This window comes from Camarhynchus parvulus, chromosome 1 (genome assembly GCF_901933205.1).
Source record: "Camarhynchus parvulus chromosome 1, STF_HiC, whole genome shotgun sequence".
Taxonomy (NCBI): domain Eukaryota; kingdom Metazoa; phylum Chordata; class Aves; order Passeriformes; family Thraupidae; genus Camarhynchus; species Camarhynchus parvulus.
The window spans coordinates 34,413,933-34,486,021 of NC_044571.1; positions in this window are offsets into that span (position 1 = coordinate 34,413,933).

A 72,089-nucleotide genomic window follows, 5' to 3' on the forward strand; every position below is an offset into this window, starting at 1 on the left:
CTGTGTTATTCATATGTTATTTCATAACCTGCTGTGCCTGTATAGATCAAAACAGGTGTCAAAATGCACAAAACATTTTGTGCTTAGTGAGAAACCTGAGTATCTGTCTGGCTTTGTTTAAGTATCTGTTTTGTAGAGAAGAGTAGAACTGAGCAGGCAGTTGCTTATTTATTGTTAATTTTATATTCTCTTACTGTATGTTATTTCCTTTTATTCTTCCATCTGTGTTTCATAGGGAAATAAGATAATTTCCAGATATATGTGTTCCTGATTTGTAATCTTCTTGCCAGATCCACACCCTCAGACCACAACCTCACAGCAGTCTCCTCATCCATCTTGCTGGGCAAGCCTTAAAAGACTGCTTGCTACCTCTCCATCCCACCAGTTTTGTAACCATGGAAGCTGCCTCCAGCACTGCATCTGGACAAAGCCTCAAGCCAGGACTTATGATTTACCCATTCCCTTACCAAACTGGTTCCCTCCTTGCAGCCAGCATTTTGTCTTGCATTTTCACCCTCCCAAGACCTCAGGAAACCAGATGGAGCTGCTCCTCTAGCAGGAAAACATTCGTGGATATCCTTTTTTGCTGGGTAGTGTTTTCATGATGATGAAATGACAAGGAAGGCAGCAACTGGGGCAGTTCTGGAACAAGAGCCATGAGAGTGGTGAGGCAGCACCTCAGATTTAGCCTTGTCTCAGAGATTGAGGAGCTCCTCGCAATGGGATCCCTGTCCTCACACTTTTGACATTCATTGACACTTTTGACATGTATTGACACTTGATATTCATTTCATAGTGAAGGGTTTGGCAATGAAGCAGTAAAGTTACATGCCAGTAAAAAGGACACAGTCAGCGATATCTTGGCTTCACAAAATCTCTTATTGTTCTGTGGTATCTCACCCTCCAAAATCAATTTTTGTGAAGGAGGAAGGGCTGACCGAGAGAATATCTACTGTGTGGCTGAGGAACTTATGATAACAGTGCAGTAACTGTGGCTAGCAGTAAAAATGAATAAATCCAGGCAATGATGGCAGCCTGTAAGAACTTACCCTGGTCAGGTGGCTCTATCAGCACACTCCTGGGTTCTGAAATATTTTTAGAGTAGATTGTTGTTATTTTTTCAATGTTCAGTTTTCTTCCATCCAAACTTTGCATGTCCCTCAGCTTCCATTAAACACAATCCATCTGACCAGTAACACTACACATGTGGGGAAAAAAGAGTAAAAAAGTAAAGGGGTCAGGGAAAGGTTGCTTGAATAGGCAATTAGTGGGAAATTTCATAAACAATAAGGGAATATTGCTAGAGAGCAGCCTATTTTTTCCTACAAAAGTCCCCATTTCATCTCCAGAAATATTCTTTTTATGCATACTTAGTTTAAGAAGAAAATCCCATAATACATTTTTTAGGATATTTTTCATTCTTCATTTATGATCCCATAAGCGTTTAGGTAATAATGCTGGTATTGGAAACAAGTCAAATGAGCGCAATTCAAATTAGTGGGCAAACCAGAGCAGAGTCTTTTATTTGCAGTCTGCTTGATCAGACCACATTAAAATCAGCAAGAGTTAAGCCTACTCTGTTTACAGCCCACAGGTTGTTATCTAGTTTCAAACCTTTCTGTTCAGAATTGTTAAACCAGTGCTGTACTGCATGCAGCTCAAAATTAATTGGAAGCTTGGATTCTAATGGCTGTTTTTTGGGCGGGAGCTGGAAATCCTGAATTCCACACCATGCCTGAAAAATGTATTCATTTAATTTAAAACCTTTACATTAAATTACATGTTATTTGAAAGTTAAACACTTAGTCACAGCATTCTGTATCAGATGCTGTGAATTTATTCACATCTAGGTTTTAAATTACCTCCTTTCCATTTCAGATGCCAATTTCACTAGGCTACCTGAAACATCATTTACATAGAGTTATTACATCAGGAAAGAAAAAATCTTCTCTTGTGTTCAGTGCCTTGTTTCTCTAATCCCCACAGACACAGGAGAAGAAAGGCTGGCTTTATACTGTCAATTTCTTTTACTGCACCCATTGGCACTTGTCAATATTCCTTACTAGACAAAATGTGCAAATATTCTAGGACATATAACAGCTTAGAAGCTTGCTGCCACTTCCATGTGGATATACTGTAAATGTCTACACATTAATTAATGGAAAAAATAGGGATGTTTTGATGCTGTAAAGCCACAAATAGATCTTTACTAGTTGAGCTGATTAATCTGTTCCATTAAATGTTCATGTTTCTATATGACTATCACATTTAATAAAAAAAATCCAAAAACCTTGTACTATTTAGTGGGTAAAAGTCACTGTATAACTAACAGAATCTTGTAAACATACAGTTCCTTAGGGCTTTTCTGGGAGATGGAGTAATATATGCTTCCATAACTCTCCTGTTATTTTTAAACATGGATTCAAACTGAAACATACACAAGATCTGGGGCCGTTCAGCACTGGACCTGTACCTTTTCCCATTGCTCAGTGCCCTAATTTATACACATTCTGCAGTCTCTTGGTAATGGTATTCATTCTTCTGCAGTTGTGCAAATATATCCCCTTTCAGACAGGACTCAGTCACACCTACTTGCAGACAATTTCTTGTCACACTGAATTAGAGTGACCACTTACAAATGAGAAACAATTGAGAATCATGCCAGTTTTTCTTTTCTTACCTGACAAGTCCTCCTGAGAAGCCCTAGGTGTTAGACCTGTCTAAATGTAATTTGAGAAACTCAGCTCTGCTTATCCCGCTCTCCCCACAGTGATAACTCAGGGATGCATACTTCTTTGCTCCTTGCCCTCTACTCTGAGCTGGACTTGCTTTGTGTATCATTTCTCAAAATAAAGGAAACAGTTCTATTCTGGGATGTCACTGAGATGACTCTTCCCACCACCACCTGCTTAAGCTTTTAATCATGAGATCAAGTCTAGAATATGTATGTTGCGGAACATCTGAAAAATTAAATCCTTCAGATGTCTCTGCTGTGTACTAGAGTGAACTGTATCAGGGCTCCCATCTAACTTACACACAAAATTTTACACCTTTCCAGCAAACAAACCAAAAATGGGGAAAGAATAGTTGAGATGAAAAAGGATAATTCTCTCTATATATGTAAGGTTCAGCTGAGATGTGGCAGGTGTATGTATATGGACTCATGAGATCAGAAATATTTCCATTGCCCACAACTTATATCAAATCTTAGGGATCAAGAACTTAGCATGAAACCATGAACAAAGTGATACACCCTTTCAGAGTATGTTGTCTTTAAATTATTCTAAATATTCTGTTCTTAGTTATAAAGAACGATAAAATAAAGAAAATTATAAAACTTTTATAAAAACAAAGTAAACAAGGATACCATTTCACAAATTGGATGAAAACAGAAGTTTTCTCTAAGCTCTGGCTATTGGGAAGTTTTTAAACCTCAGGAACTCTGATTATGATACACTCGTGTATTCCTGAGCCACCATCCCATAATCCCTCTGGTGCTAGCATTCTGACCTGATAATGCTCCAGTCCAGCATGAGGCAAAAGGACAGAAAAGCAATAAAGGATGGCGTAGTTTTGTTAAACACAAGACCTTTTGTAATTTCGAAGTCCATGTTTTAAATTTGCACACCATTTAATGTCCAGGTATAAGATGCAGTTTGGAACAGCCTGGGCTGAGCTGTGCTGCACGGTAACACCTGATATTTAGGTCATTTACACAGAGGGTGAAAAAGGAAATATTCACTACCCTGACTTTAAATATATACATCTGATTGTGGATGTCTAGGTATGACCTAATAATCCTGAACTCCCTCAACACTAATGAGAGAAACAGTTTCCAGGGGTGACAATTTTCACTAAATATAGATGTCTACTTTGGGACAAGACAAATGACTTTCTAGAAATGGCTTTTTCTTTCCATTAGCTATAAATAGACCACATTGATTAACACAGACATCTGGGCTATATATTCTGACATCCAGTCAGTTGAATCCTGTACAAACACTTAAGAGACTTATGAAAAAAAGAAATATATTATACAAGAAATTGACAATGAATATTACCTGATCATCAAATAAATTCTTAATATTTTTCTCTTAAATACAAGGGAATTCTCTCTTCCTAGATTGTTTTTTTTCTGCTATAATTTTAGATTAGTGTATGAATTTGTGTATATTTAAATGTTCTTCCTCTAAGAACTTTTAAACTGAGAGAAGAAAGAATCAAAACTTCACAGAGTTAAAAAAATATTAACGATTGGCAGCTTTTATACTTGTAGGATAATATTATCTAATTACCATCTAATTTTTAGTAGCAAATGTATGAACTTTAAATTAGATCTTCTCTGCACAAAAGTAATGATATATTTGTATAATTTCCATACACTACATGCATGACAAGGTTTCCTCTCTACCACTCTGTTATTCTCATTCATATCTCACAGGACCTGGAAATACACCTTGCCATGGAAAATAAAAAAGACATTAAATGTTGAAAGAGAAAGCTGAGAGAAACTATGTATGGTGCATTTGCTAACTTTTTGTAATTATCCTTACCAAAAACATCAGCTAAACCAGGGTAATTAATTTGCTCTTTTCTGCAAAATATACGTATGTTGGGTGGGGCTTGACTGCAATTACTGTGTTAACTGTGTCATAGACTTTATTCCCATAAGCAGTTAGAATCTTTGATGACCACTTCCTAAACTATAGGAATTGTCTATAACTATTTCAGTGCTGATGCTCTGAACATTTGCTTAAATGGAGGGGATACAGGCTTAATGGAAAAGGCAGGCAAAATTACCAGACGGTCTGCATAGATGAACAAGGAGCTCCTGGCCAAACTTAAAAATAAAAATGAGGCATACAAGGGGTGAGAGAAGGTACAGACAGCATGAGAATACGGAGGCACTGTCCAAACATGAGGTGGTTAGAGAGGCCACCTGAAGTTACATTTTTAATGGTTGTAAGACATGACAGGAAAGACTTCTGTACATACCTAAGTGGCAAAGAGCAAGATGTGGAAAACGTGGGTCCATTGCTGACTGTGGCAGAGAACATTTGGCACAGGTATTAAATGCTTTCTTCACCTCAATCTCTACCAGCAAGACTAACCTTCAGAAAACCCAGGCACAGAGGCAAAGCCAGGAGCAGTGTAGACTTACTCTTGATGGAAGAGTTCCAGGTTAGAGAATACGTAAGCAAGTTGGACATATTTGAGTCCTTAGACCCTGGTGGGATGAACTGATGAGTGCAAAGGGATCTGGCAGATGTCATTGTGAAGAATGTTTATTACAAATAGGAGAAGTGCCGGCGGACTGGAGAAAAACAAGTGCCCACCTCTGTCTTCAAAAAGGTCAGGAAGAGTAAGCCATGGGACTGAAGGCTGAACAGAAATAATAAGCGTTCTTTCACAGGATAATATAAATGTTCTTTCACAGGATAATACAATGAATTTTGTATTTATCTTTGTAATCTCCAGTTTTTTATCTTAACTTTATAATACCAGTCAGATTTAATTCCATCCCTTTTATTGAAGGACCATCTGTATCTTTCCCTTGGCCCTGGATCAGGCCTGATGTGCTTGACCATCCTTGGAATATATTACCAGCTGCAATGAATACTGTCTTACCAGATCATGAATTGGATCACCAAATTAATATCAAGGGATTTTTTTTTTAGTATTTTTTTCTTCCAAAATTGGCTTCCATTTGCTAAAAAAATATTGGCCCTCTTCTGTAGACAATAAATCAAAGCAAGCCTCTTGTGTTGTATCCAAGTTACTTATCTACTGTTCCAACTAACAATAGAAAGTATCACATTAGGGAAATCTATTGCCTCATCTGTGGAATCTATCCTGAAATTAAAAAATGATTGGTTGCTCTCTGAATCAAGTAATGAAATCTAAACTTGCAAATTTTTGTGATACAGGAGAAATGCATTGAAGGAACTCATCTTTAAAACTGAGCAAGTAGTTTTAAGCCATCTCCTAAATGGATTTTTAATTTTGGAAGGGAAGCCTAGTGTTTTCAGAATCCCCCTAGCTCTTCTTCTTACAATAGATGATGAGTTTTGATATGCGTATTATTACATTGATTAAGAAAGATAAAAGAACAAATACATACCTGAGATTACTTGAAACTTTAGACTGCTAATGAGACTTCTGAGCCAATGAACTTCATGGACTAAGCTGGGATTTTAAAAGGTTTATCCCACAATATTTTCTAGTTCTGTTAGCACAGTCCTGAGAGCAGTATTTAGGAATCTCATCTTGCCACACTGTGGGTTCCAAAAGGACAGCACAATTCAGCTCCAAGATGGACTTTTCGGAGGAAATAAGTTGAATGTAGAAGGTTGATTATCTGGAAAATATAATGACAAATGAGATGATGGAGAGAAAAAAAATGTTTTAGTTTTAAACCATAGAGGCACTTGTGATTACAGGTTGAATTTCAAAAATGGTGTTGAAATTTTCTGATAAGTTAAAGGAAGAAATACAAAGATATTTTGATTGCTGAAGAAAAGGACCTTAAAAAACTTAGAGCATATGCTTGCAAATAAGTAACTAGGTGTGAAATTACAGAGGAGTAAGTAATGGTTCATATGTTAACTTGTCTTGCTGTAAATTATTTATATGTCCACACTAACAAGTGTTTCTCCTTTGTTTACTTGTTTTCCATCAAGGACCACTTTATGTAATTGATCAGAATATATAAATACTTCTACAGGAATAAATTACTGAGGGTAGCAGTGAGAGAGAGACTTAAGTGTCTGCATGGAAGCTTCTGTTCATTTTGGACCATCCCCCAGTGGTCCTTGCTTACTGTGCTGTAGTGCATATTACATTTCTCCTGAATAACTGCTGGTAAAATATCTGAGATGAAACTATAATGAAAAATGCGTTAGTGAATTTGTGAGGCTAGAAACAACCTCCAGATGATACAATGTTGTTTCAAAAGCACTAATACTCCTTATATTTCCCATTGATTTTTCTTTAAATAACAGGAGCAAGCCTGAGGATGTTAGAAGACTTTATAACTGATTGATTTTAAAAAAACCAAAAAAAACTTAGAGACATATTTTCCTCAAGTAATTTTTAACAATTGTTTTACCTTCTCATAATACATATATCATCATTTAAACATTATTAAGAGGGTTAAATGAGCCATTAAGCATCTTCTTTTATTGGATTGCTGCTGGATTGCACAAACACACACATAACACTAATAAAACCTCCCTATATTTACTTTTAGGAAAATATTATCAGACAATATAATTGATGTGACTTAATAACAGAGAAAAGACATTACAAGTCCTGGATCAAATTTCTCGTGAGAGTAATAATTTCCTTATACCAAAACCAAGTATCTTTTCTCTTCTTCTTCAAAGCGTCGCACTTTAAAAAACAGAGCTGATAGAACTCGTCATTGATCCATACAGCAGCTTCTGCTGCTATCTGTGCTTCTTAATATTCACACAGCTCATACACTTTGGGGTAGAATTCCTGATTACCTACTCCAGGATGTTTAACTTCATGACTGGAACCTTATAGTAATCTATTACCACACAGGAAAAAATTGACATACTTGTGCTACTTATATATTTATATTATATGTGTACTTTTTTCAGAAGCAATGGTATTTTACAGTGCCACATGACTTGAAAATATACTGTACAGATCAAAGTAGATTTTGCAGCACATATGAAAGAAATATGGGAAATAAAATATACAGGGCTTTTATTTAATTTTTTTATTATAAATACTTCTGCATTACTTCCTCTCATACATACAATGCTGGAGCATCTTTCATACAACTACCATTTTTTAGTACTTATGTTTCCAGGGGGAGGTTTCTGGGCCATATTTCAGCAAAACTTTTCAGATTATTTTTAACTAATGCCAAACGGCAACTGTTGCTGTATGGTTTCCAGAGTGCCCTAAATGTGAAGATCCATAATACAAAAAAATCAACAATTATTCAAGCAAAGCATGCAAAGTAAGAGAAGACTTGGAAGCAGAAATAAGGAATAGGAGCTGTATGGTCATATGCATGTCAAATATTTTAAAAATTTAGCAACTAGACAGATTTTTATTCACTTGATAGTAATAAGTAAAGCATTGTCTGGTATTCTATAAACTTGAAGCCAAGAAGCTGGAATTTGAAATTACAATATCTACAACTGTAGTCACAAATCAGGAATAAATCTATTGTTACATGTAGACAGAAGAATTTGAAGCAGTGACATGGAAGACTTGGGAGTGTTAAGGTACTTTTTTCTGTTTGGAATGAAAACATGTTTGCAATGAAACCTGTGTCATAGGAAGTACCTGAGGCACTACTTTACACTAAAATCAAATCTTATTTGGTCAACACACTGAGGAAAAAACATGCCCTTGAACCTTCAGGAACTAGATAAGGAACTCTATTAATCAAAGAAGGGCTCAAAACAACTATTTTGAGAAGGGCTGAAGGGCATCTCTTGATCTCTCACACTCTTTGAAACAATGAAGGGCTCATGATGTGCTGAATCATGGTGACATCTCTATAAACTGGTTCAAGGTAAACAGACTCTTAAATCATTTGTAAACTCCTTCCTAGAAAGATTTCCTTATGTTGGCAGTATGCTTTCCAAATTATGATCAAGGTATAACTTTGCCCTTAAAATCAAAAACACCTGAAATGAGAAGATAAATGGTAAGACTGATGAATCAAATCTGAGAAAATGGGACCAGGTTTGAATGACTACTCACTTCATCCTTTCAAAATCACAATGTTAACAAAGGTTTACAAAGACATATTCTTTAAATATATGTTCTTTATAAATAACAGGACGTATATTTTACTTCTAAATCAGGATTCTTTGCTAATTTTGCAGCACCAGTGATAGTAATTTTGGAGCTCTGCCTGCATCCAAACATGTCCAATTTTAGCAGATGATTTAAGGCCCAAGTCCCACATTTTTTGTTGCAGTTACCTGTATCAGATCACAATATTTAGCCTACTTGTCACCTTAATCAGTTGTACACACATAACATCAGTATTTACTGTTCTACTTCACAACATGCTTTCTGAATGTCATGGATTATGTATCTCATGAAAACACAATAGTGTATTCTGGCAATCTGCTAAGTCTGAGAGCTCAAGACCACTGGGATTTAGTTCCAGATTCCTGCAGTGGAATTAGACTTAATACAGCATAATAAATCTGAGAAGTTATTCAGCTCCTCATGAGCTGAATAACTGTGTGTGTCTATCTTAGGCAGAGTGAAACATCTCTTCAGGCTCTGTATTAATGATAGTGGGAGAGTAACCACCTAGATCTCATCTAGACATGGCCATGGGTGACTTCAGTGGCCAGGTGTGTGAATCTTGACCTGCTACAATCCAGACAGCGTGCTCTTGCATAAGGAATAGTCACCCTGGGCCACTTGAGTTGCCTTAAGATTGTCAGAGAAATCTGCCCAGAATGGCAGGTATGAAGAAAGAAAGGAAAATCTGCCCCTTCCTGTGCTCCATAGCACCTGTTTAGCTGAATGAATCCTGCTCTTTGTGTTCAATATATTGTTTTAGCTCACATGGTTGTCTTGGTTTTCTGTTCTGTCAGGCTTCCTTTCCAGGAGTGTTACAAATCACAATGGGGATGATTGCATCTAGGTTTAGCCATAACCTCAAAAACATCCTTGTATCTATTCAGAAACCAAGTGCCGTGAGCAACCTTATCTAAGTTAGTTATCTGGGTTCTCTCAGCAGGAGCAGAAGATCTGCAGGGACCCTTCCCAACACGTAGGACTCTGTGGTTCTGCTTACATCTGAAATGACTACCCTGGGGCATTCTGGGGCACATCTGACAATTGTAGGCACCAACCCTAGCGTGAGGTGATTCTCACCCTGTATGTGCTTCTTCCTTGCCACTGACCTTAATGAGAGTTTATAGTGGCAGATTCAGATGTAGACACCTGCACAAAAGATTTAAATAGCTGGTCAGGAAAATCCCTTCCTCAATAATTCTAGATCTCTGTCTTCTGAAATTATTCTGCCCTCATCAATAAGACAATAAAAACCCACTGTGGTCACATAACACTTGCTTCCCTCAGAAATAAAGTTTAACAATGTAATGGGGTAGCAAAGTTTAAGAGAATAGTGACAGGGAGCACATTTAATTGTTAGTAAAATAACAGATTTTTTTCCCAACTTTTATCCCCACTTGCTGTGTGAGCATAGGCAAGGCACTGTATGTGCCTCAGTTTATTCAAATGTAAAATGGTTATAATTAATATTCAGCATAATTAATGATTAAGTGCCTTGAGAACATGTGATGAAACAAACTCTAGAAGAGCAGAGTATTTTTGCTTCAACCTCTTTAAAATTGTATCCCCTTGCCACATATTTTCAAAAAGTCTACAACTCCTTACTAGAGCTAAATGACTAATTCAAATGAATAATTTATCTGAAGAATTTTGCTTTGTTTTCTCTTTGCAAATTGTTCTCAAATAGACTGCAAAATTCTTGGGCTTATTAGTTATTGCCAAATTATGCACAGATCTCTTCAGTGACTAATTTTATGTCTGAAGCTCATTGAATTTTTTTCCTGAAAATGTTAGCAATTTGCTGTTTGTACTGTGCTGGTAGTTCTTTCCTATTATTGAAAAGCATATGTAATTAATCAATGCAGTCGTACCTATATGTAATGATATTTTATAAATAAATACATATATATGAAAAATTCCTGATTCATGGACTTTAAAGGTCAGAGAGTACCAGGAGACCACCTACTCAGAACATCTGTAGAGTCAGTTACCCCAGAATTGAGAATAATAATTTGTGCTTGACTCAAAGTGGCAGACCCCTTTTAAGAGGATCTGCAAAAGATTATCGAGAAAAGGAAGCATATTTTCAATAGACTTAAATTCACTATAGGGGGACTGATTCTTTCTTCTCCTTCTACTATGAATCAAAGATGACTGGAAATGATAGGATTAAATTACATTCTCTGTTCATTTTTGATTGGGTGACTTCAAGAAGCAGAAGACAATGCACTGCTCTTGGTAGGTTTTCCAATACTTAATGACACTGTTCTTTAGAAATGTTTCTTACTAATAATATGAATTTGTCTCAAAGGCTTTAATTTCCCTTTGACAGTTCTTATTAATAACTTACACATCACAATCAAGTTACTTCTTGATCTTTTTCATGAGCTAAACAGATCAAATTTACTGCTAGCCTGTTTTGAATCCCTCCAATAATAGTTTCTTCTGAACACTCTTAAATTTGTTGACATGCTTTAATATTCTACTGTCAGTCTCAGCAGTGCCATTTATATAGCTAAAGTTCATGACATATTGATTAAGAACATCCATTTCCTGCCTGGAGATCAGGAGAAATATCATTGTGACTGATGTCAGAAAAATGATGAATCACACACACTTAAAAAAAGTTACAGTCAAACACACCCATAACACATGCATGCAGAATTTCAATTTAGGTCAACGTAAATATTTCATTTGGCTGAAAATTCAATTTTCTTTTCTAGTATATATTTGTGTCTGTTCAATGTATTTAAAATTCTTTGTTAACATTGGCATATTTTTAAAAAGACAAAGAAGCAAATATTTCATTTGTGAAATAAGTAAGTACAGTGATTCATTTTATGTGGTTTTGAATCAAAACCCAAATTTTGATCTGTTTCAGCTTCTGCTTTTCAGTGACATTGAAAATTATCAAATAACTTTTATCTGTCTCTCTCTGTGACTTATGCCATTAACTGCATGAATTGTTATTGTTAGGGCACAATATGCAGTGAAACATTTTTTCCCAGCTAAGGTTTGGAATTGAAATTAATTCTACGCAAATAGTTAATTTTGATTTACAGGCTGACAAGCAAGAAATAAGGTCACCCATGGGAACTTCAACCAAAATTTGCCTTAAAATCAGAAAGAACAATCCAAAAATCCAATCAAGTCCACATCACAAAAACTGATTTCAGAAAAGCCCTACTCTGTGGTCTCCTCTAGACCCCTGATATTTGACAGATAAGCTCGTGCTGGATTCAGTAGAGCTTGGATCAGGCTCTAAGCACAGGAATTTTCTGGCATCTCGAAGCAGGTTATATGAATGGACACTTTCCTTTACTTTGTGCCTTCACCATCTGTTCTGCCTTCTAATTAAAAATGCAAAATGAACATAATTAAATATTGGCATCACAAAAATAAGCTAGAAGTTTTTTCAATGCATATGCATGTTCTTTATTAAATGCAACAAGCATCTGTTTTGTTTTCTTATGTTTCAAGACACAGATAGAGGGAAATTGCTTTTTCCTGACAGAAAGGATATTTTTCATTAGTAAATTGGAATTAAATAGAAGAGGTAACACCTTACAACAGTTGGTAAACAGCAGTTTCTGTAAACAGAGATTCAGGTCTGAGTTCTTTTCTAAGGAAGCACAAGAGGAAGAGGAAAAAACAGAAAGGAAAGCCATTACTAAACATTGTTCTAACTGGCTACCGAAGTCAAGCTCTTGGTCCAGAAAATTCGGGTATAAGTAACAACTTTTGAGTAGGCATCAAGACTTGTGCCACTTCCTCCAAGAGCTGCTGAACCAAGCTAGTGTCTGCCTTCCACAACAGTATACACCTTGTGTTTAATCCTTTTAAAGGGTTACTAATTAAGTGTCTTGGTACTTTACAACATCCAGATGGGATGTAAGGAAGTATAACCATTCCTAGTTTTCAGATAAAGATGGGCAACTCAAACCCATTATGGTCTGTATGTACCACATATTGAAAACACAGGCGGTCAAGGAGGCCAATGGCATCCTGGCCTGTATTAGCAGTAGTGTGGCCAGGAGGACCAGGGCAGTGATTGTGCCCTTGTACTTGGCACTGGTGAGGCCACACCTTGAATCCTGTACTCAGTTCTGGGCCCCTCACTACAAGAAAGAAATTGGGTCTGGCCCTGATGGGGCCAATGGAGCTCGTGAAGGTCTGGAGCACAAGTCTGATGAGGAGCAGCTGAGGAAAGTGGGTTTTTTTAGTCTGGAGAAAAAGAGGCTTAGTGGAGACTTTACTGCTGTACAACTCCTTGAAAGGCAGTGGTAGTGAGGGGGGTGTGATTCTCTTCTCCCATGCAACAGAGACAGGATAAGAGGAAATAGATTTAAGTTGCACCAATGGAGGTTTAGATTAGCTATTAGGAAAAAGAATTGATGGAAAGGGTTGTAATGCATTGGAACAGAATGTCTAGGGAACTGGTGAAGTCACCACCACTGCAAGTGTTCAAAAAACATGTGGATAGGGTGCTTGAGGACATGGTTTAATGGTGAAGAGAGTCATGGTTCTAGGCTGACCTTTGGACTTGATAATCTGAAAGGTCTTTTTTAACCTCAGTGATTCTATGAGGTATCTATATCAGTAAATAAAAATAGCAAGAGGGACTCACCTCTGGGCTTGAGGACACGTGGATGTGTCCTGGCCACTCAGGATCAACCTCCTCCAGAGGTGCATTAGTATTACACAGTACTTCGTCCTATATTTCTTCAAGGTTCCATTGTTCCAACCCATGATATGTATTTTTGGTGTGATTAGTTAGTTCAGAGTGTATTAAATAAAGAGGCACTGTGCTGCAGCCAACCAGAACAATGCCTTTGTAGCCTGAAGCTGAGGGCACACATAACATGTCTCAGCAGCCAGAAAGCATGTAACTGGCATTCAGCACAAATTCCTCTGAAAGTGTGTCGGGGTGTTTTAACTAGACGGCAAACTTGATGCTGGCCTGTCCAACCTGCTTTCCAGAGTGAGATGTCCTCCAAAGTGTTCCTGGGTTTTGTGACAGACAGCTGAGGGAGCTGGCCCAAAAAGCTGGGAAGTAGGTGGTGTGCCCCAGGGGCTCAGTGGGCTGCACACAGCTGAGCAGCAGTGCTCACTGAAACTAGGCACACAGGAGAAGACAGTTGCTATAGCACTTGCCCTGCAATAATAGTCAGGCCTTTGGTCACTTGAGTAATTCAGAGTCCTGGATTAGGTTTATGGAGTTCCTATAGAGGCTCCAGGAAGATTGAGGCATCCCTGACTGGGATCTACAAAATGCAACCTGACAAGGGCTTCCTGTGTTATTCAGTAGGGTAACTAAGGAGAGAAGTTTGTTTTAAGTAAACTGTACTCTGAATGTTAATTTCTGAAATCTAGACTTCACAGACATTAATTCTTTCCATTAGTATTATGCTGAAACTACTCCTTCACCACCTATTTCATAGTAAGCATTTACGGGATCATAGACTAGAATGGAAGTGTTCCAGTTCCCAGCCTGTGGAACAACCTGGTCAGAAGCTGCTTGATATAAAAATATAAAATCCATGAGAGTGAAGTGACTAGAGCATCTCATCTTGTGAATCAAGGCTTAGGGTCACCCTTGGTTGGACAAGCACTCCTACCCTTTAGCTGCATGCTCAAAACACCAAGCAGCTGGGTAACACAACTGCAGCCCACGTTTGTTGCAGTGCTCACTGTTGACAATACTCAAGCTGGCATGAAAACCCCAGGAAAAGAACCTGGTGTTTATGTGCCAGTGGGACTCTCAAGATAAGTTAGACAAGATTGTGATACTTACTCTTTGAGAGGCAGGGCAATGTAGCCTGTTTTAATTCTGGTTTGGTATGTCTTCTCTTCACTGTTCCTTCACCTGCGCCGGCAATGTCTTGCTGGACCTGAACTGGATGACTTCTCAGTGAATCCAAAACCAGGTCATTAGGCTCTCTCAGCTGGGTTTTCTATGCCCTAACTTCAACTCTAAAAATTGGGTGTGTAGTCCAATTTTGTCATTTGGGCTCCCTCTAGAGCCAACTGAGGAAGACAGATGCTCTACCACATTTTTCCAGTCACAGGATACATGTTGAAGACAAATAGTGGGACTTACTCAACAAGTACAGAGGGAATCTTGCTCATTAGCTCAGTCTAATGCCTAAAATTAGGAGAGAGGAAAAGTACTCATATGTGTTTTCCTAATGAAAACTGAGGAATGTTTCAAGTCAATTTGGTAATTTAAGTTTTCATCTAAGATGCAACTCAATATCTGTGGCTACCGGTGTATTACATGCTAAGCCAAGCAGTATTAGATCTCTTTATGAATTTTCTGCTGCTATTAAATCAATGGTGAATTGAGTGTAAAAACCAGTCCCCATGTACAAATGAATGGGATTTGTCTCTTCCTTGATCTGTTAAAAATTTATAGTGACCATTATACTACTGCAACTCTGTTGCATGTTAGACCAGCTGCTAAATGTCTAATTTAAGAATTCTATAAAAATATAAAGTAAACAATAGCTATTTTCCGACTCAATATTTGACTATAAATGAAAGCTATAGCAGAGGACAGGTATAAATTGCTCGTATCTCCCTGTCAAGTTTTTTCTTGGAAAAAGGAAACAATAGCTATTTTCCGACTAAATATTTGACTATTAATGAAAGTTATAGCAGAGGACAGGTATAGATTGCTCATATCTCCCTGACAAGTTTTTTCTTGGAAAAAGGAAAGGAAATTTCTTCCACATCTGCTGACCAGAGCCTATAGAAGCCCTATAGAAAGACTCAGCAATATTACTTCAGAAAGTTCATATGGTGATGTGTATCTGGTAGAAAGAGAGAGAGTAATAGACATATGAAGTAGGTTTCTAGAAATAAGTGTGAGATGCAAAATTCATATTCAAGGCACGACGTACTGTAAAGATGTTCAAAATCACTGCCTCCATATCAAGCACTCCAAAAATTTTTCACTATATGCCCTTCTGTGTTGTTTTTTAAACACAGTTTGTTTTGGGGAGGATAACAGCAGCTTGGTACTGTACCTCACACAGCGTGAGGAGGAAAGAGTTTGTTTTTCCTTGAGTCCTGTTGAAGTGTTAATTTAAAGAAGTAATAATGTAAATCTTATTTCAAACATTCTTTCCCCCTGGCAGACTTCTATATTAAGACATTTGGGTAATTGACCAATGTTACTGTAGCTCAGCAGGCATTATTTTCTTTAGGTAAAAGGATACCATAGTAAATTTCAATGAGAAGGAGCAAAAAAAAAGTGAACAGACTTAAATAAGGCTTGAATATGAAAGGAAAATATAAACCAGATGGGAGTGATGGAGACAGGTTTTCATATCTTTCTTTTCTTTTAAAATTGGTTTAAAAGTTTCCCTTCGCTGCATTGGCTTTCTGCCTCTGAGTAACATGAGGCAACGTATTTGTTCAGCAGCAGCAGCAGCTGGGAGCGATTCACTGGCTGCAGAGTGCTGGCCAGCCACAGCAGGCATGGGTTTGGTGTCCAACACAGCTCAATGGGAACATTCCTGCTGCCTGCTGTGGCTGCTGGAGCAGGTGCTGGAGGGGAAGGGTCTGGTCTCTCTGACATTGGGGGCAAAGTGTTTGTTGAGACCAACCTCTCGTTGGGTCCTGAAGGCAAATCTGGCAACTCCACCTCCAGTCTTTTTGGGGAAGAAGACTTTATGTTGCTCCTGTGTATCATATGCCTCTCTGGCCGTGAATAGGTTTAGAAGCTGTAAGCTAGGTAACTGCGGGGCCTGGTTGTAACAGTGCTGGACACTTCCTCCCTCTTGCACCCACTAACAGAGAGGAATTTTCATCTCCCTTCCTGCTCCTCCTAATTAAGCCATAGCAGCCATGGTGGCTCTGGGGCTCTTTCTTCAAGTCATTGTTTCTCACTATGGTTTTACTGACACATGAAAAAAGCTCAGGGGCAGGAGGCACATGGTGTTTTCTACTGAAGCTTGAGCTTTAAAGCTGGGACTCAGACTGCTTCACTCCACTGCTGACAATTTAGCAAATGGTCCATGTTATGCCGCTTTGATCTTGTGAAAGTTTTCAAAAATTTCATCCTTGAAGAAAGCTACAGGCCCAACAGATCCCCCAGTTCATTAGCAATCCTTTAGCGGTTCCCAACAATTAGAGCTGTCAGCCAGTCGAACTCCGTTCGGAGGCCGTGCATTCAAAATCCCTGACTAATGACTTGGTAAAAAGACTTGACAGTGTGTTGCAATTTGTTATAATTGAATCTAAGCTGCATCAGCTGTTTGAGGGGCTGAAATGTTTTCAAACATTACATTGATTTAAATTAATGCCACAAAAATATTCAGAAATCGTGTCTGTCAGATTCAGTGCTAATAATCATGTTCTCTTCAGATACGAAGAAGACATTTCATCACCATTTGAAAGCATTGTCAGGCAGGCAGTTTAAATTCCCCCTCCTCTTCCCCCCTAGCTGAAAAATAAGTTGATAATCATTATACTCATGAAAGGAAAAAGCTTGGTAGCTGGAATGGGACAGGGTGGAATGGAGATGCCTCCTGAACTATGGCACCTTCGGGAAAAAAATTTGAAAAGACCATTACAAGTGATAATTTTCACTGACTACACTTCAATATAAAAAACAAAAAAATCAAAAAAATTAAAACCAATTCTGCAGCAACTGTTGGAGAAAGTTCAAAAAGAATCACAATTTCTAACTCATTCTCTGCCTTTATTTTAACTGTGGACACATAAACTGGATAGTGGGACATTTGGCAAGCAGACTTCCAGCACAAGCTCTCTGGTTAAAACTTACATCTGTTTTCAGAATACCTTTCTGTCAAAAGCAGTGGGATGACATGAGATATCAAGGCAGCTTTACTTTCCAAATATATTGTTTGCTCTGTTTTCTTAATCCTCTGTTAGTACTGGAAAGCTTTCCATTTAAATTAAGAGGGGCTCAGACTGTAAGCACTAAACCTGAATTTTCCTACTTTGAATGCTCTAGGGTTTAAAAATGGAATTTAAAGTCATTATTCCATTTGTCTGAGCACTATTTAAAAGCCAGATCCAGACAGAACTTGTGACTTTGCCATCTAGAAAGTCAAGACCGTTTGGATTCTGTGTTTTTTTCTCTCTTGAAGTACAGAACACATCGAGTGTACAAAATAATGAGTTAGGGTTTAATCAGTACAGAAATTTCAATAGTGACAGAAAAGGTCACTGAAGGAACACATTTCTCTGTAATATACCTATGCAAACTAGGCTTAGCTGAGACACTACAGGTTTTAGTTATCACATTACTTTGCCTAATAGGCAAAAAAAAAACCTATTGACAAATCCTACGATAGAAAGAACAAATGAACTTTTCTGACCTCAGAAACTGATTGCAGCCTTCTGTTAACAGCAGTTTTAAACCTATGTGGTTCTGAAAGTCACAGCACTCACCTGGTCAGCAGTGGATATCTACTGTATACATACCAAACTCTAAGCTGATCTGTGGACACACCTGATGGGAGCAGCTAATAAAGCCTTGGTTAGAACTGTAGGAAGCTGAGATAACCTCAGTTCCTAATCAGGAATTAGATGTTCTTAGAAAAGTGGCTGATTACAAAATCAGGCAAGTAAAGAAGCAAACACCACCCACTCTGAACCTCTTCACCTTCATAAACTCTTCAGAAGTCCCATTTCTTCTTTTTGAAGCTCACATATTTTTCCTTACCAGTGTATTATGAATAAACCTTAATATTAGTAAATATATTTGTCTCTATATTTGTTGTTAATATTATGGTCTTGATTTTTAATAGATTGCTAAGAAAGTCTCAGCAAAGTCTTTAGTACCAATGCATGGACCCTCTGATACAAGTATATAAACATGTCTATGACATGTTAGAGGTAGCTCATCCTTTTCTGTTCCTTTCAAAGTTTTGCACATTTAGACTTCTGTATTAGCTAGATGGTATGTGGACAGCTAAAAACATACTGGTTAGTCTTTTATTCTTGCTGTTTTCACAAAAGACTGTGGCTCATAAAACTCCTTATACAAAAAGGCTTTTATACAATATCTGATTATTAAAAAATGTCAATGGACAGCTTTGAGTTCTTATGCTTTATCCTTCCCAGGTTTTACAAAGATGTGCGTTGCTGGGATCCATGGTTATCATTAAATAAATCACAGAAGACTATTCCACTAACACATCCTATGTTCATTTAACATATTCATTTTCTTTAACTATTATGGACCTGATTCTACTAGGCAGGTATAATTTCAGGAATGCTGATATATGGCCTGTATTGAGTGATTCAGGGTGGATTTATTTCAATAACCTGATCTATTGAACCCAGTCATCTAGGCTCCTCCTATAGTCACAGGAACATGAGAATCATCTCCAGACAGTGATTTAGCTCAGTACCTGTCTTAAACAACCACCTCCAGATGCTGCTCCTGCCATGGGAATGTTGTTCATCCAGATGCCTTGCAAGGTCAGAGAACACTGCAGCTTTTCACATACTAAGAGAGAAAATTCCACAGGTAAAATCCATGAAACTTTGCCTGCCTCAAGTTGATCTTCTGTATTTTCATACCATAAGCTTGTGAAGAGTTACTATGGTTCATGACAACATTTTAATACCTTTTTATGTTGTCCTAGCCCTTGGCATGGGCTTTCAAACTAGTTAACCTTTAAGGTCTCTTCCAACCCAAACCATTCTATAGCTATCTTCAGTCCATGTAAAGTCACAATACTGAGCAACCCCCCAAAGTTAATACTGCAATAAAAAGGAATTTCCTGAACAGATAGAACCTCCACAAGATTCTTCAACCCCTGTTTGAGCATTTTAGTTATAATTATATTCTGGTATACTCTGAGTGCTTAACAACTTCTGCTGAAATCAGAGGGAACATCTTCATACATGCTTACCAGTAAAAGTTTGAATTTAGATGAAACAATGTGAATTGGCAGCTTGATATTATGTGCTATTTGATAAATATATAGAAGGTGAGATTTCTTCTTTTATGCAGTAATACCTTACTTACTCTATGTCACACCAATTTCTTGCTCCAGTCCCCATATCATCCTTGAATCTCTGCTGTGAACTGCTACCTTGTAATTATTTCTAATGTGCTTTCATGTTTTGTATTTTGCTTTATTCTGTGAGAAGCTTGTCCTCTCAAAAATGTAGTTTTGTTTCTTCTTTCATCACAATCAAAACATGTAAACTAAGGCAAAAACTGTTTTAGAAAGGTGGGAAGGAGGGAAGGTTAATTATCTGAAGGTGTTATATCTACTAAAAAGAGCCAAGTCACAAAAGGGTTATCCATTTAACCTAAATAGCCAAGTCAAACAAGACACAATTGGGGTTAATTTAGTTTTCCAGGCTTTCATAAACTCATACTTGGGAGGTCGAAGGAGGGAAGTCAATTAGCCCCAATTGTGTCGTGTTTTACTTGGCTGGGTGAGTCACTAGCCCCTTTGTAAGTTGGCTCTCTTTGTAGCTATCACACCTTTTGTATGACCGTACAGCTTTCTAACTTGCTTTTTTTATTGACGTCAAATATTTTTTATCAGATATCACAGTTTCTCGGGGACAGTGGTCTGATAGTAGCATAATTAAATAGCAAGAATGCATTCACCCATTTCAGTGCTCATAGAAAGCAAGTAAGTATGGATAGAACTTTGTATGAAATCACATACTCAACAGGCTTTGTATTCATAGATTCCTGACACAAAGCCAAGTGCATAATCCGCAGGGCTGTACGAAGCAGTCAGTGAAAACTGGCTGGAATGTCCATGTGTTAAATTAGACACCAAAAGAAACATCAACACTCCCACAAAATGGGACAAAAACAACACAGACAAAAACCTACTTAACTCTGTAAAATAAGCCACTTAGTTGGAAAAACATGTTGTGCTCCTTTCAGAACTCTTGATAGAGCATCTTCCTGAATGCTACTATTGAAAGTTGTTAGATTTTTTTCTTTTTCTTTTTTCTTTTTTTTTTTTTTTTTTTTTTGTACTCTACAGGCTGCTGAGTTTAGTTGTAGCAACTGTTTCCACATAAAGCAATAAACTGTACCTGCTGACTGGGAGCTGAGTTATGGCCTTTCTAAGTAAGATGCAAATAATGAGTGGAGAAAAACCTCCTATTACAATGTCATCAAGCAATAATCCTTCCCTTCTGAAACAGAGTGGAAACATGGCCTAGACACACAGACAGCATGTCTGCAATGATTCCCTGTCAATTTTTGTCATTGCACAACATATGTATTCCAGGAATTGCCACCGCACTGGCATTCATCCATCATCTACCACCCACATGAAGGCTTCCAGTTCCCTGTATATGTCATATACATGCACGCTACTAAGATCACTTTAACACAGTATTTGTGTCCCAGCAGGGTGCTGCAAATATTTCAGCACTGAAATCAGTGAATAGACAAACAGTATTTGAATAAGTAACAGAAGTGTAGGACGTGGATCTTGAGTAAGTGTTTAGAAGTTATGTTAGATAATAGTATATCTGATATCAGGTTCCTTTTAATTAATTTCAGTCAGATGTTACCTAGATATGAGAGTTTAGCAAGAGCTTTTCCTGAATATTTTGGTTCTAGAATTGTCATTCTTCCTTGCAGTCTTGCTGTGTAATGCTGCATTTCTTTCTCTGCGCACATTATTAGAAATGTTTTTCAGGTGGATCTAGAAATTACCAAAATATTTTAATTGCTCACTCTCCACTAGTGTGCATATTAATTATCTTTAATCAGAAAGATTTTTGGCACTTTAAAAACAAGTGGTATGAATTGAGCTACTAGCTGGAATTAATATGACTTAGGTGAATATAGCATTGTTCAATTTCTGGAAGCACAAGTAACTCTGACTCATATTTAGTAGATAATATGATGGACCCATCTGATGGAAACAAGTAATTAATTAATTAAAGTATAAAGAAGACAGATAAATTCAAAAAGTTTTCCTTCTGATAATGTCTGTTTGAAAACATTTGGTTGTAGGGACATTTGCTAGGTGTGTAGTTACAAATACACACTTATTTTCCACGTGAGCTCATAGCCTTGTAATGTACAGTGCAGTACTTGATGCTGTGCTTTGTTTTTGTTGCATCCATGCTGAGCTGATGGATTTTATTTTCCTCACTTTCAAATTATCTTTCCATGTTTCTGTGGTCTCACCTTCCTAAACCTGGGTTGCACAGAAACAGATTTCAATAATATTGAATATTATTTTGATATATATTATCAAGCATTTTCTTTTTGTATTTTTATTAGCATGAGACAGAAGAGACTAAGTTAAAGAAAAGGTCTCTGATTGATATCATAGGAGAAAGTAGCTGTCACAGGATGTGCTCTTTTAAATTAAGATTTTTTTGTCTTAAACTTGTGTTATTGTGATATTTGACCAGACTCTTTGGGGTAGTTTATCATCATCCATTCTTATTATTTCAGTAGATTCCATCACCTCTTTGATCTCATTTGGTATTTTGTGCTGATCCGGAGGCCGGTAGCATCAGACCACTAGTGTATTTTTACAACTTAGTGAGACTCAGCATACTTAAAATAAGTGCCAAAATGGCATTTGATCTTGTCACTACCACCCTCAGCAAAGCAGCCACAACAGAGTCAGAGAGGCTTTTTCTTGTTATTACACTCCAGAGGATAACTGCCTGCCAATAAGGAAAAGGTGATTGTGAGTTCACATGCCTACAATGGCTGTAGTTTTGACTATTTAGCAAGCTCCAAAAGCCTTAGACACTTTGAAGTCCCTTTCTTTCATTGCAGCCAAGGTCACATAAGTGCTGTGGAACATAATTCCCTGACCAAATATGATATGGTTTTCCTTTGGAATACAGTTTCATATTACAGCACTTCAACTGAGGTGTACAGTTGTCAGTGGTGTATCATGCTTATCATTAAAAAAAAAAAAAAAAAAGAAAAGAGAAAGGAAGAAAGGAAGACTCAATATAAACTTTTATAAAAGTTGAACCAAACCAAATTTGTTTCCAAATGATCACTAAAATAGATCTGAGGTTTATGTTGAAAGAGAATAAAGTAATTTATCTTTGTTGTAGAAAATAAAGATGATAAATACTCTGAAAATAGTAGAATCACAGGGTGGTTTGGGTTGGAAGGGACCTTAAAGATCATACATTTCCAACCCCTCTGCTCTCCAGCCCTGCCATTGCCTGGGATGCCACCCTCTGGAATGTAATACTCATTCTTAGTTTCCTGAATTTGTTCCCCAAATTCATGTTCCACTGTGACAGTGGTCACAAGGGTTCTTGGTTTGGGGAAGAGACGAGAATGCTGACTCCATGTTCAGAAGGCTTGATTTATTATTTCATGATATATATATATTACATTATAACTAAACTGAAAAGAAATAGAAGGAAAGGTTTCCTCAGAAGGCTACCTAAGTTAAGAATAGAAAAGGAGGAATGATAACAAAGGCAGCTGGCTCAACTGAGAGCGAGAGCCTGCTCTGCCGTGACTGGTCAATGAATCAAAACATCCACCCGAGACCAACCACGGATCCACCTGCTGCATTCCACAGCAGCAGATAATTATTGTTTACATCTTGTTGCTGAAACTTCTCAGCTTCAGCAGGAAAAATCCTAAGAAAGGATTTTTCATAAAAAGGATGTCTGCGACATTCCACTATGGGAAAGATAAAATTTGTGACAAAGGCAATAATTTCCTATTGTTTCCAGAGGCTTTTTAACTTCCTGACACTCTGAAATCCTGTTCAAGCTTTCTGCTCTCTTTCTTAGCCTACTCAGATGACAACTTGGGAACTCTCTTAGTACTTGGCATTAGATGGACCATATTATAGAAAGGCCTTTTATTAAATGAACAACTGCTTTTGAAGGATTTCCATCACATGGGGAATCTTTGAGGGCTCTTCAAAATGAATAAAAAAGCAACCAGATCTTTAAAAAGTTGCCTTGCTCTAGAAAAATCAAGGGTGCTCAAGCAGTGTGGATGGGGTTGGCAAATAGGCTTAGGCTGATGTGGACAGAGAAAAACTTGTAATTAAAAAAAAAAACCAAAACAAGCCCGGAGCATGCACAAGCAAACAAACAAACAAAAGCAAAAAACAAAACAAAAACAACAACAACAACAAAAACAACAAAACAACTAAGAGGCTGGCATGGGGAGGAGCGACACACATGCTTTGCCTGTGAATTTAGCACAGGAAAATTTACCTTTCTGAAGTGCTACACACCTGTGTCTGCAGCATGGATAAAAAAAGAGAAGGAATTGGATGTCTATGTGCAGTTACAGGGCTATAAACTTGCTAGGATGAGGGAGATGTAATGAGATAACTCACACAGCTGGGTGCTGCAGTGGATGTATACTAGAAAAACAGATATATTGCAGTGAATCCGGTGTAGGGTCCTGAAGAGAATAAGGGGTTGGAGCATCTGCCACACAAGAAATCTGAAAGACATCTGAACATCTTCAGTCTGGAGAAATCAAGGCTCGGGGGGATTTTAAGCATGTGCGTAAATGCCTGACGGGAAGGGAAGGGAAGGGAAGGGAAGGGAAGGGAAGGGAAGGGAAGGGAAGGGAAGGGAAGGGAAGGGAAGGGAAGGGAAGGGAAGGGAAGGGAAGGGAAGGGAAGGGAAGGGAAGGGAAGGGAAGGGAAGGGAAGGGAAGGAAGGGAAGGGAAGGGAAGGGTGCTGAAGATGGAGCCAGAGTCCTGTACAAGTGCTCACTGACAGGACAAGAGGCAAGGGTCACAGACTGAAACAGAGGAAATTCCAAACATAGGAAAGAAGTCTGTTATGGTCAGGGTGGACAAAAAAGGAACAGCTTGCCCACAGAGGTTGTGGAGTCCCCTGTCATTGTAGCTACTCAATTCCAGAGGGACACGATCCAGGATAATCAGTTCTAGTTGACCCTTGCCTGAGCAGGTGTTGCCGTGCTGGTCAATCTCCAAAGGTGCCATTGTGTGAATATCAATATGGTGTGACCAGTGTATATTTTAGGTAAAACAAGGTAAAACAAGGAGTAAAAGATGCCCATTGAAAAGCAAAGCAACTAACAGTTGCTTCAAGAGAAAAAGATCCATTGTGAAAAAGCATCTGATTCAGAGTTAGGAAGGAATTTACTGTGTATGTGGGATATAGCTCATTGTAGCTGGAAGGAGATATCCATCAATTCAGTGGGTCAGTAGAAGGCAATATAAAATATGAATTCAACATACTAATTCTGTAGGAATATATAGAGCATGAAATGAAAATAAAAATTTACTTCATTCCAAAAGACAGGCACATAGATCTGTTGCAATGCAGAAGAAAAGCACCAGATAGTCCTGTTCATATTTACTTTCCAAAAAAAACCAGTCTCTACATTCAATATTTCCCACCAATACTTAACCTCCTACCTTGAAGTCTCCTTTTGTCTTCTAACTCATGTAAATTTTAACTGCTCATCTTGTACTTGAAAGCCACCCACAGGTCAGGGACTAACTGCCAGCTCCTCAGTGTTCCATTAAGGTAACAATGGTCTTTTGGCAGCGCTGCTGTTGGTAGACACAGGTGGTTATGGAAACTGCTTCTGGCTGGTGGAGTGGTGCAGTTCCCACAGAAGAGCAGATTAGCTCTGTGTGTGGCACCTTTCAAGGAAACCCTTCCCTTTTAATCAACCATTCCTATTAGAGTGGAAGGCAATGAATAAGGAGAAAGGGAGTTACTGGAATTCCTTGTCCATATGCGTCCCACTTCTGTTGAGCGTGCACCAGAAATTGAATACCTTAGCCACAGGGGTTTAATAGGTTTCACCTGTACCCACAATCTGAACTACAAAGATGAAAAGGGAGCAAAACATATAATCTCTTTCCTGTTATTGCAAATTTTGTACCTGGCAAAGCCCACATTATGACATTGCTTTGCAGCAGCCATCTGCAGCCTCTCTCTTCTCTCAAAAATATTAAAAGTCATGATGAGGAGGGAAACTTTTTCTGCGTAGCCTTGTCTGCATTTTCATTCAGCAATAGGACTTTGAGTAATTTTCACAGAGCCTGGGCACAGACTCACACGCTGGTGTGCAAATGTCCATAAGTGTAAATTCCTAGCACAGACCCTGACAAGATTCTGTCCTATATCAGATAGCTGTTTCCTGAGTTGGCCTTAAGGAATACAGAATGGTGTCCCTAAGATAAAAACTGTCTCCAATAGGCAGTTATGAGATTATCCTGTTCTAAAGAAAGATCATTCAGTTATATGTACAGGAGGAAACCTACGCTATTTTCTCTGGTGTTTAATATCAGTATAACTATAACTCTGAGATTCCAGACAGCTCTTTCCTTTTTCTTAAATGGCTCTTATCCTGGCTATAAGGTGAATAAGAGAACAAGGGTTGCCTACATAACACTGCTGAGGGAGGTAAACAGAAGAGTCTCACAAAATTTTGTGATAGGAATTTACTTGGGTAACTTGCAGATATTAGACCAGATTACTTTTTGGGAAGCATCCCCAGCCATATAAATCTTTTGCGTCAACTTCATAGCAGGCTATATAAATACAAATCATCCAAGAAGAAGAGCCAACATTTCCTTCATTCTAGTATTTCTGTTTGTGACCATACAGAAAGTAATACCAATTATTTGCATCAAACCCACAGTTAATTCATGGGGCATTTTCAAAGATTTGCTATAATTGTTCTTGGGCCTACTTCTCATTCCAGTGCAACTGGGATTGTAGTGGTGATTGCTTCTGCAGTAGACTTAAATATTTCCAAGGATTGTGCCTTTTTCTGCCCAACAACTGTAATCTGTCATGCTCTGCCCACAAATATAAAAGCATTTTTATATTTGTGCCATGACTACAGATGTCTTTCAAGCAAGACTATTGAGGAGACGCATTTACATTCTAGTGAGCTCAGCTGGTGCTGAATGATGTTTGGCCTATGCAGTGTCACCTCCTCTCAGCCAATCTGTGTAATTCAAAAGGCACAGCTCTTGTGCAAAGGGGGGGGAAAACCTTCTCTCTGCTGGATGTTCAGGCATTCATCAAAAAATATCAGTTACTGAAATGTAATAATCACATGTTATAGGTACACCTCAGCATGGGCATTTCCTCTTCCATCAGTTGTGCTACCTCACTATGGCGCTGTGAAGAATGGGCAAGTCTTTTTGATTTATGAAGTCTTAATCTTTTATTCAGAAAGTATGACCTGATCAGAGTTTAAATGTGATAGGTTACAAAATGAAGACTCCTACTGTTTAAATTGCAGCCTTCAAGGCACAATGAATCTGTTAATCTCCCTGCGTAGTTACACTATGGCAGCTAACATGATGGCATTTCTTCTTATCACAGGAATTTGATCCAAGCAGCAACTTTTGAAAGGTGATTTCCCTCCATGTTTGATTCCATTTTATACTCCTGGAATCTTCTAGGTTGAGAGGTTGCCAGTTACCCTTGTTCACCTTCTTTCTAGTCAGCCTTTTTGCATTTGTGTCACATCAACATAGTTAATTTGGAAATTTTTGTTCATTTAGAAAAGCTAGTCATAGATTCTCTTCTAATCAGTCAAACTAAAAACTCAAAAGAAACCTGCAGACATGGTTTCTTAAAATGTTCCAGAATGTAATATCAGGGATGCAGAATCTCCTGTGTTGTCTACAAGATATGTCATTATGGCAACCTGTTCAATTAAACTTTTTAACAGAAACCTTCAAAGATGTTTCTTCTACTTGAGGAAGCCTCCAAAGTGCTTAAGCTGTGTTTGAATGAATGTATGTTGCCATACAGAGACATCTTGGGATGCTTTACAGTGGGAGCAAAAAGCCAAGCAGTTGATTTTTTAAAAACCATAGAAAATTTGGAACTGTTTCTTCAACATGTTTTAAATTGCTCCAAGTGATAATGCTAGAAATTGCAAAACTTTATCAGTTTTATTCTCATCAGACAGACAAGCATGCCTCAAACTATTCTTTTTTTTTTCCAAAAGTCAGAGGTCTTCAATATTGATCCAGAAGGAGATTACATTTCATGAATTGTCCCTGAAAGAAGGTGTTTTCTTGGCTCTGTTGGGCTGCTTGTTCTGTTGACCTGTAAATGGGATGTATTTGCAGTAACAGCAACAGAAAAGTAAACACTTCTAGCATAGGAAGAGCGCTGTTCAGAAGAAAAGCAAAGAGAAAGAAAAGAAGAAGAAGAGCAAAATGTTCAGATCAGCACTGGCAGGCTGCTAAAGACATAACCAAAATTGTTTAGACAATTGGTGGGGATGGCTCAATCAAGGTTCTTGTTCTCATTCGTGATTACAGGAATTAAATAGCTGTCAACTAGAGTAGGGAACAAAAGAAATGGTTTTTTTTCACAGATATATAGATTTCACTTCACTTGATGTTAGCTTAATAGAAATAAGGCAATAAATAAAATAGCACCACATAGTATATCTCTCTGGAAAACGACAGGCATCATCAGAGAGCAAATATTTATGGTAAATTCCTCAGATAGGTAGAATGAATCACCTGCTGGAAATGCTCATCTACTTCTACTGCATTTAGGACAGAAGCTGAGATCATTGGCTTACTCTAGATGTTTAAATTTCAAATGGCTAAAAGTCAACATTTTTATCGAGTCAATTCCATTTAAGTGTCAAACTTTTCAGTGGAGAAGATTTCAACTTGCATTTCCCTGGCAATGTGTGCATGTACCTCAGCATAAAGTCTTTACATCTGTTGCAGTTCTATTGTGCATTGCCTTGCGACATACTTTGTGTGTTACAGTTATCCTATGCCTCATAAATCAGGGGAAAGATAATACAATAGCATAAACGTGGCTATGCAGAATTATACATTTTGTATGTCTTTCACATACAAGTACTAGGATTTCCACACACACATAAAAAGCGATATTCTTTCTTTGTAAAAATCTCAGGTAGCTTTAATCTATGTGAAGTTGTGAAAACATACTGAATCCTCAACCATTATGCTTCATTTTAGAAAATAAGATATTTGTGGCTGCAAGTGAATTACTTAAATCAAATGACAACAGCATTTGAAAGAGAATGTTGTGCAGGTACAGGGATGTTCTTGGAAAGAACATTGTTCATTTAGAAAGTCTATAAAATTTTAGGATGCTCATATAATACTAAAAAAGAATCTCTCTCACTCACAATCAATGTGTAAACAATTAATAATTAATAGTTAACAAATGCATTTAGTAACAGTTCTGTTCCAAAGAGAGAAACAGTGAATGTAGGAATGAAAACCCCATTGACTCCAGCCCCTGTTGTCATGGCATCAGTTACATCACAATGAGCATCTGCTCACAAACTCATGAAATCCCCTTGAAGGCTTAGGCTATTGATTCCCTACATATCTACTGGGTGTACTGTTTAGATTCTCACTTCTGGGATGTCTATATAACTTTTTCAGATTTTAAGCTTCAGTAGTTCATGGTCACTTCATATCTGTTTTTTTCTCATGCCAGCACTTTCTTTCAAGGTGGAGAAGTTAGTACTCACTATATTGTTGAACTGAAAGTCAAGGAGTGGGACTGATCTCAGGAAAATGATTTGAAGCTTGTGTCTTTGGTCACCCAAAGCTTCATCTACATAGCTAATGTAATGAAGCAATCAACTCTGGAAGATGTGACACCTCATTCTAAACAAGACATAAGTTAAGATCCCTAGATTCCTCTCCTGACACCTTCACCTGGTTAGTACTCGCTGTCAGATACATGCAGATGATGTCTGCAATGTCTTTTTTTATACAGCAATATAAATGTTATGTTTCATAATGTTTTCAAAGTACTTTGCAACATTTTAGATGTTTATATGTGGGGTTTTTTTATCCAAGCATAAAAAAAAAAATTGATTTCTTTGTTAACATTTTCCCCATCTATACAGTGACAGTTGATAAAAATCCTACATTTTTTGAATTATATTTAATGATAGCATTTCCATTCTTTTCCAGAGAGTGACACTGGTCTACTAACCTTTAAATTTGCCAGTAATCTGTTTGGATACTGCCAGAAAATTTACTATCTTCCAATTTTTCATATCAGATGCTAACCAATACACTGATACAACATAGGGAACCTCAATATGTGCAGTATTTGTCATCTAATCAAAGCATGGTCGTGGAATTAGGAGAGTGGGGCTCAGCTGGAACTGAGCCATGGTCCCTCTCTTGGCAAATACTCAAGGCAGATGTCTAAATCTGAGTGAGTCACCTTAAGAGTCCCTTCACAGGTGATGCAGAGAAACAGATAGTTCTACAGCATCATTCCTTTCCTTATAAATAAATGTATAAAATAGATTAAATGAGTCACACCTTAAAAATTCTCATTTCCTTCCCTGAATATGAAGGAGAACTGCAATAACTCACTCATCTACAGAAATGTAAAGCAAGGTGGAATAAATTGTAGCCTTAATATGTTTGCCCCCATCTGTGACATGAGCAACAGCATAAACACAATGACTGAATATTTCTGAGTCTTTATTCATTAATATTTATAAAGTACTTTAAGATCTTGGGATCAAAGCAGTAAAAAGAGGCAATCAGCACTACATGGCCAATCCACTCAAGTGTCAAAGTCCTATTTTATAGAGTATTGTATGCCTAGGTAGCCCTTCCTCAAAAATCTTATGAATTAATTGAGAAGATAGTTGGACAACAGAAGCTGGGTGTTTCTGTTCTAGCACACGAGAATAGTGCAGGAGCTTTCAGGGGCATTTTGCTTCTCTTACCTTGTAATAATATCAGAAACATTATCCTCCACACATCCCACATATGCTGCAAGTTGTAAGAGCTGCCTTCAGCCACTCTGCACTGTCCTGCAAAACTCACCAGCCTAACAAGAGGGATTGTAGTACAGTCCTTTCCACCTTCAGGCACATCAGTCCCCAGCTCTGCTTCACTGCCCTATATTGTGACTCCTGGGTACTGCTGCCAGCCCAGCAGTGAAGGCTGACTCCTTTCTAACTGGAGGAAGCTGCCCAGTGATACACCTGGACCTGAACATTCACTTCTTAAAAAAGAAACAACCAACCCACAGCCACTCTCCCCACAGACCACCCCAATGACCTCCATTATCAGTCACCCAAATACTAGAAGTATTTTTTAATCACTGAATACATTTGGAAAGCTAAGGGGGGTTAACGGTTGCTGATTTCCCCTTTCTGTATTTTGGAGAGCTCTAACCACCACATAATGACTGTGCAAAGTGCTGTTTGCTGATTTTTCTGAAACAATTGTACTCTTGGCACACAGAACCTTCTGATCATATTGCTGGAAAGCTAAAAGGGCTCTATAAATCCACACATCCAGCCAACATGCACAAATGTCCTTTTAGGTCCTTTAGGTTTTCTTCTTTTTCAGTCTCAGCGCACACACACACACACACACACACACACACACACACACACACACACACACACACACACACACACACACTTTCCTAGTACATTTTGTATAATTTAAGTTATTTTTGTGTTATATGCTCTTTCTGGTGTTCCTGTGGATTCGTTAGGATGAATAATTTCTGTCAATAATGAACACAGGAACCCAGTACATGAATACTTGACGAGATGAATATATGCATAGGTTATACATATCAATTTGTGGTGAATACATGAAACAAATGCATAAGAAACTGATTTAACTAGCAAGAAACACAGATGAAATAGATGGCATATAAATGTAATTATATTACTTTCTGGCAAATAAGACCGTGTAGATAGGAGGGTGATGGGTATGTGGATTCTGTAATGAACATCAGGGCAGTGGAGAGGCCTCTTGCAAAGATAATGCATCATTTTATGTCTTTAAAAAAGCCACAGTCATACAAAAAGCCAATAAGAAAGCACTGTTAATAGGAGGAAAAATAAATATATTCTGTGGGTTAAGAAGCTAGAAGGAGTATAAAAATGAAAGCTTGTGCATGGAAAGAAAAGTAATGAGAAGTATATGAAATTACTAAGAACCTATTGACCAGGTAGAATTTGCATTATCACCTTCAGTGGATTTTGAATCTGCCCCTACCAGATTAACTGACATGCAGCATCAGCATGAACATTGTATTTTTTAAAAAAATTTTGATCACAGTAAGAATAGATATTTAAAATAGTAATATTTTGAAAATTTCCAAAAATTAAAAAACCACTTCATTTCAAAGTCCCTTTTTAAGGACTTGAATTTTTTTTTTTTTTTTTACTGGAGCTTAAACCCAGTGTTTTCTAATGCTTAGACAATTTTGAGACTAGGCTATATGGTATGACAGAGTTCACCATGCTGGAATGCCTCTGGGGATGTGATCCTTAGCAGTCTATGTGTGGAGGTCCCAGTCTTCCAGCTGATTAGTTTTATTTCCTCCTCTCTTTTAGTGCTATAAAGCACCTCAAGTTCCCAATAAAACAATGTACAACTCCTTATCTGCTCCAACATATATCTTTCACCCACCAACATTTTACTCACAACTCTTCTCAAGCACAACCCTAAGCTTATGTTTCACAATCAATTTTTCCTTGGTACCTTGCGTTGAGCCTTACACATCTTTTAGCATTTCCTCAAGAATTTCTTTAAGAAACTCACAGTAAGAATAAAATGGGAATAATGTTTACTAATTTTGTGATTGCCTCTCATTTTTCCTGTGGTCTTCCCTGTTTCCTGAGCTCCTGGATGCCAAGGCACAAACCACGTAGCTTAAATTTGAACCTCAGTCCAGGACTCATCACCAGCAACCTCATTCCTCTCCCAGAGGAATGGCCTCCATCAAGCATGTGATATCTCACAAAGTTGCCTATAATGGGTCTGGGGTCTCCTGCAAACCTTTTGATATCAGAAAGGTTATGCTCCATGTCATGCAGCATAAAAGTGAGCACTCTGAGTAGTCAAGAGTTAAAACATACCTTGGCTGTTTCAATAAAATGAAATTTAATACGGCAAGAAACACATTTCATATCTAATGGTGACATTGAAGGATCTTGTATTGCTTTTTTACCAATAGAAATGACAGTGATTCATCAGCTTTTATTCCATTTTATATTGCTCTGGTGCTCTATCAGCCAGAGAAATGCTCTAATTTTTGGCAAAGTTTATCCATTGAATTCTTTTCCTTGCTGCCTTTCAAAAAAAAATATTTCTTGTAGAAGGCACTCACATTTTTTTGCTATATTCCTGGTCTTCCCACCTTATAGCTTCCCTGTCACTCTGGAATCCACAGCTCAATATTTCCTATAGCTTCTTTTTCAAAATGAACATATATAGGAGTGTGAATTCTTTCAGACTTCTCGACTATTTTTCATGTCTTTGCATTCTCTGTTTTATTTTTAGAGTTCCAGTATGCATCCCTAACTTTATATGCTGTGCACTTCGAATTGCCCTAGACTCAGAGGGTTTTCTGAGATCAAACAGCATCAATATTAATCACTAATAGAGTTTCCCTTTTAAAATAAACTTGGTTTTAGAATACTGAGACAGCATGTCAGCAATTAATGCATTACATATACTTTTACACACGATACAGATATTTTGAACACGGGAACAAGAATTGCTTAGATTCAAATTCTGTATTGAAAGACTTTCAACATCAGCAGTTGAATTGGTTTGTAGATTTGAGGTTTGGACTGAAATTACATAGAGCGTAGATCTCACCGAGGCAGCTCTCATGAAGCCTTTATTCCATGAGTTAAGGGGAGCCTTAGTCACTTCTACATGTTACATTCAGATAGAATATTAAAAAAATAATATCCACAGGGAGAATAATTTAAAAAAGGGTAATATTTAAACCTAAACTAAAAAGGTTTTTTTGTGTACTCAGTTTTCTTTCGCAAATTTGACTCCTTGTACTTTCACCTCTACTTGTATTTGGAAGAGTTTGGGATGTGGAAGCTTAGAAGGATTCACATTCATCAAAGATCAAGACTGAAGCAGACCATATTTATATGAAAACACACACCAAACTGTTCCTTCTGCAAACTGGGTTGCATATCCACATCTGACAGAAAAAAAAGAAACAAGAATATTTAGAAGAGCAGGAAATGTGGGAAAGTTATGAACAGTCAGAGACTGTCCTCCCACCTGACACGGTCTGAGTGGCAGGCCCTGGCAGAGAGAAAGAGCAACTTCTCAAGCACAGTAATAAAAATAGCAAAGCCACAGCTGTCTTCTCAAGATGGCTTAGAAGTTATGTATAAAATAATAAAATAGAATCTCACTTTTCTAAGGAGCATTCATTTCCTGAAAAATGCGGCATATTTCTGTGAGCCGTAAGCCAAATCTACCAGCTAATCCCAAGGTCTGAGCTATCTGGATACACCATTTCATGGTACCAAAGTATATTATTATGCTCTTTTATTCTGTCCATTTCTCCTCTTCACCAACATCTCCACTCCCAAACCAACACCAACACTAAGAAGATACTCAAAATGAAATTTCTCCACTCTGTGATTCTTCTAGTAGTCAAGCTGTAAAACCATATTCAAAGTGGAATATAATTTCATGAATATACTTTCCTCTGGAAAAAATGTTGTGGAAAGTTAGAAAGAAAAAGACAAAAGAACAGCCTCTGAGCCAAAAGAGGTGTTACTAGAGATGCCAAAGGAGGCAATTTTAAGGCATAGTGAACAGATTGAGGCTTAGAAATACTTCAGCATTAAGTTGGAAAACAGCACGTGTGTGAGAGGCTCTAGAAAGGCACTCAGTGTGAGACACACCAAAAAAAACCTATTCTCTCTTTTATGTCTGAGACATCATAGAAGAAATCATAAGCTTAGTGTGGATTCTTTATGTTTTGCCAAAGGTCTGGCTGGAAATGATTCTGCTGCCATAAAATCTGTTTATGACAGTATTAAAGTAAGTATATCACCCTGAACGTGCTGTCTATTCTATCCCAAATAAAGGCAGCAGGGAGAGCTGAAACTCATGTCAAAAATGGGGTAGGGAAGAGACCTTAGTAAGAGCACTGGCACAACCTCACCACTGCATCATGCAAGGACCATGGGTTGTCAAGAGGGAGTGGGTGGTTAGTTCTCTTTCAGAAACCAGCCTCAAGAGCTTTCTAGGAAAATGTGAAACAAATTTACTGACAATGTCTGAGCTGCATGTATTTTGGTGCCATGGGAGCAGCAATAATTGTGGGGCAGTGTGTCTGCTGCTGCGTGGTCAGGTGTGCAGCTGTCAGGGTTGGTAGTAAATGAGTATCCAGTGGGCTTTGCCCATTTTCCCTTCAGTGTTCATGTTTTATAGGCTTGAATGTTAAGGAGGAAATAGAAACGCTTGTAGGAGGAAGTGCTTTTAATACATCATAGTAATTTTTTACTTGTGACTTTAGTGTTAACATAATTTGTAGCTCTTTCATGTTCTCCTTTCATTCTCTCTCCCCTGATTTTTGCAGTACAAACACTGATATTTCCTGATAGAAGGAGACTTTAAACAGCCCACAAAGATTGACTGCTTTCATGCTTCCAAATTTTCTCAGGCAGTTAAGCTCAAGAGACCAGTGCAAGAGTGTGGATCAAGTAACTTATTGACACACACTCACGCAAGCACTGGGGAAGGGAGGACATGAGCCAGCTGCTCTGACATGAAAGGGCAATATGATTTTACATCACAGGGCCATCACCCCACTTGACCCATGTGAAACCAACCCGGGCAAGCCAGCTTCTCTGTGCCAAATGACTGCCCTGCCTCACATTCCTAGGCTGCTTTAGAAGTAAAAACCCAGAAATACCACACAGGCCTTTTCAAGGAACAGTCCTCTTGTTAGTAAAGAGCAAAGCTATTCCTAATGGTCATCCCTTCAGTGTTTGTGCACCCTGAGTGGATTAATCTATATCAGGATATATGGGAGATGTATCTATAGATATAGATATAGATATAGATGATATAGATATAGATTAGATATAGATACCTATAGATACACACATTTACATTACTCCATGAAAGAAAATGGTGCAAAATGTGAAAGTGGAACAAATCTAGGGAGGACTGAAAATAGGAAGGGAGGGAGTGAAGCCTCTGAGGAGGGAGGGAGGGAGAGACGAAGGAAGGAAGGAAGGAAGGAAGGAAGGAAGGAAGGAAGGAAGGAAGGAAGGAAGGAAGGAAGGAAGGAAGGAAGGAAGGAAGGAAGGAAGGAAGGAAGGAAGGAAGGAAGGAAGGAAGGAAGGAAGGAAGGAAGGAAGGAAGGAAGGAAGGAAGGAAGGAAGGAAGGAAGGAAGGAAGGAAGGAAGGAAGGAAGGAAGGAAGGAAGGAAGGAAGGAAGGGACTTTCACAGTTCATTCAAGATGTTAAAGCTGTGGTCTGAGCTGCCCTGGTCAGGCAGATCAGTATGTTGCCTCTGAATGCAGTACACAGAAGCAAAGAAGTAAAGAAAAAATTTTGGATGTGGTCGAGGAGAAAATGGAAGAAAGCTGAGCAAATAGTTACAGAGTCCAGCTAGTAAAGGCATGAAGGCTGGAATAGCAGTTAATTAGGAATAGCTATAAAAATAGTAGGGAAAAGTTCTGCTTTCTATGAGAAGGTAGCTCAGAAGCTGAAAAATTCACAAGCTAACCTCAAATTCAAAGGCCTGAGCTCACCCTCCAGGTATTTTTGACCACTAAGCATATTTCTGCTAGAGTAAGGTTTTTTGTTTGTTTCCATTCCAACGACACCACCTTTCTGTCAACTGATAGAAGAAGTCTAAACAATTTTGAATTAGAGTCTGGGTGTATTTTTAGTTTAATTTCTTTTTGGCATGAGCTGCAGCTGTAGCTGGGATAGTTACAATCAACAGGACATAGTTACAATCAACCATTTCTTTCAGCAATTTCAATACAAATGGGATTTGAGACTAGGTACAAAGATAGATACAAATATTCCTTGGTGCTGTCTGGAATTATCCATTTTCCTCTCTCCAATCCTGCCATTATATGAGCATGTAAGAGAAGATATTCCCAATAGAACAGAACTGGTGGTCCATCCAGTCTGGCCCTCTCTCTGCAGAAAAAGTGACTGGAAATTAAACACATGAGCATAGCCACTTCATGCCAGACCATTTCCTCTGCACTGCACCAGTTTCTGCAGTTGTTGGATTTGGGATGTTAAAGGTATTTTCCTGTTTAGTTCTTCTGGTATCTGTTCATAGACCTTTGACCACAAACTTTTCTTCTCCCTTTCTCAGGCTGCTGGTGCTGCTTGTCTTTGCCCTCACCCTCAGAACAAGTTACAAGAGTTCATGTGCATTCAGTAAAAGCAGTCAGCTTTTTGCTTCATCAGCTTCAAGGGCTCAGTCAATAACAGCTTCACATCCAGCTTACACAGCACACTCCTGATGGAGTTATGTTTATTCTTCCTGTTCAAAATGATGGGTCCCAAAACTTTGCATCCTTTTGGATACCAATGACCTAACCCCATGGATCCTTTTTATTGCTTTTCTCCCCTGTCACCTCCAACTCCATGAAGTCCTTCCTGAATCACAGAGCTGCGCACACACACACTTGAGGTATGACACATTCTAGCTTAATAAAGTGACAAAAAGTCTGTCTTGTTCTCACTGATAATGCCTTTCTGATGTTTTGGCTCGATAGTATCCAATATTATTTCCTGTTGCATATTTCACTGTCATTTGAGACAAAGATTTAGAATGTCAGCCAGTGATGACACCAAGGTCTCTTTTTGGTAGTTGAAGTTCGGTTACAGCTGGAATTTCCAGATCAGGTTTCAATGTCATACAAACATGGTTTAGATTACAGTTCCTGAGATGCATTATCCTGCATTTCTTGGTAAGGGACACCCCTTTATTCCAGCTCATTCAGTTTTGTGAGGTTTTCCTAGGGTTTTTACAGACAGTGATCTGTTGTCTACCCAAGACAGACTTGCAGTTTTTACTGTGCATCTGCTTTCCCCCATCCTTGCTGAGCACAGCCAGCGCTGGCACAGGTGGGTGGTGGGCAGAACTGGAGGCAGAGCATGGGGCCATGGCTGCCACACCTTGCCAGGGCCTCCAGAACATCAGACTTACCTTACCCTGGCCTCTGTCTCCTCTCTACATTTTGGTGCCAGAGGATCTCACTAATCCCCTGGACCTTCTTCCTGCCATGGCTGCTTTCAAGGAGCTCTTTGTCATATTCTTTGCTTTCTTTTTAGATATTCTTGGTTTTTTATTTACTTTCAGCTTGCTGTGTGTATGAGTTTTACTGTTCCTCTTTTCTAGGCCAGATTTCCTTTTGTTTCATTTTTTTTTCATGATTTTCCATGTGATAGCCTGCACAACTTTCCAGTTAAGGCTTGAAGGGATTTTCTGGATTGCTGTGTTTTCTTTCTGAATTGTAGTATACTTTTTACCTGGCTTCTAGCACTTAATTTTTCAACAGCCTCCAGGCTGCTCCTAGGCTTCTTTTGTTTTGGAAAGCTTCTTTTATGAGTTTTTTTCCTTTTTTATTTGTCCATTTTTGACCAGTTACAGCACTGTTTACACAATTTCTCTTCTTGAAATTCAGTACTGTAGTCACGATTCTGTCCTGTACATCACTCCACATTATATCCAAAAGACCATCCTTGTGATTTCTGAGGTTTCTTGTTAGAGGAAGCAGCCATCTACTGTCTCCAGAAAATTTATCTCCTGGCTCGTTTTTCAGTACTGATGTGTAAAAGCACAAGTAGTTTTTATTCTCTTGTTTAATATTGCTCAAGGAAATCAAATGGCGGTCTAAATTACCTTTATTTTTTTAATGCAGTTGGGATTTTTTTTTCCCTCTTGGCCTTTTTAGAGAGTCACTGCACATCACACAGATCCAATTTATATGTTGCATTATTCCAAGTGTTCTTCCATATCCACGCATTTTCTCCTGTTTCTAGTTTAGAACACATCATAGGTGAGTGCTAAGTCACAGTGACACCTTGTGAAGTCTTGTTGCTTTGTGCACAAAGGCCAGGTACTGTGCCATCACAAGAAGTTATCTGAGTGTCTCATAGTTGATTCTCCACGGTCACCAGCTGCTTTCTCACTCCTCTGCCACAGAAGCAAGAGCAGAGCCAGATTACACTAAGCAAAGCAACAAGAACCCCCTCTTGGGATCCAGTCCCAGGTATCCCAGCAGACTCATGTTTGCCTGCCACGCAGGGTCAACATCACAGGAATGCAAACCTAAAGCTTCCCACCATTTCTGATCATTTGAGAGCCAATTTTTTTTCGTTTTTTTTTTTCTTCCTTGCACTTTTACTGAACAAGACTGCCCTGCAGTTGTCCCTTTTGCCACTGGCAGCAACATAACATTTCTCCAAAGCCAATGGCACTAATGGACTGCATATATCACTGCCACCAGGTGAGCCTGAGATAAAAATCTTCTGGCACAAATCATTGTAGGTATTGGTCATTGACCACAGTCAGAAAATTTCAGTTCAAATACAAAGAGATGGAAGAGTAGGAGAAGGAAGATTTTCCACCAAGATGGTGCATTGTCCCATCTTTTCCATGGAGTTCAAATTAACCTGCATGCTAACATCAGGCATTACTTGCTTATCAACTGGTAGGTGTGACCTAGGGCGTTCTTGTTTCTCATCATGTTTTTGTGTCTGGGAGCAGCTCAAGCACAAGCGACTCAAGAATCATTGTCAGGAGAGAGATAAGAAGTAGACAGTGCTTTTTTCTTTTCCAGGGGGAAGGGGGACAATGAGTGCAAGATTTTGCATCTGTGACCATATCTAATGACAAGTGCCTATAAGAAGCATTTCCTCAGTGAATCCACACTGTTTTCACCAGCCCCCTGCCAAGATGATTCCAGTGACTTTAGGATTAAAAAAAAAAAAATTCTCATTCTAGAGCAGATTCAGTTTCTCTTTATCTGTTTTATTTTTTCCTTTTCTTGAGCAGATGCATAGAAAATGACATCCAAAGCTTATTAACAATTTAGAGTAGGAGTATTTCAGCTCTTTCTTGACTTTCCTGACTATTTCTATCTGTAGAATTTAGAGAGCAGCTCAGAATTTCCACCCACTCTTTACATAAAGTAAGTAGTTCATTACAACCAGTTTAATTTCTGAGTTTGATGCAATAAGCCCCTTATCTAAGAGACTCTTATGTTCCTCTGTATTCTTTTTTTCTCCTTTGCACCATCCTCTCTATTCTCAATATGTTAGACATAAAGTCCTAATTCAGTAGTTCTTGAAATAGATAGGAACATGCCAGAAATTTTTTATCCATCACTTAACATAATTCTGTTAAATTTTATACAAGGATGTCCTTGTTCTCTGTAACCACATGATGAGTGAGAAATTAAAGCATGAGGTTTTCCAAACAGCATTTACTGCAATTCCTGCAAATTCACATGCCTTTGCCAGATGCAATGTCTGTGGCCTTTTCTGAAATGTGCATGCAACAGAAAAGCATACTCTACATGCAAGAAAAATCCCACAGTTTTATATTAAAAAAATATCCCCACTGTAAACATTAGGAAATGACAAATACTCTTAGGACATATTTATGTATCCAAAACAATATCAATTATTAAAGCAAAAGGGGAAAAAAACAAAATTTAACTAAAAATAATGCAGAGTGTTTAATAGATTTGTTTAATAGTCATAAACAAATAACCCATGAATACTTTAAAACAGTTAGTGTTGAGGAAGCAGACACCCAGAAGATTTTATTAAATATTCAAACATTTATGGAGTGTGCTCTAGAGGTTAGAGCAGAGGCCTGACAGTCAACAGAGCTGCCTTAAATCCCTGCATTGCTGCACATCTTTCCTGGAGTAAGCAAACCACCACGAACACGGCTGCTCTTGTGCTGTAGTGGGGATGGAATTGTGCTGGCCAAGCTTTGTGCCAGCTGTGCTGAGGAGCAGGTGCCAGTCTCAGGCTGAGGAGAGGGCAACTACTGGTTTTGCCACAGGAGTCTGTGTGATGACAAAATGCTCCATGACAATGTGTGTCTGGGACACCTCCATGTCATCCTGACCCTGTCAGGGCATAGGCTGTGGCCACTTTTATCCCACTAAGGCAACAACCCGGAATATAACCATCCCAGAATATATGACAGGTCTCAAATAACCCCAGTCATGAGCTGCTGCTGTTGCATAAATGAGATCCCAGTGCCAGGCAGACCAAAACACGTTGGGAAAGGGGCGAGGAAACCCATTGGCACCAGGAGTTTAGAATACCTGATTGGTGCTCACTGTAAATGGAAACAGGTCCAAGAAAGCTGCATGAAGCAGTTTCCACCTTTTCTCCTGCTTGTTGGGATGACGAAAGCATGAACAAACAGCCCACATTGTGCTACTGGTAGCTTTACAAGTGGGGAACTGGAGTAATGATTCTGTTGTACTATGTGAAGAAAATACCCAGTGATGATTTTCCTGCATCGTCCTTTGCAATCTGAATATATACTTCAGGTAACATTAAAACTGGTAAAGAAATCACTTTTATGCTACGTTTATAAATGAATTTATGTGGGATGTGAAGTAATTGGTAGGATGAGGGTCCATAAACATCCAGAGACTCCACAAGAATCCTTGTGAAGAAGATCTGAGTCCCCAATTTCCAGCTCTCCCTGGGTGCATAATCACTAAATTTTGAACCAACTACCCTCATGGAGTTATGAGTATTAGAGAAAAATGACAGATGGACTACCATATCTTGCCCAGAATTTTGGTTTCTCTCAACAGTGTGTGGTTTCCCCAAGATGCTACATAGGAGAGTGTCAGTACCGTGCATGACTGGCACAAATTCCAAAGGGTAAAACATACCCTGAGGATACTGAGGGTTGCACCCATCCCTGCTCAGGTGTTGGTGCCCTGAGAGATAAACTTGAGGTCAGAAAAAGGGCTACTGACAAGAGTGAGTCCAAATAAAATGTCCTCTTCTCTTAGTTCATTTGACTTCCAGTTGGTCTTCAAACAAAAGAAATGAAGCAGAAAAGATGGCAGAAGAAATGATGTGAACATTGAGGAAGATCCCCTCAGAGCTTTCTAAACGTCATTTACTGCCTTCACAGATTTAAACCTAATTTCCCTTCTTGCAGGTAAATATGATTGAGGTGATTGATCCTAACAGATTGTAAATCTAGGGAACAATACCCAGCCTTTCATTTGTTACCAGGTATTGGAGGACCCCTAGTAGGGTGCTGTCTGAGCAGGTGGGCATTCCCTGCACAGGTACAGCTGTAAACTGGGTCAGGTGGTGATTCTGTGCAGGAATTTCTAATAAAACAGACTGATTTATTTTCTTGTGACATCTCTAAGCCAAAGCATCCCAACACTCAACACTATGAGCTCTTAAAAAACTAAAGTGGCATCGAAGAATAATTGGTTCAGATGTGGGACTAGCACCAGCAGGTGAGTCTAACAAGTGAATTGAGGGCTGGGGGGGTGGCCCTGCAAAGTCACAACGGCACAACAGCAGAAACCCTGGTGAGCAGAAGTGACAGGATGTTTACTGCTGGCCATGGGCTCACTTGTGACACAGGTGAAACTGTGAAATGCAACTGCTTTGGCATCTAGGCAGGGAATGGAGGGAGTAAGATTTTGTGGCTGCTCCATTGTCAACCACTTATCTGCACTAGGAGAGTGCCCATTATGCCCCTTGTGAGTTGCACAATCAGCCATAATTAATGGTAAAAAAGGAAGTCAGTTCCACAGAGCATCCTCTGCCCCCATGGCCCTGCCTTTTTCTCTCTAAGTCTTCCCCCAGAGAGGAGGTTTTAGCAAGTTTCTTTTGTTTCTTTAGAAAACATCTTAAGGCAGTATGCAAGGCATGCATTTTTATTTTCAGAAAAAGGTAAAAAAGAAGACAAATATCCTTGTTTTCTTGTAATCCAGATTCTAAGTAGATTTAATGGCCCTGTTAGTGCTGGGCAAAATTAAGACTTTATGAAACATGTTACAAAGTACCTTTGTAGATCTCATTTTCAATAAAAAAAGAGTTTAGGTCATGTTGAACAATCTGCAACTTATTAGCACTTTGCCTTCAATAGGTCACCTTTCATGGTATAATACTCTGTTTTCATTAACGACTGAATCCAAAAAGGCTATATTTTTAGAACTCAAGCAAAATATATTACTGATATTGTAAGCAGAAAGATAAAGAAACACAAAACACTTAACTACAAAACTCGTTTCTTACACAAATCTGTCAGATTCAATGCTTTTCTCTAAATGCTGTGATCATTACAAGAACAGCTTGTGCTCTTTAAACTTGAAATGTTAGGTGTAATATTTTTTGTCCAGCCAGGAAGGAAAGGAGGGGGGGAAGCAATAAACAAAAATAAACAGAAATTGCAGGCTTTGACATGTTCAATCTGGTCTACATCTCACAATCAAGCACACCTGAGAAGAAAGACCATGAGGTAATGTAAAACTTAGTCTACTTAGATTTTAATAGATAAAACTATGCTAGATACCAGTTATATCAGGTTTTTTATGTCTTTGTGACTCCATTTTGTTTCAGATTTGCTCAAGGAATATTTTATTATTAATAAAAAGCTCCCTTCATATTTTGTGACAGCAGTTATTCTGAAACATAAAAACCTGACACTATGCTCACATTTCTTCAAGACTAGTCCACCATATGGACTTATTTCTTTTCACTGGTCATTTTCTTTTGAGGGCTTGTATTGGTCCAGCCTCTTTTAGGATACACTTTATATGGTGAAGTAATATTCTTCTCCATAGAAGGGAAGGAGAAGGAGGAAGGGTAAGTAATCCCCTCCTGCTTCATCCTTTGCAAAAGTGAGATAACACCTCTAACCCTTCTATTGTGCAAAGTATGCTTATTCCTTTAGGAGTAATACATTACTTATTTTGCCCAAACCATCCTCCCAGCTGATGAGTCACATGCAAGCAGCTGCATTTGCAAGAGATGCATTGATAGACACTGTTTCACTGGGGACTAAAAGAAGTACCAGTCAGAAGTACCAGCAGGTGACACCAATAGTATCTGTCAGAAGAGAGAAAAGTTGAAATTCTCTACAGCTCTTCTTCCTACGTGCAGCCTAAAAGCAGAAATCAGTACTTCCTTCAGTCCTCTGTACAAACAGTGGCAAGGAATTTCAAGCACCAGAATTTTTTCCTTGTTTCAGTGATGTTCAGGGGAATTTTTTTTTAATTATTATTATTATTCTGGAATAAGATCTTGGAAACTGATACACCGTCTCTTCCCTGTTAGTGCACTAACCATAACATAAAAGACATCCCCATACATTTTACTTCCCAAAACAACAAATACTGGGAGAGGTCCTCAGTTTTTGCATCTTGTGAGGGGAGCACAGGCAGTGAACGATAATCTACCTAAACCATGTTGAGGGAGATTTGAGCAACAGTCTTCAGCAACGCCCAGTTATCAGAGTTGGCTGAAGAAGCTGACAACATGCTGGTCCTCCTTCAGACCACCAGCAGTTTTGATCTGAGCACTGTTCCTCCCATCACCCTCAGAGTCCCCTCTGCACCTGCTCCTCTGTGAGTCTGTCTTTTTGGATGGGGTTGTGAAGTACACATGACCTCAGATTTAGCTAATCCTGATGTCAGGTGCAAAGCCAGCAGTTCTTGCTCTACTGGAGAGACATCTCTGTCTGCATCCTGGCAGTATGTTTGCCATTCTCATGCCAGTGTCTCTCTCACATTGCTCATTCTTTGGTTAAACAGACTGTGAATAAAACACACACACCAAAGTTTAATATATGAACTGCAGTCAAAAGTAGGAAATCTAAGGGTCAGTAGTCCCTAAGTAACACAGTCACTTAGGAATCAGTTTTAGAGCTCAGAAGTGGAATACATCCTGCACTTCATATTTTCCCTTCCTCTTCCTTCTTCATCTTCTGAGCAATGGATTTCTGTTGCTTGTTTTGTTTTAATAACTATTTTTATATCCCCTATCAAATGAGTTATGAAAGTTCTGATGAAATAGAGCTATCAGATTTCCCTTGTTTACCAAGCAAGTGCTCTTAGAAGAGGGGGATAACTGGTTGATTTGGAGTGGTCTACCATTCATCATTTTATCACATTTCTAATTTACCTCAGTGACTTGTTCTTCTCTTCAAAATACATTAGCAGTACCACTCCGTAAAGGATCAGCATTGATTAATGTTTCCCTTTCATGGTTTGTGGTTTGATTTGGTTGGGGGGCACTGTTGGGGTTTTGCCTGTTTGGTTTTTTAATAGAACAGGAATCGAAGATAATTTCAAATGTTAAATCCGCTGTCTGAAACAGTAGTACATATTAATACACTAAAATAGGTAGTATTTATACATAAATTGCATGCAGAGTGTACAAATTTGAGCACTATTAATATCTGAGTGAAAAACAGGTAAGATGATTTATATGAGAGATTTCTTTGTGCAAAAGCAGAATTTTAATTCTGTTTCCATTCTCAGTAGATTGGAAATGATTTCTCATAATACTGTGGATTTTAACTGCTGTGTACATCCTTGCAAGTGACAATCACACACGTTTGGGAAATTGCTCCCATAAATGTTTTTCCATTTGAGAATCTTATGTATTAAGTATCATGTTCAGCATATATTGGGAAGAAGGTTGCAGTTAATATATGGAAACATCATTTGTGTTTAATCATGCAGTTGGGAGTAGTTATAGTAACTAAGTAGATGCAGACAGTTTAAAATGCACAGATTGTTACTGCAACCTAGCTTGCCACGGGCACTTTTTCCCTTTGATAGCTCAAGCACCGAATAAATAAAGTACAATCAATGCTCAGAACTGGTCGAAAAAGCTGCTCCATGTAGGTTGTGCTGTCAGCCCCGTTAAATGAGGCCGCACGGCTTAGCTGCGATAGTGTGAAAACAAAGGGCATATGGGAGCTTTATTGTTGCCTTTTGCATGTTGTCTCTGGCATCCAGAGGGCACAGTAGCAATTTCACCAGGCTTATCTGGGCTCCTCTTTGTGCCTGGGTGTTTTTTACAACAGATGGAAGCTGGGCCAGGACATTTGCCATGTCTCCAAGCATCTGTGTGATGCCAGCTGCATGCTCAGGGTCAAAGGTGTGACGGGGTGGCTCTTGTACTGGGTCTCACCTGGCAATTTCTGTCCAGCACCTTTCTGTTCACACAGTGTTTGACAAATATTGGAAAATAAACATGTGTTTTGCCAGTAATCATTCAGGGACTGATTTTAAAGAAAAAATTAAATTAAACTAGAACCTGAAACTATTTTCTTAAATGTTACCAGTCTACAGACACAGATACAACAGCGGTCAAAATACAAATATATAGACCTTTTTTTCTTATTAAATTTACATTAAAACTGTCAGATTTGGTTGTTAAACCTTAATAAACTTTCTCAGTATAAATTATAAAAAATATACGCTGTTATATGTATATATTGTGTATATGTTCTCTGTGCAGATACATGCACATGCAAGAAAGCCTTGCAAAGCAGAAAGCAAAAGATTCTGTGTTTGCATGAATACAGTATAATTTGTTGTAAGGCACTTATATACTGCAAAAATGGCCATCAGAGAAAAGCTGAAGCTAGAGAAATCTATCTATATCTAATCTGTACAGTACCATGCCTAGTTTTTAAAGACTCACTTATGCAAGCTTCCTATAAAACACTGAAACACATCTATGCCCTTGTACTATGGCAGAATTGTTGATACAAAATTTGCTGCCTCCTACATTATTGTTACACATGATGTTTGTTTTTCCTTCCCTCCTTTTCCAAGGTATAAATGAACTGCTTATGTGGAGTTCAGTAACATAACTGTACAAAATTAGTGACAAAGAGAAATGTCAGAGTTGATATTCCTGACACAGCCTTTTTAACTCTTGTTATGTCTTAGGTTTGCATATCAGAGATGGAATAATGCAGCAGTCCAAGATCCCAGGGGGCTCTCTCTACCATTGTCTTTTAGGTTTTTAGCCTGTGGCCTCGATTGAAAGGAGAGCTTCAATTGGGACTAGTCATTCATTATTATTAAAAAATGGGCATTCTGGCATGCCTTTGTGAGGGAAACAAAATGGGGAAAAAAAAAAAAAGGAGAGGAGTTTAAAATATTTGCTCTCTGCTCCTATGTAAAAACTTCTTAGATGGAGTTTGGCAATTGATGTTGAAGTAGAGTTAGACAGCCTTTGAAACACTTACCTAGTTCACGAACGTTATGGAGGATCTAGTTCACTGCAGTTTAGATTTATAGACAGCATTTTGCTTTTCTGTGATCAAAATGCCTGTACAGTTTCAAGGGCTTATCATCAGAGTTGAATCCACACAGAGCCTAACCTAAGACAGCGAAGAAAAGCATACATTTGAAGGGCTTTGATGCTCCATCACATAGCCATTCGGTGGCTATAATGGAAGAGGAGTACATGACAGACTTTGGTGGTGCCTGTCATTCATAAATCTCAGTAACATGTACCAAGTGTTCCAGATTTTACAGAGAAATTGTGCCAGTACCTCATTCAGCTGCAGAATGAACTCTCACTGCTTTAATCATGTATAATATTTTTCTTTATTCATATTACTGAAGATGTATATATATATATGCTAAAATTAGATTATTGTCTTTTCAAGGAGATCTCTTTAATATATTTACATAATTTGGAAGATGGTGTAACAGATCATAAGAAGTAGGAATATTGATATGTTTTATACCTCTGGTTAAAGAATAAATATGTGCAGGCACTTACAGTTGAGAAGGAAGCAGAAAAATGACAAAATTAGTATTATATGCAGGATAATATTTTTCTGATTTCTTCTGTCTGAGTAAAGTCCTTTTTAAAGCAGTTTGGAAAAGGATTAGGACTTGTAACATAGATGTGGTTGAGATAGTAAGTAGATAAGCCAGAAGCTAGGTGTTTTCGCCACTGGCTTCAGCAGAGCTAAGATTTTGGTCCATGGTCTAAGTCTGTAGTCTTTCATCAAGAAAAATGCGTGGGTATCAAATATGTCAGAAGTGTTCCTGCACAGGTCATCATCAAGGCTGTGAACACACAGTAAGTAAAAGAGAGAAAGGGGAAAATTTTATTTTCTAGGGAACATAGTCATTCAGATGAGTGGGAAGAGCCAAATGCTGCTCTGTTTGACTTTCTCAACATATTCAGATATATTTCCGACAATACAGTTTTCTCTTTTGCAGCACATTATCCTTTCTCAATCCAAAGCACATATTACTTCTGTATTATTCTATCTGTTTCTCTGTCTGAGATGAATATTACCAACTGCATCGCCTGTTCCTTGATTCTCATTTCTGTGCTTGGTTTTATACCTTGCTGCATGGCTTCATTCTGGTGAATATGTGCTGTTATACTTTTAATTTTAATCCTTAAGAAAAATCTTTTACTTTTATTAAGAATACATATTTCAGCCCTGCATATTCCCATCTTCTTTTACTCCCAATAATTCAGTCTACTATTCTTATCAAAACAATTAGCAAGCATGCATTTACTTCTATTCCTTTGATAAAAAATGAACAGTTAAATTATTTTAGCAGAGGAAAAATCTTGTTATGTAAAGGCCTTTTCAATTGTTTAATTAAGTGATTCTTTCTGAAACGCAAAACAAAATCTCCAGATGCTCATTAGTTATAAGAGTTACTAGGGATGTGCAAGTCATGTCCCACATTCCCTGAGAACTCAGAGATTCATCTCTATTAAAGAAGTCCCATAGCCTTTTCTTGGTATCAGAAATCCTTTTGCATCCAAATATGTGTATTACATCTCTGTGGAAAGTGCATGAGGTGAGAGGGTACTCAAAACCTTCAGAAAGCAAGAGTCAGGAGAGGGTGTATCCTTCCCTCACGCTTTTCCCTCATTCCGTGTCCTGTCGCTCCCTGGGTGTCAGCGCCCAGCTTCAACCCTCCTCACCAACATTTCTCTGCAAGGCCATTCAAGGACTGCCTCTCTCATTTGCTGTGATATTTTTAGCAGGCCTTCTAGTCTTATCCTTGGAAGATGTCCCCTACCTCTGCTCTCTGGAGGCAGCCCACAACAAAACTTGAAAAAGAAAAAAAAAAGCAGGCTATATATCTGTGTGGTAGCACAAACAGAAGTGGACATTGGAGCCAGGGTTCTACTGCTCATCAACACAGATCTGAGACTGAACCTTTGTTTTCCATCCATACTGGCTAGAAGGTTTCAGTCTGGTTGACACATTCACCTAACCCACATCCATCTGAGTAATCTTTTAGCCCTTGCCAGGGCAGATGACAACTAAACTTGCTAAGCCCCCGCTTTAACTGAGATATGAAGTGGTGCTAATTGCCTGCTCATTGCCAGACTGAGCAATATGTTTTCCAGATTCCCTAAAAAGAGAGTGACTTGTTGGCTTAAAACTTCTTGTCTTTCTTCATCACTTCTAGTATTTATTATTATCTTCTTTTCCAGTAATACTTTGGTTCTAAATTAGGTCACTGACTCAGTAATTGGCAGTGTTTCTGTGACATTGCCACTGAAATGGTGTGGTGGCTGATTTCTTCATTACTTTTATATGACTCACAATTCACAAAAGTCAGGTGGGCATTTTTTTCCTCTTGAAGACTAAGCTCCAGGTTCCAGTCTCTACTGAAGCCTGTCAAGTTTCCCCTTTGACCTGAGTGATTACTGGCCTTAGATTCAAAATAGATTCCCACACAGGTTTTTATAAGATCTTTGGGATTTACAGCCAGAAATCTGTTTTAAAATGTGTTTTCAATCAAATTATATTGAGTAATCTGCCCATCTATTCTTTTGTAGATAAATATTTTAAATTTTGTAAAATTTCTCCATTCCACTTTAGCTATAGCTGTGCTAACACCATGGAACAGAGCAATCAACATCCTCCATGATAGAGTTCTTGCATGCCTCACACAGCAGTCATTTCCAAATGGCTTAGGTTTTTGGAAAGCAAAACATTCATACAAATGGTATCATTTGTAATTGTCTTTGATCTCCCACACCATATGGGAGTTTATAGGATCCTACTGTTGATCTACAGGAAAAACATTGCTGGATTGGCCTGTTCGCTATTTGTTGACTATTACTGGACTTAACATGAGAAAATCAAAGTACTGTAATGCAATAAAGTCACTCATGAGTGGAGTTGCATCTCTCCCTAACAGGGGAATGTAAAAGAGTTGAGAAAATTTCCTTGTGAGTCCATGTAAGGTACATCATGCATGAAAGCAAAATGAGGAGGAAGTATTCACACCTGAAGGGACTTTACAGTATAAAGCCAAAATAAAAATAAAAAAGTTGCACAATAACAAAAGAAAATAAATGGGAAATAACATGGATCAATTTACTAGAGGGTGTAGAGATTGAGAGTAGATCATATGATCAGAAAACATCTTAAGTTTATGATTCAGTGTAAGCATGTAAGTAAATCACTTTTCCCTCCCTCCAAGAATAAAAGTACATTTTGAGTATTTCTTCTGTAAAATATTGTCAGGCAAATCATTAAAAGACCATTTTTTAAAAAAAGAGAAATCAGCACTGAATGGGGAGTGCTGAGACAACATGGGATCCAATAGGGTCAGCCAACACAAAAATGGAAAATTTTATAGAGGTTTTTGTCCTTTATCTAAGCATAATTCCTTCTTTCATAGCTTCCCATGGCTCATGTGCCTTCCAGAAATGTCACACATGATGTTGTTACTAATCTGTGATTTACTGCAGCTGAAGAGCAATGAAATGATGCTCAAAAAAGTAAATAGTGAGTGAACCACTTCTGCAATACCAAGCCCTACAGGTTGTTAGCCTCATATAGGAAATACCCTGCCTGAAATAAATTAATACAAAAGAGACTTCCAGTTTGTCAATAGGTCTGTGACTCTAGCAGGGCCACCACTGATGCCGGTGGGTTGCCTCTTAGAAGTTGCCATTCCCTCTCAAACTGTGTTTTGGTGCTACTGCTGTTCACAGAAGAAGGAAAGAAGAGCAAAAGTAGTCCAGAGTAGGCACTGCTGGTGACCTTGACACTTAAAGGGAGGCACAATAAACTGGAAAGATGTGCAACCAAAAGCAATGAAAGGGAAAAATTTTTGAGAATAACATAATTAGGCTGTGTAATTCTCTGCCATAGCTATTTGTAATTATTTCCAAAATGTGACTACATGTGCATACCCTTAACAAGAATATTTGGTCATCATCATTTGTAGCAACAGTTTGGAATGAGAACCTTGAAGATCCTGGTACTGCCCTTTGGCAGAGATGGAGAGAACCTCATGATCTATCCATTCATATGATTTCTGAAAAACCTAACTACTCCTTAGATCAACTGTCAAAATTTCAGTGTGCTCTAAAACTCTGGGAATAACCAAATAAATAAATGCCTCATGACTGTCAATGCCAGAAGGATGCTAAACAGATGGAAGTTGTTTACCTCAGAATACATATTACCCCTTTGAAAATAAAAAAAAATTAAAGGGTTAGGTGAGACTGATTTACCTTCGTCCTGTTCTAAGAAAAGTTGGTTAAAATAGTTAATAAGTAGACACACAGCATGCATCACATGAAAGATTTCAATACATTTAGAATGTTTTCCCTATCAGAGGCAGGTGAACAAGAAGTTACTTTGTTATTTCATATTTTTGAGGTTTTATAGAGTATTTTTGCTTCTTGCTTTTGCTGAAAGTTTGCAAAGAGAAAAATGTTGCTTCCCTATGAAGCTGGCTTTATCATTTTGCCAGATGAAAGTATTACAGTGGTTGAATGTGTACAGTAGGTCCAATCAGTGACTAATGCTGCTTTATCGTATTTTTTTTTTAAATAAGATTGTTGCTCAGTTCCTTTGGAAATCATACAGAGGATTATCTGGATTTAAAATCAATATCAATAAATCTGGGGCAATTTGCTTGGAACATCTAATTACTTTTCCCCTCCCACTAGATTTTCAGGCCAGCTTGTTACCTCAGGGCTTCAAATACCTTGGGATCCATCTTTCCCTCAGAATTGTTCTCAATTAGCTTTGCATGCTTGCTTCAAGATCTTGGAATTGGCAGTCCTAGGCGGCAAAATCTTGTAGTAATTTATGGAGAGAACCGTTCTAATAGTATGTTTTTTCTATTATTTTTTTCACAATATGCAAGAGTGGTTTTCAAAACATTACAGGAAGGAGATGTGAAAGTTAAATTACAATTTTCTCTGGGAGGGAGGAAAGAAACCCAAACAGCTAAAAACCAGCAACTTTCTCTGAATTACTTTGTAGACTACCATATCTAAAGCTAGTATTGGAATTCATCTAAACATCTATTCTGCAAATACTCTGTTTAAAATACTTTGGCTCTTTTGTGACGGAAATTAAACAATTGGCAGAGCCTCATCTGATCATTCAGTCTTGGTTTCTTCTACTGGCATTCATCTTCTCTTAATCTGGGGTAACCAACAGTAGAAAGCCATCACGAGGACTGCAGCAACCTGTCTGCTTTCCCTTCTATCACATAATGCAGCTCCCTGGGATGAGCTCAGTGAGAATTCAGAATAGTTCCCCATGGGATGTGTGGGGAAGCCTTGCCATTAAAGTTGTCTTTGAACCAGTTACAGCACCAGGAAAACCACAGGGATACCCTCTGTGATCAAGGAAAGGGATTAGATACTACATATTCAAATAATTTCTAGGTCTGGAAAAAATCCACAAGTAAAGGAGTGATGGAGATCTGAAAAGTTCTGAAAGGAAAACCTCTTTGGAGCAGTTCACTGTCTCCTCCAATACTGGAACTAAGCCGCAACAACACACTGCTGCGAACTTCAAAAGGAAAATATGGGTGATTTCTAATTTTGTACTTTCTTGTCACAGATAGTATGGAAAATAGGGTGAAAGCATACACAGGTTCCAAATAGCTGTTGAAGAAAAAGAGTTTTGTGCAACAATTTTCGGTACAAAAAATACCAGCTCTTGCTCAGGAACATCTCAAACTTCAATCAGCTCTTTTCTGTAAATCTGTACTGGGGAGAAAGCATCATTACATATGTTCTGATTTTTATCCTCTTCCCCAGATAGCTGATATCACTCACTGACAGAGACAGGATAGATAACTAGATGGTCTGACCTATTCCAGATATTCTTATATATTTTATGTGAAATATTGTAACTGACTGTGAACTGAAATATGTTCCTTGAAATATGCTCTTCTTTGCTTGCTTTTAAACACAAGGGTTTGAATGAGTTCCATCACTATAAGCAAGGAACTCCAGGATGTTCAATTAGGTATCTGTGAGCCTAAGGGAGAGCCTAGTGAATGATTCCATCAGAATTTCCACACATATTTTGTATCATGGAGCTTGGGGGTGGGCAGGAGAAAAGGAGGAAAGTCAGAGTTTAAGGGCTGGAAAGAATCAGCCAAGCATATAAACTGCTACACAGATAAACATGTGTTAAATACAGCTATTCACAAATCAAAAATATGCTTTTTAGGAAGATAAAGGTGTCCTATTGATAATTTCTTGGGTTAATCACAATTACTGTTCCAAAAACATACCATAATATTTGTGCCTTCAAATACCAGCCAGAGGTTGTTGAAAGACCTGAATTTGTAAGAGTATTGAGTCTGACAGAAGTTGCTATATTTTTCCTACAGACGTTCTTATACTTTGCAGTTAATCTATCTCTCAGCCTTATTTTTCTAAAAGCTTTACTTCTTTCTCTTTGCTTCTTTGGGAGGACACTTAATATGTCTTTAAACATTTCTGTGACTCTTATGTATGTTTCAAATTTCTACCATTCTTTCCAAACGGTGGTTTGCAAAATGGGTAGATGACCCCAATTACAGCTTCACTCCACTTGTAAAATAGCCTCCCTACCTTTTACCTCAGTCATCCCTTTAGTGTGGGATGGGAATATCCTTTGGTATTACAGTAATGAATGGACAGCTTGTCTTCTGCTGTTTGCTGGTTCTGATGTCTAGCTCACAAAACTGATTCCAGTTCATTTTACAACAGTGGACCAAAGACAGATATACAACTCAAATAGAGGTTTGACTCTATGTGAAATTTGGAGGGTGTTATTAGCTTGATAATGATGCCTTCCTTATTGCTATGTTAAAGTCAGCCCTCCAGACCAGCTGGTACAGCTCACTGACAGTCAGTAGTTTATAAACACCATTTCCAAAACTACTCAGAAAGGAAATGTCACCACCACCAGTAAATAAACCACCATGGTCCTGATATGTGCACGAGCTAGTTACAGAAAAATTGCAGTGCATGGTAACCTAGACACCTAAATAGCTACTTTAGACTTCTGGTTTGTAGCTTTATTCTAGGACCCTTGAGAATGCAGCATTCAAAATAATGTACTAATTAGGTGCCTCATACCACTTGGTGTTGTGCGTGACTGAACAATGAACATATGTACAACATGAAAATTTTTAATGTCTGAAGGCAGAATTCACCACAGCTCCTCAGCAGTGTCACAGAGTTTATCAGCAAGGGGATAACATAGTGATTCTGCTGGGACCTGAACAGGAGCAGCCACCAAGTCTATTGGTATCTTCACAGTAAGCATAATTTGCACCCAAGCTCATGAGAGCCTGAGGAGGAGCGATGGGGGAAAGGCACACTGTCCTTGTATGTTAGCAGTGAAGCAAGGTGTTTCACAAAACATTGTTCAATGTTTACTAAAGCAGCAGCAGTGAAGGAGACAAGGACAGAACACTGAAGGGCTGAGTTTCACTTCTCTTGTAATTATTGGTAGCTGTTGACTGTGAGTCTAGCAACAAACCCAACACCTTGATGGTACCTGTAGAGTTTCTGGATTTCTTATGAAAGAAATTGTTGGAGAAAGCCTGGTGGAAAATATGGACAATTCACATGCAGTCAAGTTCAATTTTACTCAACCAAGGGCATTTCTAAAAAAAAAAACAAAAAGGGAGTTCCATTCAGCTGCCTGTAAAATTTCTGACATTTTATCTGTCATTTCTGTGGATTACATTTCATGCTGCAAAAAACCTCTAAGTACTCAAAGAACTACATGTCTCTTCCTGCAGGAGGAGGAAAACACGATCCTGGCTAATGGGGCATACTGGGAATATGGAAGTTGTCAAGAAATTCTTGTTTTGAGGTTACCAACACTTTTCCACAACTTCAGTCCTCACAAGCTCTAGGCCTCTTTCAGCACACTGGTCAATTCTTAATTGCACATTGGGATATAACATGAACTTTTGACACAAGAGTTTCATTTAATGAAAAGGTTTGCCATCTTTATGGCTAGAGAATGTCAGAGGTGCTCTTTGCATAGACACTGGGGTTTTTTTCAACTGGTTTACCAACATCAGTTTGCTATTTGTACCTAGGGGATTTAGGAAAAACACAGTTCCTGACACAGTTACCATGAAGGCCTAATGTTCATAAATGCCAGGTTGTCAGTTTCATCAGGTCTAAGCAACTGAAATAGAAGGTGCTTTTTAATGCTACCCCAGAGTCAATTAAAATACAGTAATGCTGACATCTGCAGAATACAGAATGATCAAAGTAAAGAATGCCCATACAACTTCTGACATAAAAACAGTGTGTTTGGCGGCAGAGTGACACAGTGTAACAGGTCAGGTAATTATGAGAAAATCTATGATGTATCTGTTGCAATTGCTTAGCTTCTTTCCATTATCAGAGCCATCAAACAGAACAGCGCTCTCACTTCTCCTGATGGATCGTAAAGCTAGTGACACCCTCGCTCTCCTGATACAGATGGCATCTCAGGAGCAGCTGAATTAATTTGACAGTAAATAGATGATAGCAAGTGCTGTCTTCTCTCTCTCTCTCCTTTTTTTTTTTATTTAATATTATTTTTTTAATTGCACCAAGACAGCTTTTAATACTTCTGGGAATACCTAAGAAAGCCTAAGCCATGATTAGCACTGTACTCCTCTACTGTAAGTCCCTTCCAATGCATTTGCTGCTATTTTATTTACATGAAAATTGCTCAATGGCAACAAAATTTTATTCTCCCCCATCTCCCCACTCTAACTCTCAGTCTGAACTATGTGCATTAATTAATTTTTGCCTTGATATGTTTATTAAATTAATGAAGGAATCTGACAGATGGGTTTACATGCTTAGGGTACAGCTATGCAAAAGTCATGGGTATATTTTAGATGGCTGTACATTTTCTGCCTCAGTAACATTATAATTGGCTTAATGGATTTTCAGTTATGTGCATTGGCTTTCTCCCCTTCTGAAGCAGACTAATTACAGCTTTTTACATTAAATTCTAATAGATGTCCATTTATCTTCTCTAAATTATCACAATAATTACAGTAATAAATTAGGCATGTAACTGCCATTAATCTAAACAATTTTAAGTGGTTATCATAGCAGTACAACACAGACTATGTTTCCTAAATGTGTATTCAAATATGTTTATAATTGTATAACTATTGTATGGGAGGGTCTCGTTTCTCAACAAGCTGCAAAACCCAGAAGGTACAATGCAAGAAGAGAGGAAAGTAAGGGGCTTTTGGGGGCATGGAAATGGGATGACAGAATGGAGTAAAATGGACAAAATCTGAGGGACCACTGCATACAATCCACAATGCCTGAAGAATTGTCTCGGACAGTAACATCCTGGCAGACCTCAGATTCCATCAGTAATCCGTGACTGGTTTTTTCCATCTTATATAAAAATGTGTTGCAAATGTTTCTTTACTCAAGAACACCTACTTGAAATTATAGCTGGCTGAAACACAAAATTTTACCTTTCACAGAAATGTTGGCAGAGACAACTTGGTTTTGTTTCTCACTTAGCACAATTTCCACTTATTCCATCACATAATGGAAATTCTGAAAAATTTCATGGAGCAAACTCATGTGATCATTGCTTTTAAAGTAAAAAAATTATTTTTTTTTAATCTCCTTATTTTATCTCCTTCCACAGAGAGCTAGTGAGAGAAATATTGACTAGACTCTAGCCAGCTTTATAACTGCTCTTCAGCAGAAAGCTGAGGCACTGACTTGCTCATTCCATTCTCATTGGTAGCTGCCAGGCTTGTAGGATTCAGGCTTGGGGCAACTGCCTTTGCATCCTTCTGTTTCTTCCCTTCCTCCCTAGGCATTTGGACTTCCAAAACATCTGGCTCTTTGTGTGCCTGAAACCCAGGCAGATGGACCCTTCACCAGCCACACAGTCAGAACCGAGTCTGCCTCAACAGCAGTTCCAGCAAGACTGTGGCAAACTCAGACCAACACTCAGATCAGTCCCTGGCTGTGATGGATGCTGGGTTCTAGATTCTTACAGCTCTGCTCTTCCCTGCTCCACAAGAGGTTGCAGCTATTTTGGCTGTGCCTACACTCATGCCCAGCCATGCTGATGTGTTATGAAGAAAGGCCACTGCTCAGCAGGATGACATGGCCAGGGCCTACACACTCTTCTGGGGAGACAGCCAGCCTGACTCTTTGAAAATGTGAAATTCATGTTCAGAGTGGGAGCTCCTTCATAACTGCAGATTCATGAGGATGGGTGGGAGCACAAGAGTTTGCTGCCCTGGCAAAACTGTGTACACGATCGTACCTGTGCTCCCACCTGTGGGGACATGTGGACACCTTTCACTGTTACCAAAAAGAACTTCTAGGCTCTTCCTCTAATGCAAAGCACTGCTGGTTCAATTAAGTGCAATTTCTTATGGCACCTCATCTGCCTGAGTACTGTCCAATCAGCTCCATTGCAAATACATTTCAGTAACATAAAACACTGGGATACTTTTATCCTGCAAAGGGTAGAAAGATTTAGATCTGTGTTGTTGTCAGCTCTGCTTCATTATCCCAACATGTAAAAACAGAGGACAGAAATTATGCAATACCTGAAAACAAATTTGTATGTACTGAATAATTATATATTTTCAATTATCAAAATATTAGGCATTAAAGATCCTTATATGGTACATATCTATGAAGCTTTTGGCTGTTTCTGTCACAAGAGGGCAATGGAACTTGTGTAAACATTAAATACATTAGAAAAGTGAACTTTGTACAAAACTCCAAATTTTAAACCATCTGTATTGCAGTTCAAAAGGTCTTAGGATGCTGATACCCCATATATATGTGTGTGTGGTGTGTATGCCTGTGTATGTTGAATAATGGCTCAGCTTTCCTGAGCACTAAAAGGGAACACCTAGTGTGCAGTTTGAGTTTCAATATATAAAAACACTTACTACATTTCTTTTATACCTCTTCAAGATGAAAGAGTCACTAACATTTTTCCTAGTGACTAAATCATTTTGCAAATTCGGGCTGTTCTGTGAATTTAGAGAGGTTTAAATTGGTAACACTTAAAATAATAGCACATTGATTTGAGCAGCTCTGCAGTGGAATTCCTCTGGAAGGATGTATGACCTCTCCATTAATATGAAATGAGCTCCTTGTGATACCTTAATGAATATGCAGCGTCCCCTTAGTGACATGAGTAACATTTGAAACCTTTATGCATTTTCAACGGGCATTCACCTCAGCTAATCCTCAGAGCAGGTTCATTCATAGTCATATTTCCTGTTATCTGCTTACAAAGTTAAGATGTTCTTACGGTTTGAAATTTGTCACTTACTCCAGAAGAAGAAGGAAAAGAAGGAGGCAATGGCTTTAATAGGCAATGTGCCAAGATAAATGGTCCCTGCTGTGCACATTAGATTTGATGCAAGTGTTCTTTCTGTAGATACTACTTCCTGTACAGAATATTGCAGCCTTATGGCAACCTTTGTCCTTTGTCTTGATGATTGTATGAAATATTAATCTCTGAAACAGTAATGCTAAAATGGAGCATTCTGCAATGTATCTGGTGGCTACAGCTGTGCACAAGGATTCAGATGCTGGGTTGTCTGCACCGTAGCCTGAATGGGTATGTTTTTCTGTGTTTCAGCTCCCTCACTCGTCAGAGAGGAAACATCATTGTTAATTGAGTCCTGGGGGGTTTCTGCACCCTACCTCGATAAGCTGGTAAAGCACACCGAGTCCATGTGGGACTGGGTGGTAAAGCTTTCTGATTATTCTAATGAAAATACTGGACACAGAGAGAGCAACATTTAACTCGCCATAATAGTGAACGCTGAACCACTTGACCTAGGAAATACTTTCCAGTCTTGCATTCTTGGAAAGTTGTTGCACTTATTGCTCAGGCTAATTTAGGGGGTTTCTGCTTGCATCCATAAGGATGCATTTGGGAGGCTTTGGGAGGCTGACAGTCTCACAGTTCATTTTCAATTTTTGGGCATTGATAAAGATCAAAGAATGGGTAAAAAATTTCTTTATGTCCATTGATAGTAAAAATTTAGAGAAGATATATTTAGAGATGATGGGGGAAAAAAAAAGCCAAAAGGTTTTTGTTCTGTCCATCACTTGTGAAGAGTACAAAAAGCTGTTGCAGACTCTTATCCTGTCTCCATATGCCTATGAAACAAGGCATGTTCAATATCTACATATCCTACGTGAGTCAGTTTCCTTCTGTAAACACTTCTACACTCTAATTAATGTACTGAGTACATCAGTTGAAGAAAATAAAGCCATTTGCTTCTTCTAGTGGTGGGATTTTTCCCCCACCTGATGGTCTTCACCTTCTTACATCTATAGTCATTTCTTTATGTCTTAAAAAAAAAACCAAACAACCAACTAACCAAAATACCAAATCAATTTATTACTTAAGTTTTTGGTGGCTTTTATTGCTCTCCACAAAGCCTACTAAAGCCTGGAATAGAAAGCAGAACAAAGAAAAGGAAAAAGGAAAAAAGGAATAAGATATGTTTGGATTTTTTTCTCTTTTTTTCAGCAGTCCAAAGCTTACAAACCATTCCTGCTTGTATGGCTCTATTTCTACATTGTTTATAGCCAATGGACACAGGGATGAAAGGCATAAGTAAAGGGAGAGGAAAGAATTGCATAATTAACTTTTAAAATTAATTCATGACCCAGTTAAAAGGACAAGGAGGGGGTTATTAATTAATTAAGGTGGGAAACCCTGTGGGCATGTGAGATTCAGAAAGTTTTAACTTACCAGCCAGGTTAAAAGGCTTTCCAAGGGTGCACTCAGCACTCAATGAATCTGAAATGCAGTTAATGCAAAAAGAAAAGGTGAAAATATATTGTAAAGGTTTTTTCAAGGGGAATAAAACTCTGAAAAGACTGAAAATTAATTAGGCAAAATTCTGACAAATGTTTCATCAGAATTTGGAAAAGAGCCCAACACAGTTCTCAGTTTTTAAAAGCCTGCTTAGCTCTATTGAGCACACTGGATGCTTGATGCTATAGAGATTTGGACCTGAAATATGTTTTTAAAATCTTCTCAGGTCCTAACAATTTCAGCAGAACTGATGGATTAACAGCTATAGCAAAAGTAGCAATATCTGATATTACTCCAAGTGAACTTTTTTGACTCTATGCAGACATTATAGACTTTCTTTACAGATGTGGCACTTCTCAATCAAAACACATTTTAAATTGGCCATCATGGGTTCCCTCTTCGCTCAGGTATCTGTGACTGCAAATGTCCATTTACTGTAATATTTGTCTTTATCACCTTAAAGCCTCACATCACCACTGCTGCTTCCAGCACATTTCCAGGTACCTCAGGGTAAAACTTAGAATCTAGATGAGGTCAAGAAGTCCTTATATCTTGTTTTTTCTTCCTATTATTTTTCTTTTTTCTATTTTGATGTCATTGAGGTTTGCAGCTTTTAAAGTCAGGGATAAACCTTCCATGAACTTGTGCCACAATCAACAAAAAACATGTTACTCAGGAGTTATTTTATGAAGTTATGAAAAAGAATGCTTTTTCTTACCAGCAGTATTTAAAGTGGATTGCATGGTCTACTACTTGTTTATTTAGCCAGTCTTATATTTCAATTATCTAAAGATAGATATCAAGGCTAATAATTTTCTGCTTACTTTAAATGCCACTTTCTTTTGTTAGCTGATACTGGCTATGTGTCTCTGTCTCATTGGTGTTTGGCAAAATCTCAATCATTATTCAGACGTTGTCAGAAAAGTTAATTAAGCAGTAAATCTTTGCTTTTTTTTTTCCAGTTGCCACCTTGGAATAACAAAGATTTGAAAAAATCCCCAAACTAATAACCAAAAGATGTCAGGCAAAGTGATGTGTGTTACTATAAACTATTTGAAAATTAGGGGAAAAAGAAAATTATTATTACTAAAGACAAGCCACTGCTTAGGGTATTTGGGTCTCTTTATGCACAAAAAAATGCCCTACTAGCTATGCTGCATTACTGCTCCCTAGACAAGCAGCATTCTTCATTGCTTTATGATTCCCCTTTTTTTTTATCATACTCAAGCATTTTGGTGTGAGAATTTTAAAATTAAATCTCCTTATTGTGCAGGCAGGATGTCCAGATTTATTCTATCAAATGCCACAGAAACAAAGGGAACAATCCATTTTTCCTGATAGAAGCCAACAGTTCATAAGAGGTTTGAGATGAGTGTAAGGATACAATTTGCCTAGAGAGTGCCTGAGGATCAAGACAACCTGACTTTCCACGGAATGAGTCTGTCAGCTGGCATCTTGCAGTAATTGCTTCCCATGGCAGGACCTTACCAGCCAAGGGAGGACTGCTCTCGTCAACCCAAGAATCAATTTCTACAGTAGCTGAATGATAATTGTTTGCTAAGGCTCGGGGAACTTGTTGCCAAGCCTGCAACAGGGGCTGGAGCTATGATTGGCACTCATTAACCCAGGATTTGGATTTGATCATTTACCTTAGTAGAACAGTGTGCAGGGGTAAGGAAGGGAAAGGACTGCAGAATGTTCTTTTGTTTTGAAGAAACAAATGAGATCAACTACAGAATCAGTGTCTGAATATCAAGCCTGAATCCATAACTGCCTCCACTCAAAGGAACCAAATAGCAGGACTAGGTGGCAATTTGAATGCTTTCTTTCAAGAACAAACACCACCATTTTATTTTTTTTCTGGTAGATACTTCTGCTTGAGTGTTTTGTTCATTATGGTCACCAAATCCCAATGGTTGATGTCCTGAAGTTAGAGTGATGACTTACACCACAAAGCGAGTGGGAGAAGACTTGCCAGGGGTCCAGAAGACTAACTTCTGACTTCCACAGTCATGCAGGTGGTTTTGCAAGAGATAGTCACCTCTGCCTATCCTCTGTTGCAGACATTTAGGCACTGAAAATTTAGCTGCAGTGGGGCCCTAAAATGTTTTTTGGGTAGCTGTATGTGGCATGTTCTGATCCTCACTGAGATCTGCCTGGTGCCAGGTACCAGGTACAACAATTGCCTAAGTTCCTGTGACACAGCATTTTTTCAGGTGGATGCCTAAATGTCAGTTAGAGTATCAGCCTCTGATACTGCCTTTGCAGTAGTCTCTCCTAGTGCTTCTTGACTATTTATGTGACCTTTCAAAATCTACTGACATGCAGACACTTTTATTTCTGTATCACAATCAGTCCATTTACTTAAATCTGTTGGTGCTGGTTCAGGGAGAAGCACAGGGCAGTCACTAAGTGGACAGTATGGCATTTAGAAGACTGCTTCAGAATCATGCTCTCTCAGGAAGTCTGTATATCTTAATTAGTAACTATCGATGCTGTCTTATTCCATGCCTACAAGCCCTGTGGATGTCTTTCACTTTTTGCCTGTCCATAGATAATTTGGAGTACTTTTTCAAAACTTTCCATTTCCAAGAAGCCCTGAAACTTGTCAGGCAGTAGTTTCCATTGCATTCTGAATACAAACCTGGTTATTCAATTCACACTGCATGGTGCAAATAGATACATCCCTTGTAGTCCCATAGCAGATCATTTGTGTCTTCAGTGGCAGTAGTACCAGGGTATTCAGATGTGAATTAGATGTGGCTAGAGTAACTAATGACTAGACATATAAGGTAGAAGACAAACATCCTGCAATGAGCCAGCCCAAAGAAGTCTCCTTTTCAAAAAGGACTCCCCAGTAATATGTCCTGATTTGGGCTGGTTCATGTAAATTGCTGGATGGCTTGAGTGGAACAGGATTGTTTCAATGGCTTAACAGATCAGAATTCCTCAGAAACTGCAGACTGATTCTTTAGCTCATGTGACAATTATATCTCAATTTGATCACAGGGGAATACATTTCCTCTTTTCTAAGAGTTTGGACATTACACGCTATCCTTTCAGAGCAAGTCTACCTGAAAATCAATGTGAACAGATGTCAAGTTACAGAAACCCAGCTTGGCAATGGGTTTGCATTCAGATTCAACTGGGGGAAAGCAGCTTTGTAAAAATGACAACTTTTCTAAGATTCACAACTGAGAAAGGTACATTAAATGAATCGTGCACTTTCAAAAAGCTGACTTCCCTTATTAAACCAGTCCCAGAAGAGCTCATGTCCTTTAACTAGAAGTATGTATTATCTAAGGCACATGATTTTCAGTCTCAGTCTAGACACTTACATGTGCAATATGTGCACAACCAATGTAAACAGAAATTTTATGTCTAACATATTTTCTTATCCATTTTCCTACTGGTTATGAATTGCTCCTTCTTATAGAGCAGATATGATGCTTCACAATAGATCTGTATTATGAAAGGCTTGTTCCTTATACTGCAAGAAACACTACAAGCTGAGTTCTTCTGATCACGCATCCAATGGTTTGTATAAAACAACTAGCGTGGCATGCCTCTTTGATGTGTCAGACGTATTTAATCTGTAGGCCTGATATTTTCACAGAACAAGGACCTTAAATAAGTATCTTCAAAGGATTTGTGGGCTTCCAGCTGTTCTGGAGAGTTATTGCCTAGCCAGAGAGGCAAGAGGAGGGACACCAGGTCCAGGTAATTTGTCTTACACTGTAGGTTTAAGATCTGTGAAAGGAGAGAGAAGAAACCATGCTCCCCAAAGTTATGTAAGAGTGTTGCCATGGAAACATTTTGTGACAATGCTCCATTTTGTTGGCTGGTTTGGAAAAGGTAATAGCCTCTCACCAGCACTCTTAGTTTTGTTGGGACCACCTCTGTACTCCCAGCAGGCAGGCCTATCACTCAGAAGAAGCTGTATTTTGAGGGCTATATTATGTAAAAAAATGTAGAAGCCAACTTCTGTGTCTCTCATGCTCCTGCCTCTAATCTGCTAGTGGAAAGCAAAGTGGCACTGGTTATCCCTGATGTACTTTTTTCAGTCAATAAGCATTTGCATTCCATACCTTTATTTTCCATATTCCTTTAGAATTACAGGAACCTGTGCTATCAAATAACTTACACAGAGTCCAAATTATGTAACTCACTAGGATGAGAATAAATCCCTGCACACTACCTTGAAAACATTAGATTTTAAGTGGACATTATGGTATCAAAGTATTGCATAGCCAAGGGTCTTTGAAGGTTAAATTGATGAAATATGATGAAATCAACAAAATTTAACCTTGCGCATTCTTTGTTCTTGAATAGAACATCTTACATCAAGGTCTCTATTGGAATGCCCTCAACAACATACCAAAATAACAGTGTTAGGAAAAAAACCCATCAAGTTATATATTTTTGTGGTTAATGGATTTTGCTGTGTTTCATTTCAGAAGAGCAGTTCAAGAAATTCTTTCCAGTTTATGTTCTCCTTGGGAGGATTCCTAGTCCTAAACTTGTATTAATTTTCTTCAGTGTCTAAATCATCTTCTGTACGTAGGCTTCCATTTATATAATTGGAAATCATTGCAGTTATTGTGTGTCTCTCTCTCTTCAACCTTCTGCTGCACCCATAACCCATGACATTCAATCTCTCCTCATGTTAGTCACTGCACTCTCCTGGAATGAAATGTACTAGAGAATGTATCACCATCTTAATTCCTAAGGGCTGCCTAAAAAGAGGATATAAAGTCAGCTCAGATATGGCTGAGGGCAAACGAGGTATTTTCCATCTCCTCAAGTGTTGCAGTTGCCATTTGGAGAAGAACCTCTTACGGCCACAGTGAAGCACAGAGAAATGGAATTGGCTGTAAATCAGGACTGTTTCACTAACAGTGAGGTGATTCCATGGTGCAGCCCCAGTAAACAATTAATGACATTGCCAGTTTCATGGCATGAGCACTTGTAACAATTGTGGCTTTTTCCTGAATGACTAGCCCAGTCAAACTGACCTCAAAAATGGTAGCGTTTCCTCAGGAAAAGTTTCTCAGCACTTAGAACAACATTGATTTAAAATATAGATCAATAGCTCATGAAGCTTTTTTTCCTGTGAGAACTTATGATTTTTTCCAAATTTTGTGTGGGCACATCTGTTAGCGTCCCCTCCATGTAGTGGATTTTGAATCAGCAGGACTTAAAATGTCCCCTGTTGCCAAAAAACACATAGCTGTATGAGTGAAGTGCTGAATCTGACCTTAGAAGCCCAGCTGGCTTGTGTGCTCCTTGGAGGATATTTTTATTCTAACAATGATATTTGTTTTCTTTAAGCATATAAATCATTTAATGAAAAGTCCTCCATTTACACTGATGGTTATTATATCACTGCAAAGTGTAGTGTTACTAGCTTGGCCCCTTCACTGTTGTTATGTAGTGTTATGGCTCTTGAGTTGAAGATAGCTTGTCTCCTTTTGGCCTAGGGTGCAGAGATTCATTCTGATGCATGTCTCTCCATGGACAGCTGTGCACGCATGGGTTGTGCCTAAGGAAAACTAGGCCAGTGGAATTCCTAGTTTTAGCTGATTTTTATTTTGACCACTCTTTTCCATTTCTGCCATTATGGTTGTGAATCACCGGGTAGCAATCCAACCTACACCAGCTTTTATGGTAGTGTTATAAGCACGTATTGCCTCTTTATTCCTCAGCGGTGAATAGTTCTCTGTTTAATAAAAAGTCCACACCACTGTTCTCAAGTCATTTACTATGAGTAAAACTCATGTCTCTTTATTATGTGGTATCAGTTCCTTACCTCTTCCATAACTCAGCAAGTCAACTCTGGAGCTGGGCCATGGGGGCATTAATACCATCCTTATTGCAGAGGTGGTGGTAGTGAGATCAGGTCAACACAGAGAGGGAATTATGCTGTCTGCAGTACCAGCCCTGCCGATCTCACTGCAGTGCCAGCAAGGCCATGGCACCAGTAAAGCCAGGGGAGCACAGGGCTCCTCCACACCAGAACTCTGATAGTACATCACTGCCAAAGGACCCAGAGCCTGAAATCTGCCCTCTGTGTGCTCCCTGTGGCCTGTGAAAAGGAAACCAAAGGGCTCGCTTGATTCTTTTTGTTAGAAATCCCAATGAGGCAAACCCTTCGAATACAGACTATGTGAGGAAGATTTAAATGTTTGGGAAAGGTTGTATTCCAGCACACATCACTGGAAGGCTGCCAGAGGCAGCCTGGAGCCAGTGAGGAGAAAAGTGTTTACTGCGGTCAGTGTGGTAATATTGAGGGCAGCAGGGACAGGCCGAAAGGAGACTGAAACCAGAGCAGCTGAATGCAGAAAGTACACAGAAATTATAATCTAATAATGAGCCTCTGAGAAGGCAGGTGTGAGAAGGAGATGCCTGACCTGTGGAAAAGCTCAGGTAGCTAATATCAGGAGCCTGGCAGAGGCAGAACGGTAGCTGTGGCAAGGGCAGTGATTTGTTGCCAACCTTCACACTAGCAACAAGGGTGGGGGCAAAGGGTCCTCTCCATACACCTCTGGAGCTGCTTAAAAACTCTGACCTCAGCATCTTCCCGGCTCTGACTGAACCTGCATCTGACAGCAGGCAGAAATGTTCTCCTGCGTTTCCCTTGCAAAAGAGGTTTACAGTTATTTTTCTGCTTCCTTGTAGTTGCCTTAGTTCCCTTCTTTTCTTTTTCTCTTTTTTTTTCCTCTTATTTTCCCCTTTGTAATGGAGGAAAAAAAGGTTAGATTAGAAAACTTCAATTAAGCCTTTAAAAAGACCATCTGCTGAATGCTGACTGGGGTTTCATGTAAACAAAATGCCTGTGCTGGTTACAAACAAATGATCTTATCTATTGTATTGTGTTACAAATTAAAATTAGATTAAGCCACCTACATGGTACCGCCGCTGAATCTTAAATTTCTTATGGAAACTGAATGTTTGCTGCAAGTATTCATTCGGCCTGATGAGAGCCTCATTATTTTTGTACCAGCAGTACACACTGGGTATAGCATAATCAAAGCCTGGGGGTACGTATTAATTATCCTTTTGAATAGTGATGAAATTTTAAAAAGATCTCCTTTAGGCTCACATCATCAGCAGATGAAACAAAGCTTTGCACAGCTTGTGAGCAGTGGCTCACATGTGTTTTTACATCTGTTCAGGATATTTCAATTTGAAGCGCAACAAGCCAAGTCTGGGATTAAAGACCTGGAGAAAGAGGGGGGAAAAATCTGCAACAATAACCAGAGCCCTCCCCTTCCTGTCTGCAGCGAGAGGGAGAGCGCCTTCTTGGTAATAAAACCTGGCTCCATTTTGCTTTTGCTTTTGGTGGCAGTGGTGCTGTCATTTAGAAGAGGGGTTTAATGCCGTGAGGCAGAGCACAGCCTGTGGGCGCTAGGGCTGATTTTAACCTGTCACCTGTTCTTGTCTCCTCATTGGTTCTCATTTAGGCTGCCAGTACAAATGGTTCTCATGAGTTTACTTCCTTCTCTAGTGTGGATTACAGTCTGGTTTAGGTCAAGAAATGTTTGTGCTCTCCTGGACTCCTGCAGATCTGTATTTGTGAGCTAGTGAAACAAAGAGAAGTGGGGATGTCCCTTGTCAAGAGGGTTATGTCATCCTCTTCAAATGGTGTCAGCATGCACCATAACTGCTTTGCCGGAATTTAAAAGGATCAGTTTGAAATAGTTTTTAAAGCAATGTCAAACCTGCAAGCCACAAATTGCACAGGTTAAGTTCTGCTGCTGTGATGAGTAAGAGCAAAAGCGGTCAGTCGGAATGGAGATGAATTAGCTTCCAGTGGAAAAGGATTGCTGTGGTTCAGTGCTCAGTCAAAGGACCGGATTCTCAGGCAGCCATAGAGCTAGAACCCCTCTGAAGTCTGCATGAACTTGGACTTGATAGATGCTTAAAGATCAAGCTCACCATGTTTACAAGTCTGTACACATATTGCTATTTAGTGGGTCTTAGTTTCTTATTTTTTGCACTGCATCTCTTTCAGCAAAATGAAAATAAGAGAAGCACAGGTCAAACAGGAATGGAATCAGTGCCGTTGACCAGACACGAACTTAGATCTGGTGCTTTTTAAAAGTTTATTCATTTATACTTAGCAGAGTTAGCTAATTCTACAGTGACATATGCTATTTCCTAAAGTCACATCTTGACTGTTGCCTAGAATGACATACAGAGCTTAATTTTATCAATGGACTTGAGAGAAAGTGATTTAAATAGCTAACAAATAATCTGTCCTTTACAGGTTAGACACTTCAGGTTTTATGACAGAGCAGAAATATTTTAGACAATTGTCTTGAAAGTACAAAGAGAAAACACCAAAGGTAAGCTATATAATGATATAATTATTTAAATTCTTATTTCTTTGGTCATTTTTGGCAGATTTTATTTTTAATAGAATCTTGTCAAATGATAGAATTTATAATTCATTGGAGGCTGGAAGAGTCATAGAAAAATAGAATTATAGAATGTCCTTCTGTGGCCTGATTTGAGATACCATAAGATTCTCCCTTTTTGTGTGTGTGGTAAAACAAGCAGGACTCAGGGAGAGATCCCAGACTTGCCAGAACCTCTGTTCCCTATGGGCCAATTGTGTAGTACCAGGGCATAACCACTGATTCAGTGAGAGCACAGTTTTATTCACAAATCACTAGTGAAGGATGGAAGCCCTTTTCCGCTGATGGGATAAAAGTGAGCTCTGTCTAAGTAGGGACTGGTGGGAGAAGGCCCTGAATACTCAGGGAAAAAAAAATGAACGCTGTCATTATTAAAAATTAATTATGCTAATGAGCTGAGGACTACACTCCAAGTTGTGTGGGTTTTGCAAACTAACAGCTGTTGTGGTTCTTTCTCTGTTCTCAAGCCTACATGGCCTGTCATTTACTATTCCTTACAGAGTCCAGAGCATGGATCATAACAATATAAATATGGATATATGCTTAAAAACATGATTAAAAATAGTTACTGCTTATGGACAGTAGCCAATTTGCCAACATGAATAAAAGAAGTGCTATTTTTAAAAATGCAGCATGGCATATAATGGGCAAGCCTGTAAAATTCAGATAATTAAACTTTTTTCAGGCTTAAAAATGACTGAATGTTAAAATCTGCCTTCCTATAAAAAAAAAGGTGACCAAAAGTTTTTCCTTTTTTTTTTGTATTTCTAAAAAAAAAAAAAGTGCTTGCAGGCTGAGGTTTTACATGCCAAGTTTCAGCCTAAAGCGAAATTTAACAGCTGAGTGATAAACCCCTAAAAATAGGGGATTTTAATGAAAGTGCTGACACAGCTATATCTATAACAGTAAGAATGGCACAGCTAGAATTAAAAGCACTTAGTGTACTTTGACTAATATAAATAGCTGTCCAGATAGCCTTCAATACAGTTCTCCGTGTTATTTTGACTCCAACAAAATGGATGCAACTCCTAGCTCCTGCATGGTGAGACAAGTTACCTAAAATTATAGGGTCCTTGGATTTTTCTGCAAATAGTAGCCAAACATGTTGAATGTCAAGTGGTACTAAGAGCTCCAGCTGTTGTAACAGACAAGGATCTTATCCTGATGCAGCCCTATGAGACCAAGTTTCTTTGTTTTTTCTGCTCCATTTCATTACTTGGATGATCAGTGTGTTTTCACTGAAACATCAACGTAATTCCTATCAATTAGACCAACCCTTTGGCTTTGGGTGCTTTTAAATTGCTAGATATCACTGTGGCTTCTTGCTTTTGCAGTGACTCCTGCTTTTAATAATATTTCACTTAATAGGTGATATGTAATGAAACTTTTTGACAAAGCTTCTTCTTTCTGACTTTTTTCAACCCGTCTCTTCTAGGAAGAAACCCCACAACACAGTTATACATTTAATAATATTCTTTGCTTTGTATCGGGTAAATCATCTTGTCAGGTTGGTTTTCCCTCTCACCTCTTTCTCCTGTTTCTCTCTTCTCCCCATTTCTCTCTTCTGCCTATGTATGTTGCTCTCTCTTTACCCTTCTTTGCCCTCCTTTCCCTCTCCAGGGCTTCTTTCCCTCCAGGGCTCCCACCTGTCTCTTTCTCCCCATACTTTGCATCTGCATCTGGATTTTCCTAGTGGGCCTTCTTTCTGAGATTTTTACACATCCAACTCACTGAGACCAGTCAGTATTTTGAGTATTAAGTGCCAGCATTAGGTGCCAGACTCCTAACTTCTGCCTCTCCTTACCTAAAACACTGAAGTATAAACTAAAAGGTGAAAAAATAATTCAGAAGTCAAGCTCCTTATTTTGCAAACACTTCTACACATGTGTAACTTTGTGTGAGCTGCATTTTTATAGCTTGAGTTTGAGAGGCTGGGATAGGGACACATCTTTGCAAAATCCTTGTGATTTGACTGGTTATTTTACAGACAAAGAGTCAAGGTTTCTCTGGCCCTCATGTAACAATACCTCGTACAAACTTGTGCAGTGTGCTGCCATCTTTAAAGGTGGGCTTTAAAAGTGAATTCTGTCTGAAAAGAGGATTCCTACCCTAGAAGGTGCTTTCAGCACAGTGAAATGCCTCACACCTCGGCTGATGCACACAGGAACAATTCCTTTGGTTGCTCTTCCAGGAGATGCAACTGATTTTACCGTTGCTGCAGCAATTTAAGCAGGAGGAATGTTTCAGAGACAAATATGGGATACACATTGTTAACCATCAGGTGACAAGAGATAGAAAGCAGACAATATGAAATGTAATAAAATAGATTATAAGAGAAAAACAAGATAGCATCCTTTCTCCAAACAGAATATTCTGTAGGAAGGAGAGAAAACTTACACTTCTGAAAATCAGTGAAAACCAGAACAAAACCCCAGAATTCTAGCTAGAGGAAGTTGAAGGACCTAAGATTTAAACAATTTAAATTCTGTCTTTACATGTTTAGTTTAGAAATCTGGGGAGCTTTTATGAAATTGTGGGATATTAAAAAAATAATGAAATTAGGATATTAGAGAATTTATTAATTTTAATTAATTTATAGTGCTTATTTTTCACTTTTAAGCCAGTAGGGGGAAAAAAATAAATGGAGATTAAATAAGAGTTGCTCTTTTATGGATTCTGGTGCAATGAAAAGATGGAAATTATTTATATTTTTTGTGTCCCTTCCTTTTTTTTTTTTTTTTTTACTTTATTCTGAGTGTACTTCTACAGAGTACTGAGTGTACTTCGACTGGCTGATGCCAAAGACTGTGCAGCATCCCAGGACAGACTTTTTCCAGGTGGTTTCAGCTTTCGATTTTCGGCCTCCTGCCTAACACAGCTCACCTGAGGCGCGGCGACATTCCAGCGTAACACAAACCTTGTCATGTCTCATTGCTTAAATAACACAATAAGGAAATTAAAATCCTTGCTGCTTATGATTTTCATTGTTACGGCTTACTTGTTAAGTCTTGAAGAATTTCAGGAAATTGATTACCCGGGAGGGGGGGAGAGTTTGGTACCTGAGAAGACCCAACAAAACGAAACCAAGAGCAACAAAGGACCTCTAACTAAAAGTGTTTTGGTGTTGGTGGAACACGCAGACCCGTGTCCGTGCAGGGAGCCGGGCTCCGGCGGCGGCCCCGCTGCAGCGGCATCGGCGGGGGCCGCTCGCCCTCTGCCGGGGACGCGGCGCTCGGCCGCCGCTCCACCCCCGCCGGCCGGGCCGGGCCGGGCCGGGCCAGCGCCCTCGGTTCCGGAACACCGCCTTACAGCCCCTCTATGTACAACGCCAAGGTGCCGCCCGTCCGACCGGGTTGCTGAAAGCCTCATCCAGCCTGGCATGCCGGGATGGGCACCAACAGCTTCTCCGGGCAGCCCCTCACCACTGAATAATTAACATGACCCATTTTACCTACACCTAATTCACACCAAAAGCTAGTGGAGAGGAGAGCAGACGAGACTCTAATAAATGCCACAGCCAGGAAGGAAAGCAGTGTGGCTCGCAGAGAGCACATCAAGCTTCTCTTTGCCCGCCATAGCTCCTGGCACTGTCCCAGTGCTGCCCCAGTACAGCCCCGCTGCCTGGGCCGTGTCCCCCAGATTCATGCAGCACATACCGCTGGTGTCAGCGAGCTCCACATACCTGCACTGTCTTGGGACTCATGAGTTTAATAACACCGTGAGTTTCATACTGTGGGAAGGGGGGAGCCCAAACTGAAGATAGGGTGGGTTTCTGACCATGGTGAAAGGCAAGAAAGACGGCTGTGGGAGACCTGTGCATGGTGTGGTGCTGCCCACCCTGCCCTGCTGCTTGTGGCAGGGCTGCATTCACTCCTGACACCCTTCCTTCCCTCTACCCTGGCCCTGCAAGGGCAGTGGGCCATTGTTCCAGCACAAAAGGGAGCCAAGCCTGGGAGAAGCTGGTGTTAGAGTGCCTTCCACCTC